The 60948-nt window shown below is 40.3% G+C and overlaps 1 protein-coding gene across 3 annotated transcripts; it reads right to left on the bottom strand.

Moving 5' to 3' along the window:
• Window positions 1-2587: 2587 nt before the first annotated feature.
• EED (embryonic ectoderm development) lies at window positions 2588-38579 on the bottom strand (the record flags this gene model as incomplete). Of its 3 annotated transcripts, XM_084253390.1 has the most annotated exons (13): window positions 2588-2714; window positions 3109-3182; window positions 4239-4397; window positions 10478-10552; window positions 11696-11801; window positions 13811-13944; window positions 16494-16585; window positions 19138-19219; window positions 19829-19954; window positions 21314-21379; window positions 31619-31711; window positions 33405-33557; window positions 38466-38579. In XM_084253390.1, the coding sequence occupies 13 exons, from the start codon at window positions 38577-38579 to the stop codon at window positions 2588-2590; spliced, it is 1401 nt and encodes a 466-aa protein (XP_084109516.1). The 3 variants fall into 3 exon arrangements, with proteins under 3 accessions (XP_084109516.1, XP_084109517.1, XP_084109518.1); XM_084253391.1 differs by lacking the exon at window positions 10478-10552; XM_084253392.1 differs by lacking the exons at window positions 10478-10552; window positions 11696-11801; window positions 13811-13944.
• Between the last annotated feature and the right edge of the window lie 22369 nt (window positions 38580-60948).

Raw genomic sequence — 60948 nt, 5'->3', positions numbered from 1 at the left:
GGTGCAAGGGGTCTTAACACAGCACTATGAAGCAATCCGCAGCCACTGCAGCACAAGTTCAATCCCTGGCCAGCCAGGGAGCAAACCACATGGCACAGCAGAACTCTCTTGTCTCGCCCGCTGCTCCCCTCAGCAGTATATTTCAGTCAATCCCTGTTCTGCTCCCTGCTCTGTCTCTGGTGAATCATCTCACCCCCCTCCCCCACCTCTGGCCTATACCCCAGTTCTTGTATGCATAAATAAATCTTAAAAAAAAAAAAATGGCAGATTTATTAAATACCCTGCAAGGGGACAAGAAGGGAGAAGTCATCTGTGCAGGAAGAAGGGCTTGAGACTCTTAGGCTTCTTTCTCCAGGCTTTCACTAGTCATCTCCTGGGATGTCTGGTCTTGGGCCTTGACCTAGGACACAGAATGTGCCGTACTCTGCGTCTGCATTCCCCAGGTTCTGCTGGTCTTGGTCAAGGTGATTGGTCTGAGGGCTGGTTCCCATAGCAACCTCACAAATTTCCTTTATCTATTCAAGTCTTCCAAATTTGCCTGATGTGCAAGGAGTGGGGCCTTACTTTTTATCCTTATAACGATATCCCAACACTGGGTAACTGTTTTCCTTTCAGTTTATCCTTCCACATCAGTAAGACAGAGAATGCTGGTAGAATGTGTGGTATCAAAAAGTGAAATAAAAGTCTCTTGCTGCAGCAATGAGTGGGAGCATCCAAGCCTGGGCTCAGATCAAACTGCATGGATTATTCTAGGAAAATGTCACACAGCTGGATGCTGGGGAAATCACCAACTTGGAAGCTAAAGAAAACAGATGCCAATAGAACATCCTTCCAACTGCCTATGGGTTTCAAAATGGCTGTCCTGGAGCCCCCTGCGCTTCATGGCACCCCCAGCCAGCAATTTGTGAAAGTGTAGAGTAGGGGCCTCCCTGGGGTTGCGATGGGTTTAAAACGCAGCAGTATGAAGCTATCCACAGCAGCACGAGTTCTATGCCTGGCCAGGGAGCTACCCACATGGCACAGCAGACCTCTCCTGGCTCACCCGCTGCTCCCCTCAGCAGCGTATTTCAGTCAGTCTGCCTGTTCTGCTCCCCACTCTGTCTCTGGTGAATCCTCTCACGTGGCTCCTTATAATCTAATAATTCTGGTATCTTTAGTCTCTGGTGATCTAAGTACATGGTGTATTGCCTAGCAGATCTTTGTGAGCTATTTGGTTGACCTAAATTTCCAAAAATCTTAGACGCCTCCCAGAGTCCTTCGGTTAGTGTTAATGCCTGAGGCCACAGGATCAGCAAGTTACAGCTTGTGGGCAGAAGACGGCCTACTGCCTGTTTTTTACAATTAGTTTCACTGAACCCAGTCATGCCTATTTGTTTACACATCATCTGTGTCGCAGTCGCACTATAAAAGCAGAATTGTCTTCAATTCAGGTTAATCCGGATAGATCTTGAGATTAACTCTTGGAACTTTCTGGTCTTTTATTTCTCAATTTCATTTTTGTTGTTTCTCATGCATAAATATACATAAAACACCCTGTGTTGGGGATAAAACCACCACTAATCTTAACCCCAGGATATCCTCTTAATTTCTCTTAACCACATCCTTTAAATATGTGAACATTTTTAACCCTCTGCCCCTAAGCTTTCAATATCCTCTCCTTTTTGTTTTAGTAATACTCCCAGTAAATTTACTAAAAGTCCTTCTACATATTGAATGACAGTATTTTTTAGAACTGCAAAGAAAGTTTAGTAAAATATAAACTTAAAACATAAACTTAGGGGCCTCCCCTGGTGGTGCAGCAGTTGAGTGCTGGGCAGCAAAGCTGCCCACAGCCTCTGCAGTGCCGGTTCAATCCCTGGCGGCCGGCGAGGGTCCCACATGGCATGACAGACCTCTCCTGCTGCCCACTGCTCCCCTCAGCAGTGTATTTCATCAGTCTGCCTGTTCTGTTCCCTGCTCTGGCTCTAGTGAATTCTCTCACCCTCCCATGCTTCTGACTGTACCCAGTGCTTGTATAAATAAATCTTTAAAAACAAACAAACTTAGGGCTTTGTATACATCAAGTGCTGTTCTTGTCTCACTACCCCCTTCACATGAATGAAATCACCTGATCATTAACAGAACCCCGTGAAGTAGGCATTGTTATCCCTGTTTCACACACGAGGAAACTTTACAGAGAATGTTAAGTTTTTTAGCCAGGGTCTGTATTGGCAAACCAGGAGTTAAATTCTTTACTACAGTTTACATCTAATCAAGGCTTTATAGAGCTTTCTCCAGGTAAGTGAACAAAAACTGATCACTACAAAAAAGTAAGGCATAATTTTATTACTGTAACAGTTCTTTCCATCACAATGAAAATAAACTAAAATAACACACAACTTTACAAAAATAAATTTTTATTAAAAGCAGTAAAGTCTGAGCAGAAGACAGTACAAAGAGTATAAACAATGTAAACATCACTACATTCAGCTCAGCTGATTGAATGCTGAAAGACAACTCTAAATGCTCTATGTGCCCTTACTAGCAAGATACATGAACTCTATTGTACACAGAAAACACACTCTAGTTTTGACAGGAAAAAAGCATTTTATCGAAGTCGGTCCCAGCGCCAAATGCTGGCATCATCACAAACAGCTATAAGAATGCTGCTGTCTCTGCTAAAACTTGTTTGTCGAATAGCAGCACCACACTTATGATGAGTCAGTGTTGTACATCTAGGGAGAAAACATAATAGGTTAAATAAATACCATTCAAACATAACGTTGCAGCTAACACAAAATCGTGAATTAGAAAATGAATATTCATGCTATATAGAAAGCATTTAAAACAGAATACATTTCACCAAGAGCTTGATTTCAAATTTAGAAAAATTTGGATGTATTTTAAATTCAAGAGGCACCATGCATGTTACATAAAGAGAAATATGTTACCAAGGAACTCATGAAGAACAATCATTAATTAGAATTAAAAAAAATATTTTAAAATAACTCTAAGACAAGTAAATGTTCCAAACGATTTGAGGATGGCACTGCAGGTACTACTTCTATACTAGCATGACATTTTGAAGAAAAAGGCAGAAATTACAAATAGGAATTTCTAAATACTTACTTGGCTTTATGAGGATCTTCTACTTCTAAATCCCACACATAAAGTTTGCCAACCTGATTGCCCAATGCAAGCATCTGTATAGAAATTTTTAAAAACATCAAGTTTTCAAAATATAGTATTCACAGGCCTTTCTGGTGGCGCAGGGGGTTAAGATGCAACCTATGAAGTAATCCGCAGTCTATGCAGCACGAGTTCGATCCCTGGCCAGGGAGCTACCCACATGGCACGGCAGACCTCTCCTGCCTTGTCCGCTGCTCCCCTCAGCAGTGTATTTCAGTCAGTCTGCCTGTTCTGCTCCCCACTCTGGTGAGTCCTCTCACCCCCCGCATCTCTGGCCTATACCCCAACTCTTGTATGCATACATAAATCTTAAAAAAACAAAAAACTAAGAACTAATATCTATATTAAAAAAAACACTATTCAAGTCATCCTAAAAAATCTTATTTCAGAAAAAGCTCTAGTCTATGGTTATGTTTTTGATTATTTGTATTTCTGATTCACAAATATAATTAAGAGCAACTAACACAGTAGTTCCCTCTTACCTACATTTTTATCCTGCTGTTTTAGTCAACTGCATTCCATAATTACATACAATAAGATAGTTTTTGAGAAACCATTCACATAACTTTTTTTACTATATTATTTTTGTGAAGGTTTTAAAAATTCACATTGTTAGTATTCTTTCTTTTGCTTTAAAGAAATGTACCAAAAGCTATTTAAAAACTTGCAAAACTTTGCCATACAAATAAACTCCCAAGTAATTTGTTATTGCAAAATCCTAACAATCAAATTTCTTTAAAATTTTAGATAACTAGCATTTTGTCTCTATTTCCCATGATTTTTCTCAAAGTTTTTCTAGGAAAAAGCTACATAAAAAATTAACACTATAACCAACCGACTTTAAATCTCAGTAACAAATGTAAAGTAAACTAACTTTCACTGCTGACACCTGTCAATTTCATTTACCATGAGGGCATGCAAAGCCACAATGGTAGAATAAGTAACACCAAGGGCTAAAGCAATCAATACAAAACATCAATACAAATTCTTAAACAAGCTGTATATCAAAGAAAACTAAAATTACAATGGTTTCAAATAAAATAATTTTAGAATGCAAAATATGTGGCTACCTTTTGCCAGAAATCCATAGAAAACCTCATGTACCAAATGTCACACTGGCTGTAATCAAATCGTCCAAGAATAGTCACATTGGACTCGCTGGGTTTAATTTTATCTATATCATCTTCCATTTTGCCAGGTTTCCAGCATACAATGGCATTTTCACAAGACTTTAAAAGAGAGAGAAATGAGAAAAAAAAAGTATTACTTGTAGAACTGAAGTCTAAATATTAAAAACAAAGTTCTTTCCCTATTATCATTTGTGAATTGTCAGCTCTAAAAACTTGGTCATCCATCTAAGCACAATGACATACATTCATTCATATTTACAGAGTCAGTGTCCACACTTGAAGACAGTAAGTTTGATTATCAACAGAATTTGACAACACAAAAGCATTACACCATCTGGAATATTCATTTTGGAAATCATGATTTCTCTTCCAGATCAAACCAAATTCGACTCCAGATTCTTTGGCATCCAGAGACAAAAAGTGCTTTACAGCAAGATAAAAATACAAGCATTGCATTAGAAAACATGTTTCTTCAATGTGGCCACTTCTTACTTCATTAGTTTCATCTTTCTCCAGCCAACTGCCCATCCCACTCCTTTACTTAGATGACTATTAATCTTTTGTCTCCAGAATCTGTGCTACATTGTAGGTGTTTAACAGATATTGTAGGAAAGCTAATGAATTCACAGAAAGGGTCACAGAAATCAAATTATATAAGGCAATAAAAGCAGTGGTTTAACATCACAACACTAATATGGGGGTGGAAAGGAAGACTGAGATACACCTTCCTCTATCCTGTGGTACTTAAGCAGTAAAGAATGCAAAGGAAAAAAATCGCACAATACCGGGCACTCTCCATCTTACTGTGTAGATCGATGGTTTGCCTATTAAGGCTAGAGACCAGAGACTCTGCTGAGTATCTTACAATGCACAGGAGAGGCCCTCCATGAAAAAGAAACAGCTTGTCCAGCTTAATGGGTCAGGACTGAGAAGCCCTACTGTAGATGAAGAGTGGAAGACAGAATCTACTGGATCACATGTGACGTCCCTGTGGGGTCCAGTGGCATCTGGACGGCTTTACAATAGGGCTACAGGAAGATTAGGGAAGAGGCAACACTTTTTTTCTTTTCTCTGCATTTTTCAGACTTTATAAAATCCCAGGGCTATATGTTTATACATATTCTTACTATAATGTACCTCAGAGATCACCCAGTCTGACAACTATTAAGTGTATGATGAGATCAACAGCTTGTAGATTTTTCTCAAAGGACTTCTCTTGGCCTCTACTCCACCAAAACAGAATGTCTGAGAGAGAGGCTAACACACAAAAATTGTAAAGCAGCTCTTCTAAGTGTTTCTTACTACACTGGCAAAGAATTCTTAATTAAGAGAGTCCCTTCATGGAGAACTAAAGCACAGGAAGATAAAAAGAATTTGCCCACGCTAATAGATGGCTGCATTGGGAAAATTATCTGGAGAGTTTTTTAAAATTACAAATTCCTAGGTCTTGTGCCAGATTTAGAATATCTGGGGGTGAGACATAAGACTATTTTCACAATATTCTCCCAATGATTCTGCTGCAGTATGATTTGGTACTATCAATGACAATTCATTCAGTTCAACTTACCACCTAAAATGCAAAAATCTTTTCTTATAGTTTTAAAGCTACTGGCTTTTTACTCCAGCCTCTACTTGTCCTGCTAAATTTGGCTTAAAAGTCTGAGTAGCAAACATACAGCGAAACTCTAAGACTCTAAGGTACATATAGCAGAATGGTTAGGAGTCTCTGGACATGGAGACTGAATTCTCTGACTTTCTTTTGCCTCATTAATGTATTCCAGGCAGCAACTCAGCAATGCCAACAGGTGGATCTGGGGGAGGTAGGGGTGGAAATAAACCCTAACAAAAGCCTACCCTGTCTAGATAAAAGATCCAGGAAAGTGGCAACCTCGCAAGAGAGGAAATTTTCACTCTACTCCAGCCAAACATCACAGAAACAAGTGGACTCACTAGCAAAGGCCCAGAAGTAACTTTCTCAGGTGTTCAAAAGTGCACATATACCTTACCCTCCACTACCCTTTATATTAATCAGGTCACACATTTCTTCCTCTCTGGCTGGGGTGGCATCAGCTGAGGCCTAGAGAATCAACATGTTCACAGTGCGCATGCCCACCATGTCAGTACAGACTACCTGGGGAGCAGTAATGGGGCACCCTAGGCCCTGCCAGCGAGGGCGGCATCAAAGTATGGAGACACCATGTTAAGGGATCCATGACTTGCCCTGCTACCCGCAAGCCATGAAGCTGTGCTCCCTCACCCAGCTGAATATTACCAGAGGAAACCTGCTGTGGAAGGTCTACATAAGATCCAGACTTGTGATGTCAATAACAAAATCACTCATGCCAAGTAACAAAAATCTCAACTTTAATGAAAAGACAGACAATAGACTACAACATGGAGACAACACAGGCGCTTAACTATTGACAAGGAATTCAGAGCTGTTATCATAAAAATGCTTCAATGAGCAATTACAGACACTTAAAACAAAAAAAAGTCTCAGCAAAGAAAATACAAAGAATCAAATGGAAATATCAAAACTTAAAGAATTCAACTGAAGGATCCACCAGCAAAAGATACGAAAGAATCAGTAACTTTTAAGTTAGAACAACAGAAATTTCCCAAACTGAACAAGAGGAAACAGACTTTAAAAACGACAGTCTTGGTGATGAAAGAAAAGATCTGATATTCGAAACATCAGTTACAAAAAGAGGGGAGGACGATGATAGCAAAAAAGAATTTCAATAATGGCCGTAATTTGGGCTAAATGAAGTCCTCAAAAAATCATAAATGTACTACAGATTCATCAAAGTGAATGAACCCAGAAAAGGTAAATTCAAAAATCCCCTACTGGGACACATCATAGTCAAACTTCTGAAAATTAAAGACAAAGCAGTGAAAACAGAAGTAACACCTTGTCTACAGGGGGAAAATTAACTCCAATGAAGGCAGTTTCTTGTTAGAAAGCAATAGACCATTTTCCAAATGTTTAAAGAAAACTGTCAACACAAAATTCTATACCAGGTGAATACAATATTCAGGAATGAAGGGGAAATAAGGACAATTCTCAGACAAAGGAAAACCGAGCAGACTTGTCTCCAACAGACTTAACCTAAAAGAATAGCTACAGGAAATTTTATAAAAAAGGAAATGATATCAGAAGAAATTTGTAACATCAGGAAGAAGAAAGAATGGAAAAGTAAAATGAATATGTATAATATTCTTTCCTTTCCTCTTGAATCATTAAATTATGTTTGATGGCTGATACAAAAATATACATATTTATAAATTTTATGTGTCTACTGTGCATAAACATTTACCACTTCATGTAATAATCAATATATCAAGGTTCATTCATAAATGCTCTGAACAAAGTGAAAGACAGTTTGGTAAATGGATTAAGAAAACATGTGACCCAACCACATGCCATGGACAAGAAACCCCAGACGTAAGAATACATGTGGATTAAAAGTAAAAGGTTGGAAGAAGATATAGCATGCAAACATAATCAAAAGAAAACAGGAATGGTTTTATTACTATCAGATAAAGAAGACCTCAAAGCAAAGTACAAGACAGAGATGTACATTACTTAATGATAAAAGGATCAAGCCATATTCGTTATAGCAATACTAAGTATGTAGGTACCAACAGAGCTACAAAATGTCTTCGAACTGTAAAGAGGGAGTATAATTGGAGATGTCAACATCTGTCTCTCAAAAATTGATAAAACAAGTAGATAGAAAATCAACAGTTACTGAAGAATGCAACCACACCACCAACAGGATGTGACAGTTACAGAACACTCCATCTAACAGTTGAAGACAATCTTTTCACACTCCCATGAACACAACTAAAATAGGGTCATAAAACAAATCTTGAGAAATTTAAAAGAATCAAGTCACAAAAAGCATATTCCAGAAATCCATGAGAGATAATAAAAAAAAAAAACAACTCTCAACACTTAGAAACTCAACACACTATCTAAATTTATGAGCTGTAGCTATATCAGTGCTGAAAGGGAAATTTTAGCACCATTAGAAAAGTAAAGCATCAAATTCAATAATCTAAACTACCCCATTAAACCAGTAAAAGAACAGCAGACATAAACTACCAATTTTATGAATGGAACTGGCTCCCACCAGAAACCCTGCAGATTTCAAATGAATGAGGCAATACCACAAACAACTCTGTACACATAAACTTAACCTTACACGAAATGGAACAACTCTTCAAATAGCACAAACTACCACAACTCTTCTGAGCAAATCTGAACAGAGCTTTATTAAAGAAATTTGACTTGTAACTTAAAAACACCCTTCCTCCAAATATCTAGGTACAAATTATTTAACAGGAGAATTCTATCATTTACAGAAGAACTGACATATTATATATAATTATACATAAATTCCTGTAATTATACATAAATTCCTCCAGAAAAGAGGAGGGAAAACTTGCCAATTCATTTTATGAAGCCAGTATTGATACTGAAACCAGAGAGATAGTATACAAAAACAAAATTTCAGACCAATATCATACCTCACAGGTACAGACACAAAATTCTTTAACGAAATATAAGCAGGTAGAATTCTGCAAATATAAAAAGGATGATAAAGCATGACTTATTCCAGGGATACAAAGCTGGATCAATACTTAAAAACCAACCAATGTATTCCACTCCTATAGAGGATCAAGAACAACACATGATCGTATCAACTGGTATGGAAAAAGCACTGATAAAATCCAACACCCCCTCATGATAAAACTCTCCAAAAAGTTAGGAAGAGACAGCTCTCAATTTGATAGAGAATACCTAATAAAAAGCACACAGCCAATACACGTAACTGCAAAAGACTGACTTCTTTCCTTCCTAACATCGGAAACAGGTCAAGGATGTCTGCTCCTAACACTATTCAACACAGGACTGAAAGTTTTCAATATAATGAGGGAAGAAAAGGAAATAAAAAACATTCAATTTAGCCAACATAATGGTTAAATAGAAAAATCCCAAGAACTTGACAAAAATACCTTTAGAATAATAAGTAGTTCAGCTAAGTCACAGGATGCAAAATTAATATGCAAAAGCAATTGTATTTCCATACACTTGCAATGAACACATGAATGAAAATTAGAAATAGCAGTTATAATCATTCAAAAAAAGGACATACTTAGCTATATAAATCTAACAAAACATATATGGGGCTTAATGCTTAAAAGTAAAACACAGTAATAAAAATTGAAGATCTAAAATAAAAAATACCATGTTCATGGACTGGAGGACTAAGCAGAGTAGATATTAATCCTCCACCAAATTGATATATAAGCTTAACACAATTCCAATCAAAATTCTCCCTCCTGCCAAAAATGCAATCAAGGCTTTTCAAAAAATAAATATAGATATTATTCAAAAATGCAAATGAAAATGCAAGGGAACTTACATAGCTAAAATATTTCTGAAAATGATTAATAAGGTAGAATTCCAATTCAAAGGCTTATAAAGCTACTCTATTTACAACTGTGTATTTGTATGGGTGAAGTAGCCAAAAAGAAAATCCAGAAATAGTCTCAAAGGACAATTTTTGACAAAGGTGCAAAAGCAATTCAAAGAAAAGATAGTAAGTCTTTCAAGCTGAAAACAACTGGATATCAATATGCAAAAAATAAACATCTACCTAAACTTCCCACATTTAATATAAAACATAAAACTTTTAGAAGAAAATGCTGAAGAAAATCTTTAGGATTTAGGGTTTGTTAAAGAGCTTTAAAAATATAACATCAAACTATGGTCCATAAAATAATTTTAAAAAATCAATAAATTGAACTTTGTCAAAATTAAAAACATGTGCTCTGCAAAAAGACCCCTATTAAGAGGATGAGAAGACAAGCTACAGGTTGAAAGAAAGTATTTTCAAACTACACACATGACACAGGATTCATAGTTAGAATATATTAAGAACTCTCAAAACTCAACAGTGAAAAAATAAAGAAAAAAGAAAAAAAAAACCCAATTAGAAAATGAGCAAAAGATATGAAAAGACATAATTGAAAAGGATATATGGATGGTAAATAAGCACATGAAAAAGATGTTCAACACCACTAGCCATCAGGGAAATGCAAATTAAGACCATGATGCGATATCACTACACACCTATCAGAACAGCTAAAATAAAAAATAGTGACAATACCAAATGCCGGCGAAGATTCGAAGACACTGGATCTTTCTTACATTGCTGCTGGGAATGTAAAATGGCACGGCCACTCTGGAAAATAGTTTGGCAGTTTCTTAAAAAACTAAACAAACTTAACCATGACCCAGCAATTGCCCTTCAAGGCATTTAACCCAGAGAAATGAAAACTTAAGTCCACACAAAAAGCACAACTGTTTATAAGCAGCTTTATTTGTAATAGACCAAAAGTGGAAAGGACCAAAATGTCCCACAATAGATGACTGCTTAAATAAACTGTGGTACATCCATACCATGAAATACTACTCAGTAATAAAAGGGAGAGCTACTGATACACATGACAACTTAGATGGCATTGTACTGAGTGAAAAAAAAAAAAACAATCTCAAAAAGGTTCTACATTCTAGAAATGACAAAATTCACATGTGATAGACGCAAAACTATAAACATACATTGTACAATGCTAATTTTTTGAATTTGATATTGTAGTCTAAGTTATAGAAGTTATATATGCATTAGACAAAACTAGGTGAAGGGCAATTTGGAACCTCTCTGCACTGTCATTGATACTTTCAGTGAATATAGTTATTTCAATATCAAAAGTTTTAAAAAGGGTGGGGTGGGGGTGTGTGTGAAACTATACCCATAAAGCCAAGAAAAAATAAATTAGGTGCTGTCCAAGAAAATATGAAATGTCCTAAAATCCACATCAAGAAAAGAAACTAGATAATGATTTCTCTAAGTGTGCCACTCCTAAATGTTCAGATGACATCAACAACTTCTCTCAATTATCAGCAAAAAATTTGTAAATATATATACACCAATGTACAGCAAGGGCTCGCAAACTCCAGCCCATGAGCCAACTCCAGCAATCTCTTTTTGTATGTATGACTGAAATGCACAAACACACACACAAACACACATGCTACTGGCTTTAGATATTGTTTATTTTACAATATGAGGTATCAGAGAACAGTATCACTTGACAAGTTAATACTTGTCATCTTATTGGACCACAAATTTTAATTCATCAGTATGTTTTATGCCTAAAATGTTTCCAATTCTAACAAAATATCATTACACACACAAAAAAACAACACCCCCCCCAGCAATTTCCCATCTACCATCCAATTTACCAAACTGCACAAAAAAACTTTTCCCTGAAAAATTTCAACTCGTACAAACAATGGAAGTACAGCTTAACAACAGCTACCATACCTTGGAAAGTATCAAATCACCTAACCATCGCACACAATCGACATAATTCCTATGTATGTCTCTGGTAGAAAAGTCAGGAAAGTGAATTTTCTGAGAAATAAATGGCCTGAAATGAAAATGTCAGATGTTAAGTGGAAAAAGTATAGTAGAATCACACTAATTTTCATTTTTGGATTTATAAAACACTGAAAAGTAAAATACATCGACTATTAATTCTTCTGTCTTTGTAGAACTAGATTTCTCATCTATTTACTAAAGTCTCGATTCATTTTTAATTTTTTTTCCATCATCTGCCTCAAATTTGATTTATAAGAATTACAACTTCCCATCACAATTTTATAAACAGTATAAAATTAATCACTTAAATTCTGGTTATCCCACCAGTGATAAGCTATTACATTACCACAATGAATGGTTCTCACAGAAAAATTCTAAGCTACCTACTCAAATCCTTTAAAATTAAACAGTAATTGTCCACAAAAGTCAACATATCTAAATTATTTCAAAAGACAGTCATCTTTACAGGAACAATGATACATCATTCCAAAGGCTGCTAAAGATAAGAATAGATGAGAGTTTTGCTTTTAGCAACACTTTTAAAATGGTATATGACAGACATTTGACATTAGTTAGGACTTTTCTTGTATTTAGGAAAGTATGGCATTACGTTTGCCTTAAAGATGCTTGTAAGAAAATTATAAAAATGAGTTGCCACCAATTCTGTATTTAATTAACAGCATATCTAACATTTCTGATCTAGTGATTCCATTTCTAAACTGAAATAACTATAGATGAATGATATGCCATGAATTAGAATTAGAAATGTCTTAGGCAACTTACATGTCCTCCTTTCCTCAGATATAAAAAGGATGTTGAATTGATCTCTAACATACCTACCTAACATATCTTCCAATTCAAATCCTGCAAATTTTATTAAGTTATTAAAGCTTTGATAAAAATTTTTAATGCATCTATAATTATGTTGTTTTTCATTAACATACATAGATAAGGATAGTTGTAAAGAGGTATTAATAATAGCCTGATAAGATTTTGAAAGAAGTTACTGAACCAAGAATTAAGGCATTCAAAAAGATATTTAAAAAACTGCTAAGTTCCCACACACATTATCTATGGAGCAAGAATTCTGCATTGAATTTTCTTCATTTAATAAAGTAAGAGCATCATATAAAGCAAAATATTAAATTATCATGAGTTAAAATTAAGTACCCCAACTTAAAAATTATGATTTTCTGTTTTGAATTAGAATTTACAGTGTTGACAATGCTAACATAACATATTCTGAAGGGTCATTTAATAACACAATAAGTTTAAACAACATTAAACATCTGTAACTCCACCATGTAACTTCTCATATGTGGTATACAGAGAAAACAAACAAATGGATGAAGGAAATAAAACAAACTTTTAAACCTGTAAGGTCAATTGGTAGTTATCAGAAGGGTAGACGGGTGGTTAAGCCAGATAAAAGGAGTCAACTGTATGAAGGACAGACCTGGACTTTTAGTGGCGAACTTAATGTAGTGTATATACATATACTGATTTTTATTTTTGCATAGAAGAACTGGGGTGAAGGTCAGAGGTGTGGGAAGGGATGAGAGGATTCACCAGAGACAGAGTGGGGAGCAGAACAGGTAGACTTCACTGAAATACACTGCTGAGGCAAGCAGCAGTCGAGACAGGAGACAGAAGAGACAGGTTGTGCCATATGTGGGTTAGCTCCTTGGCCAGGGATTGCACTCAGGCCTTCGCAATGATAGCTACAGCTCTGAGACTTACTAACCCCTAGGCCATGATGGAGGTCCCACATGTTGATTTTTAATGACACACACCTTAAACTTTAAGTGAAACGTGCTACAAAAACTACAAAATGAAAATCAGAACAGTTTAAAGTGGATTTTGAACAAGAACCACAGATTAAAAATAAAGGACTTCCATTAGAAAATTGGTCAATTTTATGTTAAGTTATACTCTATTTTTTAAAAATGGGGGCTTCTAAACGCAATGTTGAGGTTTCTGTAACAATTTGGGGAAAAATAAAACACATTCATTCAACAGCATGAGATAGCACACTGTCTTAAATATCACAACTGTTACCTGTTAGTTTTATTTGGGTTATAATCGTAAGATTCCTTAATTGCATTCATCATTCTCTTTGAATTGATCCTCCAAAGTTTAAGAGAGTGATCCATACCACAGGACATTATTTTTTCACCCAAAAGATCATAATCCTGTATGTAAAACAGAAAAAAATAATGTAAACACATAAATTTTTACAGATTAAACCATCCAATTTTCACCTGACATATAATATAGTAAAAATTGTACTTTAAACCCCAAGATTAACATTTTGGAATTTCACCTAAAATACAGGATTGCAACTGCTTTCAAACTTAGTTTAACTGATTTGTCACCACCATAGTATATGAGTTTAAACAGAAATAGAAGAAAGCAAAATCCTTTATTTTATCCAATTATCTTTAAATACTTCCTCTGCTTGATTATGAAGGTATTAAATCAAATGCTTAGATAAAACAATTATTCTGAAACAAAAAACCTTCAGCTACATTTTTCTTCATCTAATCCTGATCAAGCAATGAAACTGATTTCTGTATATGAAACTATGAGTCTTAACGGAAATTTTATCTGTATATCTGAGTGAAAACACTTTAGTTACAAAGGTTTTAGAGTACACTTTTAAATGTATAAAGAACAAGATGTCTAAGAAAGGAAATCACATATTTTAACTTTTTCATGTGCTGTTTACCTTTAATAGGCACTTAATTGGTCATCTATTCTAACAACCTTATTCCATCTTACTTCACAGACAAAACACCGAGATACAGAGATGCTATTCCATGTAGCATAGATGGTACATGTGTTAGTGAAAATCTCAAACATCAGTTCTGCTAGCGGGAAACTCCTGCATTACAGACTTTACAGACTATCTTCCAATTTCACTTTAAGAGTTAACAGAAGAGAGTTCTACATAAGGAGGGCATTTTCCTTACTAATCTGGATATCCTATCTTAATCTAATCTAAACTGATCATGAGCACTGTTTTTACAAAAGCCTAAGAGCTATAGGTTTGGTGTTTACTGAATTCACAGTTCTAGTTGCTGTTTCTCCTAATTTACTCATTTTCAACAGCAGTAAGATTCCAACAGAGTCAGCAGGGTTTTTTTTTTCTTTTTTAAAGATTTATTTATTTATTTATTCATACAAGCACTGGGTACAGTCAGAAGCCCGGAAGGGTAGGAGGATTCACCAGAGAGAGAGCGGGAGCAGAACAGGCAGACTGACGAAATACACTACTGAGGGGAGCAGTGGGCATAGCAGGAGAGGTCTCTGTGCCATGTGGGACCCTTGCTGGCGGCCGGGGATCGAACCGGTGCTGCAGAGGCTGTGGGCAGCTTCGCAGCCCAGCGCTCAACCGCTGCGCCACTGGGGAGGCCCAGAGTCAGCAGGTTTAATTTATAATCTTAATACAGGATGGTAGAATTAGCTCTTACACATTTAAAGCCAGATGGAGAATGTTATTGCAACTTCCAGAAAATCCAGGTTGACAGGATATCATACAGTAGGTATGATTCTTACAAAAGCGTACAAATCCCAACTATAGGAATATTTAATAACTACAATTAAAATGCCATAGGCTTCAAAATATGGTACATCTTTACACAGTTTATTGAAAGATAAATGATATACTGTAAAATGACTACACAAGCTATAAATAAAACATTTAAGCCAAATAATATAAAAATATAAAACCTAACTTAAAGCATTTGTATCATATCATTATAATAGATTATAACACCTAAAAATAAAGATAATACCGTGACATTTAAACTTCAGTGCAAGCACAATAAACCACTTCCTAAAAATGGATGACTATATTTCAATTTCAAATAAAAGGCAAAATAAAAATTAACACAGTGAGTGTGGAGATTTCTTGACCTACTAAACATAGAGCTTCCATATGATCCAGCAATTCCACTCCTAGGTATTTATCCAAAGGACACAGAAACATCAATTCCAAAGAACACCTGCACCCCTATGTTTATAGCAGCACTGTTTACAATAGCTAAGCTTTGGAAAAAACCCAAATGCCCAAAAATAGATGACTGGATCAAGAAGATGTGGTACATATATACCATGGAATATTACTCAGCATTCAAAAAAGATAAACACATGCAATTTGCAGCAACATGGATGGCGCTGAAAGGGATCATGCTCAGCGAAATAAGCCAGAAAGAAAAAGAAAAATACCGGATGGTCTCACTCATAGCAGGAATCTAGAAAACTTAAATAAGGGACCAGGAAAATGATTAACTATAAGAAAGTGAAAATCAAAATCAACAAAAAACTATGAACCAGAGACACTTTTAGGGGGGCGGGAGGGGAGGGATTGGGGTCAGAATGGGGGGGGGGGCTGCAATTGTATGGGGAATATAAAAATAAAATTTATTATTTATAAAAATAAATAAAAAAAAATTAACACAGTGACTTTAGATTAATAAAGGAAAAAAATCACAAGTCATTAGTATTCTTCAGGAGTCCTGGTGCTGGTATAAAGGGCAAGAACAGAGATAAAGCACAGAGATTAACTTGCTTTTTTACTTCACCTCTAAGAAAAAAACCCTGTATGTCACATGCATGAAAAACTGCCTGGCAGGCTCTATGAAGCAAACCATGTATTTTATAATAAAGAAAGAGGAACATGGGAATTGTTCAAAACTTTGTACACATGAAGGTCTCTGCTCTGCAGCTTTCAACTTACAGCGCTTAGAACTTCATCCCTGTGCCCTTCCACACCTCCAAATATCGCCACCAACGTGTCCGTCTGGATATTCCATAAGCGTAAAGCATGATCTAGTACAGAAAAAAATTAAGATGAACTATTATGATTCAGTCACAGGACTTTCAAAACCTCTTTAAGTAAAAACTTTAGAAGCAACTTTATATAATTATGTAACATGTAGATTTATTAGAGACTAAGGTCAAACTTTCAAAATGAAATATTCATAAGATCTTAATATTTTTAGCTCACCTCAAATAATTTCCTTTAAATATCCTGATATAAAGGAAATATGCTTTTGAGATAAGAAAACATTTATGACAAAACTAGCTTATCCCTCCACTGAATCCAAATTTACAAATTAAAGGGGACCCATGAGATTTACAAGGTTTCTAGAGTAAAATCAAAAGATAATTGAAAACTACATATTTTGTGATATGTTTTATAGTATTAGAGGACTTCTTGTTACTTTTCTGCTGAATTTATTTCTGGGCCGTAAGTTTTTGTTTCTTCAGTTTCTTCTGTGTAACCTGCTCTTCTGATTTAAGAAAAATGTTGTTTTTTCTGTAAAGATATTTTCAATGTGGCAGGGAGAGCTCATGTACAGGTGAATCTGACCATGAGCTTTGTAAGTTCTGAACATATCATGGGGGACTTGTGCACCTGGATGTGCTCAATGGCCAGAGAATCTACATCTAAACTGCTAAGTTAGGCATTTCTCGCTGCATTTTTAAGCACATGAGCACTATTTTGGGGGCACCAATCCAAGCCCCAAAGATTCATTTAATTATGCATACAAGAACTGGGGTAGAGGACAGAGGTGCAGGGGGTGATAGGATTCACCAGAGACAGAGTGGGGAACAAAACAGGCAGACTGACTGAAATACACTGCTGATGGGGGATAGGGGGCGAGTCAGGCGAGGTCTGCTGTGCCATTTCAGTCATCTCCCTGGCCGGGGGTCGAACTTGTGCTGGAGTAGCTGTCGATAGCTTCCTTTCATTAGGTACTGACTTTCAAACTTAAACCTTGGCTGTTAAAGGAAGATCACTCTGAAGCAGTTTTATGTAAAGGTTTTCACTTAAGGCTACTCTGATATGATCAGACCTTTAAGAACTTGACTAGAATAACAATGTAAGAAATAGAAAGAACATTATGTAGAAATAGGAACCCACCTCATTTCAGAAAACTCAGAAATGATTAAGAACAATTAAGAGGTGTGTCTAAACCCAGAACAAACTTATTATGCCAACAGAGACAAAGAACTATGTAATGCTTTCTCTTTATATGTATGGGAAATACTTCAAGGAGTTATCCTGGAAAATTTAGCACTTTTAAGGAATTCTATAGGGAATCCTTCATGAAATGAAAGTTTACACACACACACACAGCTGCAGATATATATGCAAACAGACACATAAAAAGAGCAAAATGATTTTGTAGGTACATTATTCCTTATTATATGATTGGATAGAGCAAAGACAATTTGTAAAAATAACCTTAATTAAAACTCTTAAAAATGTCATAATTTTGGTGATATGCACATAAAATTAATAAAGTTCAATAGTTCAATTGAGAATGAAGTCACAGAACTATCATATAGCAATATGGTAAATAAGAAGGCTCATATATAGCTAATCCTCAGTACTAATTTTTTTTTTACATCTGATGTTAACAGTGTTATTTATTTTTACTTTTAAAAAAAAAAGATTTATTTACTTCTGCACACAAGGGCTGGGGTACAGGCCAGAGGGGGGTGTGTGTGTGTGTGGGAGGGGTGTGAGAGGATTCACCAGAGACAGAGTGGGGAACAGTACAGGCAGATTAACAGAAGTACTCTGCTGAGGGGAGCAGCGGACGAGTCAGGAGAGGTCTGCTGCACCACATGGGTTGCTCCCTGGCTGGCCGGGGATCTAACTGCAGAGGCTGCGGACCGCTTCACAGGTGTGTCCCAACCCTTTGCGCTACCAGGGAGGCCCTATTTTTACTTTTATTATTTTTTTTAAAAGATTATTTATTTATTTATGCGTGTAAGAATGGGTGTCTAGGCCAGAGGTGTGGGGGGGTGAGAGGATTCACCAAAGACAGAGTGGGCAGCAGAACAGGCAGATCTACTGAAATACACTGCTGAGGGGAAGAGTAGGCAAGAGAGGAGAGGTCTGCTGCGCCATGTGGATTAGCTCCCTGGCTGGGTATAGAACTCATGCTGCAGTGGCTGGCAATAGCTTGATGGCGCTGAGACTTTAACCTCTGCACCACCAGGGTGGTCATATTTTTACTGTAGATTTAATGTTTTATTTACTTACTTACATGTTTGTTAATTTGGGGATGGTCTCTGACTTCTCCCCACCAGGTGTGATTCCTGTAGTTCTCCCACCACTACAGCACTGTGACCTATCACCACAGTTCCTTGTGGTTTTCCCTCCCCTATTTAACAGTGTTATTCAGGGGTCCTTTCCCCAATGCTTGGTTTGTAAACCTGAGATTTTGTAAACCTGAGATTTTTCTACTGAAACTTAACTGCTGTAAATTCTTTTTGAACTTGGATTTCTTCCTTATGTGTTTGTCCCTTAAAAAAAATTATCATTTCTAAATAAATGGGACCAAATGAAGGATTTCTTGTCTTACCTTTACTTACTGACAAGAGAAGATTGGGATCTCTTGGGTGGAATTTCAGTTCATTGATAGCATTTCCATGGCCAACATAGTGCTACAATTAAATTTCAAACATTTCAAGTTTCATATCTAAAAATCAATAAATTCTTTTTCATTAATCTTAGTTTTACTTAAAGTAGTATTTCTCAATTTTGACTGCTTATTAAAATCACCCAACAAACATGAAGGTAAAAAAATGCTCAAATTCACATCTGTAGATGTTCTGGTTTGATTAGATTAGCTGAAGCACAAGCAAGTGCCTTTAAAAGATCCTTAGATAATTCCAATGTGTCCCCAGGGATTTGTAAAAGTTCTCTGAATACCAACTTTCAACTATTTCACCATTTTGATTTATTACAAGGGACTTTTAATTTGGGTATCTTAGAAAATGAACTCAGTATGTTACTGTTCATTTAGAACTTCTCAGAATAAGGAGGGAGGTAAATAATTTAAAGAGAAAATCTTGCAGATAAAATTTTCCCACTTATTCTTTAATATGCATTACCCAGATGTGACAGGCATCAAAAGACTTTTCTGAAACAATAAGCAAAGTACAAATCAAATTAAAAATTTTACACTGGATCCACTAGTTTAAAATCCAACATTAAAAAATTTTCAGATATGCATAAAAAAAGCAGAACTATAATTTAATCCGACAACCTACCTTTATGCACTGCATTGTTATGGGATTAATTATCCTAATTATGCCTCTAGATCCAGCCACAGCCAGTAGAGGATGGCTTGTATTGCTATCGTATGTCCATGCACAAGTATAAAAATTTTCATCAGCCTAAGAAATGTCAGTTAAGAAATACTGTTTGTAGAGGAGGCAGCGAGGGGAAGAGGTGGCGGCGCCGAGGAAAAAAAAAAAAAGAAACAGTTTTTGAAAAGTAAACACACCAATGATTACAATAGTACATGGAAACCCATTTTGCTTTTATACTACCAGATTTAACCTCTAAAATCTATAACAAATAAACAAACCTAAGCCTTCACCTCAATTTTGATTACTTAGCTGTTTGTTTACCAACTAAATGCTATTATAGCAGCTACACGACAATAAGTGAATGGTGACAGTATACCAATAAAACTTCACTTATTAAAATAGGTGGTCAGCTCCAAGAGTTGTAATTTGCTGACTCTTTCTATATTTTAATACTTCTGACTACATGCCTCTTGATCAAGATTAGTAACTACTCAATTTTGCACTGTTTCCTATGCAAGACGTATCTCAATATGGCAACAAGTCATTTATTTCTATATCATCTAGGGGAGACTAATGTACCTCTCTTTTCTTGTGTGCTGTTTTACAAATGGATCTGGAACAAACATCTTTAAACTTGGACAGATGTCTAACCCTTTGCCTTTTTAAATCTTTTTCCTTATGAACCCAGTTGCAATACTTTATTTTCTAAACTGAACTTCTAATTTTTTTAAAAAAAGATTTATTTATTTATTTATTCATACATACATACATACAAGCACTGGGTACAGTCAGAAGCGCGGGAGGGTGAGAGAATTCACCAGAGCCAGAGCGGGGAGCAGAGCAGGCAGAAGGACCGAAGTACACTGCTGAGGGGAGCAGCGGGCGGCAGGAGAGGTCTGCGTGCCATGTGGGACCCTCCTCCGGTGGCCGGGGAGCAGCCAGGGATCGAACCGGAACCTCAGAAGCCACGGGCAGCTTCACAACCCAGCGCTCAACCGCTGCGCCACCGGGGAGGCCCTGAACTTTTAATTTTTTTGCCTATAGGCTGTGTTGATCAAATACTTGGCAAGACTGCCAGTCACAGTTTCTGATTAACCCAAGTTATCAAAATACTATCCTAAATTGACAAAATTCTATTAAGTCAAAGAAACAGGAGCTTTTAGTTACTCTTTGCAACAACTGTCTATTACTGAACTTCAAATGCTCATCTTTAGCCACCTAAACCTTCCTATTACACCCACCCTACATGGATTCCTAGGGATCAGAAAACTACAAAAATTAGTTAGGAGAAATCTTTTGGGTGATGGTGATAGTTACGCAAGAGGATTCGGATAGACAGGACAATGTAATTTTAAAAAATTAATCAATTTAAACAAGTTTTGGTGTAGTTATTTAAAGTCAATTTCTTTAGCCAAAGATATTAAAAGCCCCAGAAAAGGATACATCAGCATCCACATAAGATTGCAACAACCGGATTTCTCCTTGTGAGTGACATTCATATAAGGTAACCTAATGAAAACAAAAATACAATAAATGTTATTTTAAACAGAAACACTCTCTTCAGCATTTAAAATTATTTTAGTCACAGATGTGCATTAATATACTATGGAGGGCTTCCCTGGGTGACACAAGAGGTTAAGCACAGCACTTTGTTTTTTGTTTTGAGATTTATTTATTTATATAAGCACTGGGTACAGTCAGAAGGGCGGGAGGGTGAGAGAATTCACCAGAGCCAGAGCGGGGAACAGAACAGGCAGACCAATGAAGTACACTGCTGAGGGGAGCAGCGGGTGCGGCAGGAGAGGTTTGAGCGCCCTTTGGGATGCTTGCCGGTGGCTGGCGCTGCAGAAGCTGCAGGCAGCTTCACAGCCCAGCGCTCAACCACTGTGCCACCAGGGGAGTTCCAAGCAAAGCACTCTGAAGCTATGCACAGCCTCTGCAGCACGAGTTCAATCCCTGGCCAGCCAGGAAGCTACCCACATGGAACAGCAGACCTCTCCTGTTTTGCCCACTGCTCCCCTCAGCAGTGTATTTTAGTCAGTCTGCCTGTTCTGCTCCCCACTCTGTCTCTCACCCCCCACACCTCTGGCCTGTACTGCAGCCCTTGTATGCATAAATAAATCAATCTTTAAAAAAAGATAAAAATACAACAGAAACTATTGCCTTAAAAAGTTCCTTTAGACTTAAGGGAGTCATAAAGTTTAACGCATTATATAATTTTCTAAGTAATAACAAAATGATTTCTATCTCCAATGCTTATAACATACCTTAATTGCAAAAGTTCTTCTAAATGAGTAATACTGAATACCTCAAAAGGTGAAAATACCTTATAAAGTATAAATACTTCCTAAATTTGTAGTTTATCATCCTTTAATTAGGTTCTTAAAGTCTTAGGGAAGGAGTGAGACAAAATGGCAGCAGAGTTAAGAAGATGAGCTCATCCCCTTGAGATTGCAGCAGAACAAAGCCAAAACCACCTGAAGGAAAAATGGATGACCATACACATACTAGAAGCAACACCAGAAGAAAGAGGAAGGAAAAACTGTAAGTGACCTGTGTTTACAGTGAGGCTGGGGTACTACAACCTCCAAGAAATAGTACAACCCGTAAGAGGGAGAAACAGCTGCACTGCAGAACCCCTTACTGGCTCAGGGGCACATGCCAACATTAGGATCATCAGACCTGGCACTACAAAAAGGGTGTACTATTGGGGGAGGGCTACAGGCTCAGGTGTACAGAGTTAGGATTACTGGTCTGAGCCTGAGACTCAGGCCCAGAACAGCCTAAAGCCTGAAACAGTAGAAAGAAACAGGTTGGAACACCTGTCTCCTCACAGAAGAGGCTACTACTAAAGCCAAGACTGGGATAGTCAAAACACCTACCACCTCACACATCAGGGCTAAATCAAGAAAAATGACTATTTGCGTAAACCAGAATTTAAGCACCTTGTTAGTAGTAGAAGAAAAAGCTCCAGGATAAGTCCCTGTGCTGAAAAACAGAAGAAAGTAACTGCCAATCTACTGCGCCTATCAACTACAATCTGTGCCTGTTGCATCTGGTGCTCAATAGTAGTCTAGAAGTGGAGGCTGACACATGACTATAATTGGCGCAAGGGGTTTAGATGCAGCACCATGAAGCTATCCACAGCCACTGCAACAGGAGTTCGATCCCCGGCCTGGGAGGTGGTCCACATGGCGCAGCAGACCACGCCTGACTTGCCCACTGCTCCCCTCAGCAGTCAATCTGCCTGTTCTGTTCCCCACTCTATCTCTGGTGAGTCCTCTCACCCTCGCCCCCGTACCTCTGGCCTGTACCCCAGTTCTTGTATGCATAAATAAATCTTAAAAAAAGGGCCTCCCTGGTGGCGCAGCGGTTGAGCGCTGGTTTGCGAAGCTGCCCGCGGCCTTTGAGGTGCCGGTTCGATCCCCGGCTGCTCCCCGGCCACCGGAGGAGGGTCCCACATGGCACGCAGACCTCTCCTGCCGCCCGCTGCTCCCCTCAGCAGTGTACTTCTGTCCTTCTGCCTGTTCTGCTCCCCGCTCTGGCTCTGGTGAATTCTCTCACCCTCCCGCGCTTCTGACTGTACCCAGTGCATGTATAAACAAAACAAACAAACAAACAAATAAATAAAACATGCCTCTCTCTCTCTCTCTATATATATATATATAAAAAAAGAAAACATTAAAAAAAAAATCTTAAAAAAAGAAAAAGACACTAACACTGAGGAGTTGCCCTAGGGAAGGGGATCACTATGGACCCACACATACAACTCCGGTACCCACAGCATAGTAAAGAGCTTGAATCCCTGATCCCCACTAATCCCTTGGGACGCTACTACACTAGCCCTTTTTTATCTACGACTATGCTTTTTTTTTTTAAAAGATATGTTTATCCTTTACCAGAACCAATTCTTCCATTACGTCAACAGGTGCAAAGACAACAATCTAAAAAGTCTACCTCTATCACAAGCCACAAAAAGTAAAAATGAACAAACAGAAGAACACAGCACAAATGCAAGCTTCTCAGTGCAATACAACTGTAAAATATGACTGAAGAGGACATGAAGATAACAGTTACAACAGCACTTACAAAACACAAAACAATGGAGAAAACATCAAGACCAAATATGGGGCAGTTACAATTACATGTAAAGGAGCTGAGAAATATTATAACTGATTAAGAACAAAAACAATTGAGGGGCTTCAACAAGCGGACTAACACAAGTAAACAAAATGAGCTGAAAAGCACATTGTCCAAGAACACACATACAGGACAAAGAGAGAAAAAATAATAAGAATTGAGAACAGGTCTTTGAGATAACCTAAAAAGAAATAACATCTGCATCACGGTGGTCCAGCAGAAGAAAAAAAAGGCACAGAAAATTTATTTAAAGAAAGAATTGCTAAAAACCATCTCAATGTCAAAACCAAGCCACATAGGTATCATCCAAGAGGCCCAAAGGATTCCAAAGAAAATACTCAGACAGAGGCCTCCCTGGTGGCACAGGGGTTAAAGTTTCAGCACTATCAAGCTTATTGCCAGCCACTGCTGCATGAGTTCCATCCCCAGCCAGGGAGCTACCCACATGGTGCAGCAGACCTCTCCTGTCTTGCCTGCTGCTCCCCTCAGCAGTGTATTTCAGTAGGTGTGCCTCTTCTGCTCCCCACTCTGTCTCCACACCTATGTCTCTGACCCCCGCACCGCTGGCGTAGACCCCAGTTCTTGTATGCATAAATAAATACAATAAATCTTAAAAAAAAAAAAAAAAGAGAGAGAGAGAAAACACCCAGACAGACATACACATTACACTAATACTGCAGAAGTCAACAGCAAGGATAGAATACTAAAAATATCGAAAGACAAAAGGGTAGCCTATAAGGGAACATCAATCAGACTGTCAGTGACTTGGTCAGTAGAAACATCACAAGCACAAAGATATTGGCAAGAGACATTTGAAGTACTTAAAGAAAGATTTCCAAGACAGAATCCTTAACCCAGCAAGATTAAACATTCAAGATAGAAGATTTCAGGAACTTCACTGAAAAGCAAAAACTAGAAGAATTTATTAACACCAACCTACAAATGAAAGTAGTCTTATAGGGGTTCTTATAAAGCAAAACAACATATACAGAGTTAAGGGCCTCCCCAGTGGCGCAGCAGTTGAGCAATGGGTTGCGAAGCTGCCCGCAGCCTCTGTAGCGCCGGTTCGATCCCCGGCTGCTCCGCGGCCACCACAGGAAGGTCCCACATGGCGCGCAGACCTCTCCTGCCGCCCGCTGCTCCCCTCAGCAGTGTACTTCGGTCCTTCTGCCTGCTCTGCTCCCCGCTCTGGCTCTGATGAATTCTCTCACCCTCCCGTGCTTCTGACTGTACCCAGTGCTTGTATGTATAAATAAATAAATAAATCTTTAAAACAAAAAACAAAACAAACAAAAAAAAACAACCAAAAAAATATACAGAGTTAAGAGATACATAAATCATGCAACCTGGAGGAGGAGAGTAACGAGGCCCCATCTGAACAAGTTGGATACCAGATCATTGAAGAGATCACACATATAAGCCCATCAAATACTAATGTCAGCAGAACCTTCAAACAAAAACGAATAGAAATAGCACAGCAGACACAATGAAATTGAAAGAAACAAAAGATATAAGACCTCAAAAAATTAAAAACACAAACCAAAAAAAAAAGGGCAATGAGCATCTGTATCTCAATAACCTTAAATATAAGTGGCCTGACAGTTGCTAAAGTTCAATATCCATTTATGAGGAAAACCCTCAAAATACTTGGGACAAAAGGAACATACCATAACTTTATAAAAGCCCTATGTGTGTGTGTGTGTGTATATATATATCTCTCTATAAAATAAATCTTTAAAAACACATATATATTTAAATATTTACATGCATTTACACATATTTAAATATACATATATTTAAAATAAATATATGTATTTTTCAAAAGATTTATTTTATGGATACAAGAGCGGGGGTATTGGCCAGGAGTGCCAGGGGTGGGGGTTGAGAGGATTCGCCAGAGACAGAGTGGGGAACAGAACAGGAGGATCTACTGAAATACTCTGTTGAGGGGAGCAATGGGAGAGAGAAGAGAGGTCTGCTGCACCATGTGGGTTAACACCCAGGCTGGGGCTCGAACTCCTGCTGTAGTGGCTGCTGATAGCGTCACAGTGGTGAGACTTAAACCCCTGTGCCATCAGGGAGGCCCCTAGCAACATTCTTAGTGGTGAAAAACTGAAATCCTTCCCTTTAAGGTCTGGATCAAGACAAGATATCCACTCTCATCACTGCTTTTCAATATAATACCAGAAGTCTTTGCGAGAGCAAAAAGGCAAGAGAAAGACATATAAGGAATTCAAATAGGGAAAGAAGTAGTAAAACGACCACTGCTTGCAGATGATATGTTAACATATAAAGAAAATCCTAAACAATCCATGGAAAAATTAATTATAATAAACCAGTTTTTATCAAAGTAGCAGGTTACAAAATCAATAAACAAAAATCAGTAGCCTTCCTATTTGCAAGCAATCAATCTGAAGAGGAAGAAATTAAGAAAACCATCCCATTTACAATTATACCAAAAAATTAAATACCTGGGAATAACCTAACAAAGGAGGTGAGTGACCTATACAAGGAAAATTACAAAAACATTAAAGGATATAGATGAAGACACAGTGAGTGGAAAGATATCCTTCTGCTCATGGATTGGAAAAATTAACATTAGCAAAGTGGCCATCCTGCCAAAAGCAATTTATAGATTCAGTGTGATCCCAGTAAAAACCTCAATGGCACTCTTCAAAGAAATGGAACATATATTGTTGAAATTCATATGGAATCACAAAAACCTGAAATAGTCAAAGCTCTCCTGACTAAAAAAGGTAAGACTAGAGCTATTATACTCCCAGACTATATTAAAAACATCATCGTACTGGAACAAAACCAGACATACAGACCAATGGAATTTAACCGAAAGTCCAGAAATAAAGTCACACATAGATCAACTAATCCTGGACAAAGGAACAAACAACATAAACTGGAACAAAGAAAGTCTCTTCAAAAAATGGTGCTAGGTGGGTCTCCCTGGTGGCGCAGGCAGTTAAGCATTGCACTGTGGAGCTGTCCGCAGCCTCTGCAGTGTGGGCTCGATCCCTGGGCAGGGAGCTACCCACATGGCACGGCAGACCTCTCCTGACTAGCCCGCTGCTCCCCCTCAGCAGTGTATTTCAGTCAGTCTGCCTGTTCGGTTTCCCTGCTTTGTCTCTGGTGAATCCTCTCACCCTCCCATGCATTTGGCCTGTACACGGGTTCTTGTATAAATAAATAAATCTTAAAAAAAAATACTATTTAAAAAAAAAATGGTGCTATGAAAACTGGACCAACACATGTGAAAGAGGGAAACTAGACTACAATCTCACACCGTGCACAAAAAACAACTCAAAATGGATAAGACTTGAATGTAAGACTTGACACCATGAAATATATACACAAAAACATAGGCAAAAGAAACCATCACATACACCTCAGAAACATCTTTGAGGACTCATCTCCAGAAGAAAATGAAGAAGATAAACAGCTGGGCCTACGTTAAACAAAAAAACAAAAACAAAAACAAAAAAAAATCAAGGACTCTAAGAGTTGGCTCTTTCAGAAGATAAAACAAAATAGACAAATAATCACTAGCTAGGTTAACCAAAAGAGAAAACATTAATGAAAAAGAATCACAAACAACAAAGGATAAATTACCACAGATAATACAGAAAAACAAAGAATAAGAAGTTATTATTATGAACAATTATAATCAAAATAAATTCAACAATCTTGAAGAAACAAATGATTTCTAGATTAATATAATCTACCAAGACAAATCCAGGAAGAAACACATGAACTCAACAAACTGATCACAAGCATAGATTTGAAGCAGCAATAAAAAATACCCCCCAACAAAAAACATCCAGAAACAGAGCAGATGGCTTTACAACTGAACTTTATAAATTTTTTAAAGAACTAATGCCTATCTTGCTCAAATTGTTTTTAAAAATACAAGAGGGAATACTCACTGATACACTTTCCAATGATAACATAACCCCGATACGAAACCAAAGACAGCGCAAGAAAAGATTATAGATCAACAAGTCTGATGAACATCAACGCAAAAAATCTTTAACAAGATACTAGCAAATCAAATGAAACAAAGTTTATCAGAAGGATTATATACCATGATCAAGTGGGATTTATCCTAGGAATACAATAATGATCTAATACGCATAAATCAATGTAATACATCATTTGTTTTAATGCAACAAAGGTAAAGATAACAGTCATGATAATATCAAGATGGAGAGAAGGCATCCAATAATATTCAGTACCCCCTTATTATTAAAACTCTACACAAGACAGGAATCAAAGGAACCTACCTCAACACGATAAAAACCAAGTATCAGAAGCTATCAACCAATATAATACTCAACACTGAAAAACTGAAAGCTTTCCCTTTAAGACCAGAAACAAGGTAAGATGTCCACTGCCATCACTTTTGCTTAACTTGGTATTAAAGGTTTGGGCCAGAATTATAAGGAAATAAAAGGACTCCAAGTCTGAAAAGAAGTGAAACTCACTACTCACTACTCCAGTCATTACAGAAAATCCTAAAGATTCCTACTACAGAAAAAAACAGACGAATACAGCAAAGTGGTAGATAACATAATCAACATACAACAATCCATTGCTTTTCTTTCTTTTTCTTTTTTTAAAAGATTTATTTATTTATGCATACAACAGCTGGGGTACAGGCCAGAGATGCGAAAGGTGTGAGGATTCTCCAGAGACAGAGTGGGGAACAGGACATACTGACTGAAACACACTGCTGAGGGGAGCAGCGGGCAAGGCTGGAGAAGTCTGCTGCCCCATGTGGGTTTCTCCCTGGCTGGCTGGGGATCAAACTCTTGCTGCAGAGGCGGTGGACTGCTTCATAGTGTGGTGCTTAAACCCTTGCGCCACCAGAGAGGCCCCACTGTAGCTTTTCTTAATGCACTTTATATACAATGAAAAATGAGCAAAAGACATTAAGATGACAACTCCACTTAAAATTCCTTCAGAAAGAATTAAATACATTCAGAATTAACCTAACTAAGGAGTTGAAAGACCTGTAAGACATTACTGACTTTAGTGACATGGGGGTAGGAAGGACATCTCATGCTCACAGATGAGGGAAATCAACATAATCAAAATGACTATTCCACCTATAAACTTTAAAGTTTATATACCATAATCCTCATTAAATCTTCATTAAAATACCAACAATATTTTTCAAAGAAACTGAATATTGAAATTAAAATGGAAGTACAAAAGATTTTGCATTGCAAAAACAATTCTGAGAAAAAGGAGAGAAATAGCGGTATCACGTTATGAAATTTCAAACTTTACTAAGAAGCAACAGTACTTGAAAACAGTACGGTATTGACACAAAAATGGATATGCGGATCTGTGGAACAGATGTGAAAGCCACAAATAAACCCACATGTAGGTGAACACCTAATCTGTGATGAAAAAGCAGTTATGGGGGCCTCCCTTGTGGGGCAGGCGGTTGAACGCAGCACTGTGAAGCCGTCTGCAGCCTGTGCAGTGTGGGTTCGATCCCAGGCGGCCGGCAATATACCCACATGGTGCAGCAGACCTCCCCTGACTTGCCCGCTGCTCCCCTCAGCAATGTATTTCAGTCAGTCTGCCTGTTCTGTTCCCCACTCTGTCTCTGGTGAATCCTCTCACACCTGGTGAAACCCTCTCACACCTCTGGCCTATACCCCATTCTTGTAAAAAAAACAAAAAACAAAAAACAAAAAAAACACTATTAAAAAAAAAAAAAGGCAGTTATGACCATACCATGGAGAAAGGACAGTTTCTTTAATAAAGGTGCTAAGAAAATCGTAAATCCACTGATAAAAGAATGAGGCTGGGTCACTTCCTAACTCCAAACACAAAAATAAATTCCAAATGGATTAAAAATTTAGATATAAGATCTGCAACAATAAAATACATAGAAGAAAACATTAGTGGTATTTTGCATGACATCAATGATTTTCTGGTAGCTCAACCACTATGGTAAGGGAACTAAAAATAAACAACTGGGATTACCTCAAGTTAAAAAGCACGTATACAGCAAAAGAAAATATGGAAAGACTAAAAAGAGACTGCAATGAAGAGAGTATCGTACAATACATATTTGATAAGGGGCTAATATCCAAGATACGAAACTCAGAATTTAACAATAAAAAGCAAACATTCGTATTAATAAATGGGCAGCAGATACAAGAGATAATTCACCAAAGAAGATAAAATAATATGATACACATGCGAAAATAATGCTCATTACTGTTTCCAATGAGAAAGATTCCAGTTAAAACAATGACCTACCATCTCAACCGGTGAGAATGGCACAATATTAAAAGACCACCAAGTGCTGGAGAGTGTAGAGAAAAAGAGGATGTCTATTATTCTGCTGGTAGGAATGTAAAATGGTAGAATCACTACAGAAAGAAATCTGTATTTACCTTAAAAAACTAAAAATGGAAGAAATGTACAACTGAGCTACCCCACCCTGGGCATCTATCCAAATATGAAACCCTCAACACAAAAAGCCACATGTTCCACAATGTTCACAGCAGCATTATCTACAATAGGTAGGACACAGAAGCAGATTAAATTTCCATCAGTAGAGGACTGGATCAAAACAAGCTAGAGTATCTGTACTATGGATGAGTACACAGCCATAAGAAAGGATGAAATGATGCCATTTTCAACACAATGGAGGAAGTTTGAGAAAATTATTAGCAATAAAACAAATCAGAACGATAAAAACAAATAATGTATATTTAGCACTGTAAAGTCGAAGTTAAAAAGGAAGGGGTTAGGGAAAAGAAGAAGGGGCTAAAAGGGATGGTGATGGGGGGAAAAACAGTCTAAAAGTGAAATTTCTTTTCCAATGATACTACATGACTTAATAAAACATGAATGATTATGGAAAAAATAAAATAAATACATGATCTAACTGCTGGAAAGAAAAGAGCAGAGGAAAAGAAAAAAAAATCTTACAGTAGTTATAAAGCATTTATGTATTAATTACATAAGAAAATATATTTTGCCTACTAATGACTACCTCATGGACACAGCTCAAATGTTAACTTTCTGAGGTATGGTGGTACTTTTAATTTGCCACATAATCTAAAATGAATAATACAGATGATATATAGCATTTATGATTAACTAAATATAAATTTCTTTCCGCCTTTTTAATACCTATAATCATGTTAGCAATAGCCTGCTAAATAATCACAGAAGAACTGAGTGTCTGAATCATCTACCACTACATATTAATAATCTCATCTACATTAATATTTTTGAAAAGTATTCCTTACAGGACTGTTTACTAGGTTATAGTATATTTTTTCACTTTATTTTTTTAAAAAAGTCTAAACTTTTTGGGAAAAGTACAAAATATAAATAGAAACCTGTTTCATAAGCAACCAGGAGAAAAATATGAAATAAAGATGTATTTTAAGTCATTAATACTAGTTTTGATCTGACAATTTCTAGAAAGCTTTACTGTTATAACAAAGAATACTACTGTCAAAAGAGCTATATAAACTTTCTTTGAAAATCATTACATTTCAGTATTTATGAAACACCAGAATCTGATAATTTAGTCAAATGCCAAAGAAACCCTTTAATACTCACTCTGTTACTTCCCACAGTTGCAAACACTAACGGATCTCCTTCTTTACTATGCCAGTTAAACTGAACTCCAAACAATGGTTGGTTATGATCTTCCTATAAGCATGAAATCAATAAAAAAATTAATATATTTTAGAAATCAAAAAACAGTAAAACTGACCACCCCCCAATAGCTTTTTCCCAAAATGCAAGCTGCTCTTTTGTATACAAAAAGTTACCTTGACACTAAAAAGACATCTACTAATCTAGTTTCGACATTTTCAAATATCTGTATATAAGAGTTTTATAACAACTTATTTAACTGAAATCAGAAGTTAGGTAACAAGTACTCATCTATGAAAATATTTTGATATTTGTCTTCTACCTTCTTAAAATCAATGACAGACTTCTGAATCAAAATAAACAAGCAAGTTATGACACTATTTTCCTGAAATGGGAAACCAACAAATGACCTAAGAATTAATATAGCTTGGCTTGCACTCACTAAACTATTATGTTTAATTTTTCCCTGGTAAACTGATGCATTTCAGTTTACAAATTTTCAAATTACTACTTTATATTAGTTCTATAAAAAACAATTATAAATTAATTGTTTTATAATGAACTAGACTACTTGAGTATTGGGGCACATAAAAGTCAACAGATTATAACTTGACAGTTACCAGAAGTTGTAAAGAGGAATACAAAAACTCACTGTTATTCACAAAGCTATTTTTTTAGCTTTAGGATTTCACCAGCAATCTCTTGGTATTCAATAGCAGCTTTCATAGTCAGTTGAACACACTGTTTTCACTTTTTTTTAAAGATTTGTTTTTGCATACAAGAACTGGGGTATACGCTGGAGGTAGTAAGTGTGTGTGTGTGTGTATACAGAGAGAGAGAGAAGAGAGAGAGAGGGAGAAAGAGAGAGAGAGGGAGAAAGAGAGAGAGAAAGGATTCACCAGGAAGAGTAAGGAGCAGAACAGGCAGATCTACTGAAACACACTGCTGAGGGGAGCAGTGGGTAAGATAGGAGAGGTCTGCTGTGCCATGTGGGTAGCTTCCTGGCCAGGGATTGAACCCTGTGCTGCAGTGGCTGCTGATAGCTTGACAGTGCTGAAACTTAATCCTTTGTGCCATCAGGGAGGCCCTGCTTTCACTTTTAAAGTGCAACAACTTTTATTTCTATCCTTTGAAAAGTCACAGCTTTAGCTTTTTGAAATATTTAAACAGCAGTTAAAAACACCCATGGATATGCTACCTAAACATAGTTCATATAATTAAATATTGACACAAAATGTTATTTTGCTGCGTTTTTTTTTTAAATATCCTGAGATATTCCCTTTTTTTAAAGACACAGTGAGCAATGAATACTGCTCCACCACAGGAAAATAATTTCCACAGAAGCCATAGCTTTCTTGAACTTTCTGAAGACTACTTAAAATTTTTTTTACATCTATTTCAATGTATGCTGCTTCAAAGTTAACAGTTTTCAGTAACAGGTACCAGAAAGTGGGTTATATTTACAGGTTATTTCAAATTATGAAGAATACCATTTCCCAAAGTCTTTTATAAGTAAAAGCATAAAAAAATTAACCAGCCGACTTTACTAGGTATTCCCCATTTAAATTAAAAGAACAAAACAAAAACTAACCAAATGTAGATTGGACTGTACTCACTATGCAATCTGCATTGCAATAAAAACTTCAAAGTACTGTATTTTAAAACATTTAAAACTTGACAGAGTATCTTAATCACAATGTTTACCGCTGAGAAATAATTCTGCAGTCTACTAATGACTGCCACTTACCTTCAGACTATTGACACATTTGAAGGAGTATTTGCATTTCTTTGACTTCCATTTTCCCTTCCCCCAACTTTTTCTTCCGGGCGCGTTTGGTGTATTTGTAGGTGTATCAGGGCGCTCAGTGTTGGTACCACTTTCAATACTGACAGCATCATCCTGTGAACAGTAAATCAAGAAAAATTATATCAAACAGCAATAATGTATTTAGTAGCAAATGACTTTGTATTGGGTAGTTGCTGATTGAACAAAATGAACTTATTTTACAAGTAACAGAAACATGTACTTCTGTCTCCAAGTAATGATAAAAAGCACCTGCTAACATCAGAATTGCCAGTCACTTTGCCGCACTGGCTCACTAGTCTTCATGGCTTTTGACTGTCCCAAAAGGTACTGCTAGATCATGAAGTGCTGCTTAGAGAGCCTATTTGGTCTCCTGCTGGTTAGGTTGCTGGGATTCAAACCCAAAACTCTGGCTCCCAAAACTCATATAGATGAAAATCAGATCTGCATAATTACTTTGCTGCTCAATTTGGAGCACAGGGGTGGGTGACTTTGAGGCTGGAGTATTAGCGCTCCCTACTTTAAATGCAATTCTGAAAACCCTGTTATTGTTCAAATTCTGCTATTTTTAACACTTTAGTCATTTAGAATTTTTTTTAAGTTCTATATATTTTGTGCTACTTGTAAGTGAAATTTACCATACAGCTCTACGGTAAAAATGATATTCATAGTAGAACTTCAGTAACTCTCCCTCTCTAAAGTAAAATTCTCCTAAATGTTGGGCAGGATACTTTGAAAATCCACTGAATTTATACCCTCTCTCCAGTCCACCAGCTATATTAGTGGCCCTCAATCCTCAGAAGTGATTTCACAACCTCCTTTTATTACTTAGTCCTATAAATTCTTTGGGAAAAATATTTTGTTTTTAAATTTTATATATTTTTTACATCATTTTCCATTTTTGCACAGTATACGCATTTTCATCTTGGTTATAGTCTCCGTACAATTCCCATCACCACCACCCTTGTTTTGATCCTACTCCTTCCCCTCCCCACCCAGTGTGTCTCTGGTTAATAACTGCTTGTTGATTTTGATTTTTACTTTATTATAATTGGTCTTTTTCCTGGAGGGGAAAAGATTTCTTTAGCATAATCATTCCTAAATTCATTCTAGAGGAAGTCTTTTTCCAGAGAGCACCTATATTACCTGTTAGAATACAGCCTATGAACTACTTACTGCCTTACGGATTATTTCTATTTTTTTATTTTTTTTTATTTTATTTATTTTTTTTTATAGAGGCATGCTTATTTATTTATTTATTTATTTATTTATTTATTTATTATATTTGTTTGTTTTGTTTATACATGCACTGGGTACAGTCAGAAGCGCGGGAGGGTGAGAGAATTCACCAGAGCGGGGAGCAGAGCAGGCAGAAGGACTGAAGTACACTGCTGAGGGGAGCAGCGGGTGGCAGGAGAGGTCTGCGCACCATGTGGGATCCTCCTCCGGTGGCCGGGGAGCAGCCGGGGATCGAACCGGCGCCGCAGAGGCCGCGGGCAGCTTCGCAACCCAGCGCTCAACCGCTGCGCCACCGGGGAGGCCCACTTACGGATTATTTCTAAATGACTATTTCTAAAGCTAGTTTTATATTACTGAAGGTTAAAAATTAATTGGAACATCAAAAATATATTAAAAATTCATATTAAGTGGCTTAAAAACAATGTTATACAGCAGTTTCTTGAGAGTGATTTCTAAACCCTCAAATGGTTCCAACCAAAATGACATGCTTAAAAAAAAATAATCACAAAAGGGCCTCTCCTGTGGCGCAGCAGGTTGAGCGCAGCACTGTGAAGCTGTCCACAGCCTCTGCAACGTGGGTTCGATCCCGGCCATACAGTGAGAATCCCACATGGCACAGCAGACCTCTCCTGTCTAGCCCGCTGCTCCCCTCAGCAATGTATTTCAGTCAATCTGCCTGTTCTGTTTCCCACTCTATCTCTGGAGAATCCTTTCACCCCCTGCACCTGTGGCCTATACCCCAGTTCTTGTATAAATAATAAAAAAAAAAGTTTAAATATATGAACTGTAATTTAACATAAATATTATCAGTATAGAACTAGAATTATAAAATTTTGAAGTTCATTCCTACTTTGAAATAACTTTTTCTATTATCTTTCAACTGTGTTTATAGTTAAAATTTAGTGTAGAAAACTATTTTTTTCCTTTCATCAAACCACTGTAGCCTATATCACATACCTGCAAATTTTGAAAACAGTTTTGTTTCCATGGAAAACCATACACTATAACTGTCTTCACCATCTTTGAGCATTCTTAAGACTCTTTAGAATATAGGTTAATAATGTCCCTGCAAATGTCTTTCCGACCATTAAGGAAAAAAGGTTTGTTTCCACCCGCAATTTCATCTCTCCTTTCATTATTGATATACATGTGTACTGTTGGACACATCTGCCTGGATACCAACTAAGTAAAATAAAAATTTTAAATGTGTTCATTTATCATTTCCTAAAAAATTATCTTTCACTAGAGAAATAAAATAAAACTTTAAGACATTTGTATTCCAGCTCCCTTACATTTTGGTTAAAAGTCTACTGCTAATCAAGAAGCCATGCAGAGAGAATGCTACTAGGACATATTGCATGTTTTTATCTACTCTTGCCTACCTCCTCCAAGTGGAATCAAGAAGGAATCAAATGTAAATGCCACAGTCAAAATGTTTTCATTTAATCTAGAAATGTAATGAAAACTTTGCTTAATAGCTAGTATTGCATACAGGCCTATTCCCCCTTGGCCCCTCCTCACTGGAAGGAGACGGTGCCCCAGACAGGGGACCACCGTCTTCCCTGCCAAACAAGGAAAAACAGACAGGGATGGTCATTTGTCTCTCTTATTTCTGCCACAGGGTTTACTTAAGCAAAAGTCTTTGGATTCAGCCCGCTACTCTTACCACCAGGCAACCTGGAGTACATGTCCAGCAGCTACTCTGCAGTTAGAGGATCTTAAAAAGGCCAAAAACAGGGAGGTGGGGATATGCATACAATAATTTTTAACAGGCCCTTTCAGTGATGCGATTCACTTTAACAGCAGTCCCTGCGCAGGTGACCGCAGCTTAGCCTAAATAAAGGAAAAACGGTCCCAAAATGGGAGTTTGTGCCAAACCCCATCAGAGTTTAATAACTAACTTCATTGTAGTTTTGTTATAGGACAGCCCCGATATTGAACGGGTTGCCTGGCTGTGGGTCCTCACCCGCACGCTTAAAAGGGACTTATTAATACTCCACTACAGGCACACACAAGGTTAATAAAAGGTTTATTTACAAGGGAAAGGGAATTAAGGAAATGTACAACTCAGGGAGAAAATAGGGAAATAAAGTCTTTAATGCGTCCTACCCCACCCGAAGACCTGGAAACCCAAAGTCACTCTCAGAGCTGGCCGGACGCTGCGAGCTGGTGGAGAGCCAAAATGGGGGACCCCTCCAAAGCCCACGTGTCTGCCTTATATCAACCTGGCTGTTTAACCCCAACCTCAGGTCCCAGCCACCTTCCCTTTGGTGGTGATGGGATTTGGAGTTCCCAGTGTCTTTGGCTTTGGCCTGGGGTGGGGGTGGAGTCCACAAAGCCTGTATGAAATTAACTTTAGGACATCCTTTTCCCCCTAACAGTTTCAGCTCCTCCCCAATGAAAATGTAAAGGAATCAAGTAAGAATTTCTCAGCCCGCACCGGAGAGATGGTTGGCCCGATAAGACCGGCCTTCCCCTAGGGAAGACGGCCCGCCGCTCCTCCCCCGCCCTCTCTTGAGAACCATCCATTTTGTGCAACTCCTGGGGCGCCTCTCCTGGGCCGCAGTGAGAAGCCTGTATGGGATTAACTCAGTACATCATTTCCCCCTAACAGCTTCACGGAGCTGTCAGTTAAGCGTCTAGATTTACCCAGATTTTTTTCTTTTAACAACTCCAGCTCAGAACTACCACATCAGTCCCCACTGGCGTTCGGCCCTCACGTGCCCTTGGGCCCCGAAGGCGGGGGGCGCCCCCTCGGGGAGCAGCCGGGGAGAGCCGAGACCCGACACCTGGCGTCGGGCGCCCGCCGATCACACGCCCTCCGGGTCTCCGAAGAGAAAACTAGTTTCCAAAGTACTGAGACTTCTGCAGCTTCCCTAGTCTCGAGTCAGCGACCTTATCTGTGCCCCCATCACAATCTTCGTGGGGAAATTGAAGAAAATGCAGAAACAGGTCCCAAGACGGGGCCGGCGCGGGTCCCGGACGCAGCCCTGGGTTGAGGCGCGCGGGCAGGAGACGCAGCGCCCCAGAGTCTCCCCGGCGGCCCGCGCCGTCCCCAGCACCCCGCCGCAGACCCCCTCCGGCACCCAGGCCCCCTCCCCCCCGCGCCGGGGACGCGGGGCTTCGGGCCGCGCACGCGAGGGTGGCGCTCACGCCTGAGGGGCCGGAGCGCAGAAGCCGCGACCTCGCGCCACTCCCCCGAACGCCCCAGGGATTTCACACGGCGGCGGCTGTCACAGCAGGGTACGGGGGGGCTCGTGTTTGGGGCGCTCTCTCGAACGCGCGGCCGGAGTTCCCCGGCCCGGGGACGCCGAGATCCGCCCCGAGCCTCACAGGAAACCTGACCCCGAAGCCGCGCGCGCGGACCCCGCGCCGGGGACACCCCGCTCTTCCCGCGCCACCGGGGGGTCCGGGCCGCCGCGTCCCTCCGCCAGACTCGGAGAGGAGCCAGCGGCCCTGTCCGCCCTCGCTCGGGGCCGCCGGCCTCCCCCGCTGGGGGTGCTGCTCCCGGCGGCGAGCGCGCCCCCCGGAAAGTGAGTCCCCGAGCCCCGCGCTCGGCCGGCCGGCCCCGGGGTCGCGCCCCAGCAGGCGCGGCCGTCCCGGAGGACCCGCCGCGGGCCCTGCGCCCCCCGCCCCGCCGCGCCCCCCAGAGCGGCCGGGCCGGTCCCGCGGTCCCCGAGGGACGGGACCCCCCGCGCGCGCCGCCCTCGCCCTCGCGGGACGCAACTTCGCCCGGGCCCGCGCGCCGCCGCCCGCCGCACTCACGTTCTCGTCGCCGGAGAGGTCGGGGTTGCTGTTCTCGTCGCTGCTCAGCTTCTGCTTCTTGGCCGCGGGCATGTCCGCTCCCGCCGGCGCCGGCGCCGCGTCCCTCTCGGACATGCTCCGCCGCCTGCCCGCGGGCTCGGGGCGCCGGGGGCGGGGCCGCCGCCACACCGCCGTCAAGCACGCCCGGCCCGCGCCCGCCGCGCAGCCGCCCCCGCTGTCGCAAACCGCGCCCAGCCGCCGCGGCGGGCGAGCGTGCGGCCCCGCCACGCTGCTGAGAGAGGGGCGCGCGCGCGCCCGCCCGCCCGCGCCCGGCCCCCGCCCGGCCCGCGCCCGGCCCGCGCCCCCCGCCGCCCGCCCGGCGCCCCGCCGGCGCCCCGGGGCGCTGCCGCGCTCGTCCCCGGCCCCACCGCCGCCTCGGGCAGGGAGGGGCGCGGCTCGGGGGCGCCCCCTTCACCCCTTCCTCCTCAGGGAGCTCCGGCCGCGGCGCCCAGCCCTGCGGTCCCGGCCGCCGCGAGGACTCCCGGCCCGCAGAGCGGACCGGACCACCGCGTCCCCGGGGACGGCGCGAGCGGCGCGCTGGCTCCTCCCGTCTCGGCGGCGCATGCCGGGGCCCCGCCTCCGGGGCTCGGGGGAGGACGCGCCTCCCCCGTTCGCGGGACTGTCCACGACTCAGTTTTTGGCGGAAAACGCGCAGTCCAAAGCCACACTGCCGCCCGCTCCCCCCCCCCGGCCGCCCAGTGGAAGCGTCCCGTCGGCACTGCGCATGCGCGCAGCGTGTTCTCGCGCTGGGTCCTCGGGCGCGTCCTTCAAGCCCCGCCCCCTCAGCCAGGCCCCGCCCCTTCGGGCCGGCGGCGCGGCCAGGTGCGCGGCCGCGGGGTCCGGCCGGGGCTCTCCGCGTTGCCAGAACACGGCGTCTGCGCGTGCTGGAAGCCCCGGGGGTGTTCTGACGGGCACCGACAGCTGTGGCGCAGGAGCCTCACCCCGTTGCTGCCAATACCGGGTAAAGTTTAAGTAGGAACATCCTAAAACTACGATATGATTCTAGGCTGGAAGAAGTTACCACTCAAAGCGCCCTTTTTCTTTTTTTCCTTTTATAGATTTTTTTACATCATTTTTCATTTTTGCACAATGTGTGCATTTTCATCTTGGTTAGAGTCCCCATACAATTCCCGCCCCCCTTGTTTTGACCCTACTCCCACCTCCCCACTTTCCCTACCCTCTCCCCGCGTGTGTCTCTGGTTTATAGTTACTTGTTGAGATTGATTTTTACTTTATTATAATTAGTGTTTTTCCTGGTCCCTTATTTAAGTTTTCTAGATTCCTGCTATGAGTGAGACCATCCGGGATTTTTCTTTTTCCCTCTGGCTTATTTCGCTGAGCATGATCCCTTCCAGCTCCATCCATGTTGCTGCAAATGGCATGAGTTTATCTTTTTTGATTGCTGAGTAATATTCTGTTGTGTATATGTACCACGTCTTCTTGATCCAGTCGTCTATATATTACTTCTCCAAAGAGGAAATGTGAATGGCCAACAGGCATATGAAAAAATGTTTAGCATGACTTGTCATCAGGGAAATGCAAATCAAAACTACAATGAGATGCCATCTTACACCAGTGAGAATGGCATATATTAAAAAAAACTAGCAACAACAAATGTTGGCGAGGGTGTGGAGAAAAAGGAACTCTCCTGCACTGTTGGTGGGAGTGCAAACTGGTCCAACCACTATGGAGAGCTGTGTGGAGATTCTCAACCTACTAAAGATAGAGTTTCCATATGATCCAGCAATTCCACTCCTAGGTATTTACCCAGAGGACACAGAATCATTAATTCCAAAGGGCACCTGCACCCCAATATTCATAGCAGCACTATTTACAATAGCTCAGCTATGGAAATCGCCCTTTTTAACCAGTAAAAGTTTATGAAGTGAATGAGGCTTAGGCCTAAAAATCAATGGTCCTTTCTCTGTATGACACTGTGAGACTTAAAATGATGGACAGTGTATTTTGACACACCAGATGCAATAAAATATGGAGGGCAGCAACAAAACTGTTAACACTTCACCAAAATGTTTGTTTCTATGTGTGTTAGCATATCTGGGGGCTTGATAGGTGCCAAATACAGCTTCATGAATTTGTTTAAAAAACAAAAGCAAATGAGCAGCAGGGTAAGGAGAAGGATGGCACAAACAGAAGGCAGTCATGTAGCCCCCCTCCCCCCCATTCCTTTTAGAACTTAATTGTGCCTGCTTATCTTTCTGGGCCTCATTGTGGTCATCGGTAAAAAGGAGATAGGAAGGGGCCTGCATTTCATGAGCACCTACTTGATCTCTATCTTTTCTCTTTTGCACTTCATTACATCACCCAATGGATAAACTTAGAGAATTCTGCATCCACAAAATTCTAGTGTACTTGAATTACCTCTGTGTGATGGCTTTAGAAAGTATCAGTTTCATTCTCCAGATTGCAAGTCACTTCAACTTGGAGATAAGAAATTTGCTGAGTGATAAAAGGAAGGTAGGGCAGAATGAAGACTAGGGAAAAAGAAGGTAAAAACGTTAAAGTTTAGGCACTAATAAATTTGGGTCTTCTATGTGCCAGACACTGCTAAATACTCCTCCATTGGTGACAGAGAAATGAGGCTAGAATGGAGTCAGCCAATGAAAAAGTAAGATGTGTTTTGTGTGACATTTCCATGGACAGAGATAAACATACTCCCCTAGTCAGTTAAGAATATTTGTAAAATATAGCTCTACAAATAAAGGATAACCAACTAAAGCATTTCCAATTCAAATTTCTCCGTGTGCCTGGGACCAGTGGGAGCTGATAAGTGGGCGTCAAAGCATAGTCATAAAATCAGAAAAGTGCTGAACCTTTCGAGAAAGGATACATATGGGAGGAAAATGCATGTCAATATGCTGTGTGCAACAAAGCTAAAATGTTTTTAAAAGTTTTATCAAAATTTTATTTTAAAATTTTTTCACATGAGTCAGGTATAGTACATTGAAGCTAGTTAATATTCATTATTCATGTTAAACATGTATTCTGTCATTTGTTAAAACAGTAAGGAACTTGTTTCCCGGATTTTTGTAGTAGATGTCAAGACTATACTAATAAGAGAAAGAGGTAAGGCTCAGCTCTGACTACAGCAAGATCAAGTGGGGGTTTATTGTTAAGAAGCAGAGGTGAGGGGGGTGGTGAAGGAATTCAGGACATGCTACCCACATTATGCCACTTTGAAATAGTGATTATTTTGAACTCCAAGCATTTGAAAAACTGGTTTTCTCTGAAATCCCCTTGACTACTTACAGAGAGATCCTCCAAAGGGAATTTAGTTATCATAAATCCCTTCCCCTGGAGTTTCATCAACCAGGAAACTGACTAACTCTACCACCACAGAAAAGGAAACGAGAAATCTACCCCACAAATGGACAAATTTTGTCACATACTATCATACTTCCCATTTATGCTAAAGGTCCATTCATTTCTCAAAAAAATCATTCCCCGATATGGAATACACCCCCTGGCCCTTCCCTACTGAAATAGCGTAAGTGCGCAGATCTCACTGCTTTCCCCCTCTGCTATCCCCCTGTGCAACTATATTAAAAATTAATAAGTTTGTACACTTTTGTTGTCAGTTTATTTTCTAGACACAGGTCACATACCTAGGAGGGTTTGATACCCTATGGGGCATAGTTGGTGGATGAAAAATTACTAAAAGGAAACATCAAGGATGGTGGGATTCAGGTTACACCATATAGTTTAGGTGTGTAGTAGGCTATACCATTTACATTTGGGTAATTACACTCTACAACATTCACAAAGTCACCTAGCAATGCATTTTTCAGAGTATATTTCTGTCATAACTATAATTAAGTAAAATCAGAGTAGGGTGATCAGATATCAAGGGTGGGGATCCTCTCTAAAATACTTAGGATTCTTTCTTTATATTTTTTTAAAGATTTATTTATTTATTTATTTATATAAGCACTTGGTACAGTCAGAAGCGCGGGAGGGTGAGAGAATTCACTAGAGCCAGAGTGGAGAAGAGAACAGGCAGAGTGTCTAAGTACACTGCTGAGGGGAGCAGTGGGCGGCAGGAGAGGTCTGCGCACCATGTGGGACCCTCACCCAGCGGCCAGGGATCGAACCGGCCAGGGATCGAACCGGAGCTGCAGAGGCTTCGGGCAGCTTTGCAGCCCAGCGCTCAACTGCTGCGCCACCAGGGAGGCCCAATACTTGGGATTCTTTATACAAGAGGAGTAGGGAGCTCCAGACAGAGCTCAAGTGCAAGACTTAGTTGAGAAGGTGACTCAAAGGGGATTGACTACAGTTTGGTCAAGGAGAGAGTGTTTACACTAAGTGAACATAAGTAAAAACATCACAGATATTCTGTTTAGCGCACTATCTTTATGGTATTTATAGTTATATATTTTTAAGATTTATTATTTATTTATGCATACAAGAACTAGGGTGTAGGCTAGAGGTGTGGCAGGGGAGGTGAGAGGATTCACCAGAGAGAGTGGGGAGCAGAACAGGCAGATCTACTGAAATACACTGCTGAGAGGAGAAGCAGGCTAGTCAGGAGAGGTCTGCTGTACTCTTTGGGTTAGCTCTCTAGCAGGCTGGCCTGGGATCAAACTTGTGCTGCAGTGGCTGGCAATAGCTTGACAGCACTGTGTCATTAATCCCTGCACCACCAGGGTGGCCCATAATTTAATGAATATAAAAGAATACTTTCCTATTTAAAATCATAGTTTCTCAACATTTAATTTTACCCTGAAGGGTTTCAGGAAGAAGCACAGTTGGAGAGACCCTCAATTTACAAATATAGAAACTATGGCTTTGTGTTATTAAACAATTTGCACAAAGACATATCACTCTTCAAAGTGGACAAGCTAGGGGTCATATTCAGGTCTAATTGATTGGAAAGCCAAGATGAAGTACCCACTCAGCTCTAAACATATATAATTCTACTCAGAGCTTGATCTTTATACACACCCCAAAAATGTTGTACATTCACCAAAAAACATCAAAATGGGGGCCTCTCTCGTGGTGCAGGGGTTAAAGTCTCAGCACTATCAAGTGATCCCCAGCCACTGCATGAGTTCCACCCCTGATCCCAGGCCAGGGAACTAACCCACATGGCAAAGCAGACCTCTCCTGTCTTGCTGGCTGCTCCCGTCAGCAGTGTATTTCAGTAAATCCACTTGTTTTGCTTCCCAATCTGTCTCAGGTGCATCCTCTCACCCCCCTGCCCTACAACCCAGATCTTCTATGCATAAAAAATAAAAATAAGGGCCTTCCTGGTGGCCCAAGGGGTTAAGACGCAACCTATGAAACTATCCGCAGCCACTGCAGCACGAATTCAATCCCCGGCCAGGGAGCAACCCACACGGTGCAGCCCACTGCTCCCATGTCTCACCCACTGCTCCCCTTAGCAGTGCATTTCAGTCAGTGTGCCTGTTCTGTTCCCCACTCTGTTTCTGGTGAATCTTCTCACCCCCTGTGCCTCTGGCCTGTGCCCCAGTTCTTGTATGAATAAATAAATAAATATTTAGAAAAAAAATCTTAAAAAAAAACATCAAAAGATTATCTCACTTAAGTGAGGAAAGAGGATATACCTGGAGAAACTGGAAAAATCCAAATAAAGTCTAGAGTTTAATAGCTGTATACCTATTTCAATTTCTTCATTTTGACAAATTTACCTTTGTAATGTAAGATGTTGGCAATGAGACAAACTGGGTGAGGGGTATACAGGAATTCTTCATACTATCATTGTAATTTTTGTGAAAAAAAAAATCCTTATTTTTTAAAAAGCTCTATCTCATATTAGACTTTGTAACTGTAGTCAAAAATACCCCTTAGTTTTAAAATAAGTAGTTGATATATCTTAGAAAACTTTCAAGTACCATTTTCCTGTAGAAGAAAAGAAAATTCACTGACTCCTTGGTATTGTCTCCTAGTATCTTATAAGCTTCATATCAGAAAAAAGTGTTAAAAGCTAAATTAAATTCTTCTCATTTCAATTGAAGTTTATTTTTCATTCATTCAACATTTTGCCTCCTCTGCTTCATAAATAGCAGCTGTCCATCATCACTAATGCACTGTGTAGTCATATGCTTCCAGAATCAGTTTTCTTGAAAAGATCATCATAGGATGATCAATTTAAAATCAAGCAGGAGGAATCTACTGAATGCCATTTATGTGCAAAGCAGAATGGTAATTGTGGAGGGAGGGGTCAAGGTGGAGATAAACAGGAAAATAATGTCTCTACCTCTAACGTAATAACTTCCAACATTAATGAAGGTAGCAGGTCAGATTGTGCAGACTCTCTTAAGATGACTATGTAAAAATCTATCTCCTGAAGATGAGGTTTATACAAAAGGGCTTAGACATTATTTTTTTGTTATTGGTATATCACTTATATGCAGTAAAATGCATAGGTCTTAAGTATACGGCTTGAGACACACATATATGTAATCTACTTTTCATCAAAAGATAGACCCATACAGACCATTCATCAGGAACACGCCTTTTTCTTAAAAAAAAATAAATAAATAAAGCAAGCAAGAAAAAAACAGAACTTCCCAATACTTCAGACAATTTCCTCATGCCTTTTTCTATTCAAACCTTTCCCCTCCCAAGGTAACTACTATCCTGTTTCCTTTCACCTTATATTAATTTTGTGAATTCTAGAAATTCGTGTAAATGAAATAATTCAGTGTATGCTCTTTTGTCTCGCACTTCTTTTGCTCAGATAACCATTCTTTGACATATAGAAAGTGGTGTTAACTTTTAAAGAAAAATACTATCTATGTCAATGTTTCTCAGATTGTAACTGGAGTAAGAATCACCTGGATAGCTTGTTAAATCTGTTTGCTGGACCCCATCCCCAGAGACTCTGGCATACAAGGTTGGGGTGCGGTCTCTCAACGTGCATGTATAACAAACTCAAGATGATGCCTATACTGCTGATACAAGAACCACAATTTGAGAACCATCAGTCTACAAGATAAAATCAAAAATATTTTATAAACAGTTTCTAGGAATTAATTTGTTCAATAAACATATTTTTACGTACCTACTAGGTGCCAAGGACTTATTTGGTGTGGAATGCCGACATAACCGAAACATCATGCTTTCATATAACTTATATTCTGATGAGAGAAGACAGAGGTAAACAATTAAGTATTTTTAGCTGTCTTAGAAAATCTGCCCACTAAATAATGGACAAAATCTTTTAAAAGAGAAATTGCTCTTGCTTTCCAAAATAAATAAACTATTAGCAATAAAAAATGAGGCTATTTAATGGAGTCCCTCCTAGACACAGGATTTCTCACCGCCAAGTTGGATGCAAAGATCATCAGTAAGACCTATTTTATTGTTTTCCAAGTGTCCAATGCTTGTGCAAGGTGTTTTCCATGTCACTGGTCATTTAATCCACAAAATCCATACTTTGTAAGCCTGGCACCACATTGCTCACAATTTATGGATGAGGGAACTATAGTTCAGAGAAGTAAAGGGACTAGACAAGGTCACTCAATGAGTAAAAGGGAGAATCAGAAATCAAACCCAGATCTAGTCGAATCAAGTGTTGTCCTTTTAATCATTAACCCTTCCAATTTTCTAGATGAGAACAACCTTCACAAATCATTTTAGTGCTAAAAATGCTGTTATGGAAATAGTAAACACAGATGCGGTTTTATAACAGGACAGGGATGGGAGTAAATAATTTTAACTGACTAGAAATATGAAGTTTATATGAGGTAGATATAAACTTGAAACTAAAATTTTCAGTGTTTTCCTAACAGTCCGAGTGGCAGCAACAATCCAGTGGATACAAACACTGTGCTATTGCAAATAAAGGGAAATCTATCCAGACCATAATTTATCTGAAAATTTATAGTCTGAATGAAATTTCCCTTGTGATTTTGCAATATCTCTGTTTACCAAGTACTACTTCACAATTGCTAGTTCATTTTTTTCCTTGAAAACAGGAAGAGAGTGCTCTAACGACAGGACATTTGTGTTTCAGTCATTGGAGCAGCATATTCCACACTGTAACTCTAATACTTGGGAATACTATTTATAAATAAGTATCTTGTTAGGGACCATGATTTTTTGCGCATGCATCGAAAAACTGGGGTGTAGGCCAGAGGTGTGTGGGCTGAGAGGGTTCACCAGAGACAGAGTGGGGCACAGAACAGGCAGATCTACTGAAATACACTTCTAAGGGGAGAAGTGGATGAGACAGGAGAGGTCCACAGTGCCATATATGGGTTAGCTCCTTGGCTGGGGATCTAATTCAGGCACAGCTGTGATAGTGAAGAACTTCACCCCTAGGCAACCAGGGAGTCCCTGTTAGGGACCCTGAAAGGATCAAGACTCTCTGGTGGTGCAAGGGGTTAAGCACAGCACTGTGAAGCTGTCTGCAGCCTCTACAGCACAAGTTCGATCCTCAGGCAGGGACCTACCCACATGGTGCAGCAGACCTCTCCTGTCTCGCCTGCTGCTCCCCTCAGCAGTGTATTTCAGTCAGTCTGCCTGTTCTGCTCCCCACTCTGTTTCTGGTGAATCCTCTCACCCTCCACACCTCTGGCTTGTACCCCAGTTCTTGTATGCATAAATAAATAAATCTTAAAAAAAAATAAAAGGATCAAGGGCCTTCCTGGTGGTACAAGGGGCTAAGCACTGCACACTGAAGCAATCCACAGCCTCTGCAGCAGGAGTTCGAACCCCGGCTGGCCAGGGAGCAACACAATTGGCACGGGTAGACCTCTCCTGTCTCGCCCGCTCCTCCCCTCAGCAGTGTATTTCAGTCGGTCTGCCTGTTCTGTTTCCCACTCTGTCTCTGAAGAATCCTCTCACCCCCCCCCCCCACATCTCTGGCCTGCACTCCAGCTCTTGAATGCATAAATAAATAAATCTTTAGAAAAAAATAGGATCAAGAAAAGGAATTCCGAAGTCTTACAACAACAGTCTGTTAAATAGTGAGTGGTCAAAGAAGAATTTCCCTTTGGCAGTTTCTTAAGGGGTGAGACTAGAAGCAGGGAGATGAGTCCCAAGGCTACTGATTGCTACATTACACCTCAACTGAGTCAGTGCTAGTGAAAATGGAAAGAACAGGTGTTTCTAGAGATACATAAGAAATAGAGTTAACAGGTTTTAATAATTCATTGAATATGAGGGGGTGAAGGGAGAGGAACTGGATGACTCAGGTGAATAGTTTGGCTAATTTCCTGGATAGTGGTATCTCTAACCAAGACAGGGGAAATAGGAAGAGAAGCAGGTATAATTTTTAATTTTTAATGCTGAGCAGATAGATCTGATGTAATCTTATTCCTTTCCAAATCCAAGGGGAGTCTTCAAAGACAAATGCAAATAACAATGGTCTATCATTAATCTAAGAGAAGACGTAGATCCAGAAGGAGATAATTCTAATGTCTTGTTCATTCAGCTGAGTTCTGTGTGAGCACTACATGAGACAATATGTGTGGAAGAGATCAAAACGTTTGTTGTTGCATGAAAAATTATCGAATGATCGATTTATATTGATTTTGAAATAAAATGCTTGATCTTGCTTTTAAAATCATCAGATTGTAAAAAAAATATATAAAATCATCAGATTGGTTTTAACAGTAAGATTTTTAAATTTATTTAAAAAATTATAGATATTTTACATCATTTTTCAATTTTTACAATGTTTGCTTTCTTTTTTCAAGTGTAAAAATTTATTTATTTATACATATAAGAGCTGGGGTGCAGGCCAGAGATGCGGGGGTGGGTGGGTGAGAGGATTCACCAGAGACAGAGTAGGGAGCAGAACAGGCTGATTGACCGAAGTACACTGCTGAGGGGAGCAGCAGGAGAGGCAGGAGAAATCTGCTGCACCATGGGGGTTGCTCCCTGGCTGGCCAGGGGATCAAATTCATGCTGTAGAGGCTGTGTTTAGCTTCATAAGCTGTGTCTTAACTCCTTGCACCACCAGGGAGGCCCCAAGTTTCTCAACTTTAATGCTAGAATGTCAGCTTTCCCACATACCATCTGCTTATTGGTCTGTACCCCAAAGTCCATGAATAAACAACACAAAATACCTGTAGTTCAAGCTCTCAATGTAGATGTCAGCCTTAACCTAGCTAATTAGCCGTGCCACATCCATATACTAGGTTAAATTATTTGTAGGCAGAATCCATTTCTAATTCATTTGGATACCCACAGTGCTTCCCGCTTGATAAATGTTTTCTGAATGAATGTGATACTATCTCTGCATACCATAATTTATATTGACTTCTTTAGAAGATTCAAAGGAGGTAAGTTCCTGGAGTTGTTATTACAAGGATTAGAAGCAAGAACAAAACTGAAGCCACAGGATCTTCCAAATAGAAACCTCTTCCACAGACTCACTAATCCATATAAGTACAAAGACCTTGAAATAATCTTGTTCAAACTTGCATTTGGAATCTATTCACTTGAAACATGCTTGTATAACTTGGTTTTACACTATACACATCTATTTTTTAAAATCCCTGTTCATATCAAAAGAAATGTACTCTTTCCACAAGATTAGTGTTGAAACTTGATGATCAGGTCATAATCTTTCAGGTCAAATTCTAGTAAAACGGGTTTTACTATCACAAGATGGATTATAGTGAAAATATTTCTAAGCTTTTGCAGACCTATAATAATAATTTTTGCTAATATCTTTATGTTAAAAAGCAACATGGGTTATATTCCACAGATAGAGAAGAAATTACAACCACTGCTCCAGAAATTCATAGTATGATTAGAGACTACTATGAACCTTACAAATTCGGTAACCTAGAAGAGATGGACAAATTCTTAGAATTATATAATCATTCAAGGCTGAATAGGGAAGAAACAGATTTGCTGAAGATACCAATCACAAGTGAGGAAATTGAAATCAAAAGTCTCCCAAAATACAAGAGTCTAGAGACAGGTGGCTTCATAAATGTATTCTACCAAGACTTCAAAGATGAATTAATGCCTATCATGCTCAAACTCGTCCCCAAAATTGAAAAAGAAAACACTTCCAAACATATTTTATGAAGCCAACAACTCTACGCAAAATCAAAAAAGGACAATACACTCGCACACAAAGAAATCCATAGATCAATTTCCCTTATGAACACAGATGCAAAAATCCTCAATAGAACCCTAGCAAACTAAATCCAACAATGCAGTAAATGGATCATACACCATGAATGAATGGAATTCATACCAGGGACACAACAGTGGTTTAACATCCAAAAATCAATCAACATATTTCATCACATAAAAAAAGAGAAAGATAAAAACCATACAGTCATATTAATAGACACTGAGAAATCATTTGATGAGATCCAAATGGTTTATGATGAAAACCCTAAAAAAAATATACAATGACTGGAGATAAACAGAACATACCTTAACATAATAACAATCATTTACAACCAAACCAAAGTTGATACTCTCCATTGTGAAAAACTGAAAGCTTTTCTGCTAAGATCTTGTATAGGACAAGGATGTCCACTCTCACCATTATTAATCAACATAATATTGGAAGTCCTAGCTAGAGCCATGAGACAAGAGAAAGACATTAAAAGAATCCAAGTTGGGGGCCTCCCTGGTGGCACAAGGGATTGAGCTCAGTGCTGTGAGGTGGAGCAACCTACATGGCGCAGCAGACCTCTCCTGTCTCACCCGCTGCGCCCCTCAGCAGTATATTTCGGTGCATCTGCTTGTTCTGCTCCCCTCTCTCTGGTGAATCTCCTCACCCCCCACAACTCTGACCTATACCCCACTTCTTAAAAATAAATAAATAAAAAATAAAAAGAGTCCAAGTTGGAAAAGAGATAAAACTGTCATAATTGAATACTATATTATATTCTATACATATACATCCCTAAAGATTCTATAGAAAAATTAATCAAAACAATCAGTTTAGCAAAGTGGCAGGATATAAAATCAATACATAAAAATCAGTTGCTTTTCTGTATACAAACAATGAGATAGAAGAGGAATTTAAGGAAGCAATCCCAATCAAACCTGCCAAAATTAAATAACTAGGAATAAATCTAATGAAAGAGGAGAGCAAGCTATACAAAGAAAACTATATATTGCTAAAAGAAATAAGACACAAAGAAATAGGAAAATATTTCCTGCTCATGCATTGGTAGAATCAAAATTGTCAAAATTGTCATGATATCCCAAATAAAATACAGATTTAATGCAATCCCAATATAAAAAAAACTATGGTATTTTTCAGAGAATTTAAACTAACACTATCAAAATTCGTATAGTATCACAAAAGACCCCAAATAGCAAAACTATCTTGACAAAAAAAATTATACTATAAAGCCATTACAATTACAACAGCCAAAACAGACACACAGACCAGTGGGACAGAACTGAGAGCCTGGAAATTCACACCCAGATGGACAGTCACTCTATGACAAAGGAGCCAAGAACTTACACTGGAATAAGGATGACCTCTTTCGTAAGGATGACCTCTTTCCAGTTGGAAAAACTGGACTGCCACATGCAAAAGAGTGAAATTAGACCATGATCTCACACCATATGCAAAAATCAATTCAAAACGCATGAAAGATTTGGATGTAAGATCTGAAACCCTAAAATACATAAAAGAAAACAGGCAAAACATTTCATGACATAAGCTTCAGTGATGTATTTGGAGATTCATCCCCAACAGCAAGAAAAACAACAGAGACTATAAATAACTGGGACTACATCAAACTTAAAAGCTTCTCACAATGCAAGAAACCATAACAAAAATGAAAAGACCCCCTAATGAATGGGAGAAAATATTTGCATACCACACATCTGACAAGGGACTGATAACCAAGATCTGCTAAGAACTCATTCAACTCAACCAAAAGAAAATAAATAGCACAATCAAAAAATGATTAAAACTAAACAAATTTCTCCAAAAAAGATATAAAGACTTTTAAACAGGCACATGAAAAATGTTCACAATCACTTATTATCAGGAAAATGTAAATAATACCATAATAAGATATCATCTCAACCTGTGAGAATGGCCCACAACAAGTGCTGGGGAGTGTGTGGAGAAAAGGGAACTCTTCTGCACCACTGGTGGGAGCTCAGACTGGTCCAGCCTTTATGGGAAGTAGTAGGAAGGTGTCTGAAAATATTAAAAATGGATCTGTCATATGCCCCAGTAATTCCACTGCTAGGTATCTACCTGAAAAATGAAAAAACACTAATTTGAAAGGAAATGTCCACTCCCATGTTTTTTGAGCATCCTAAATACCCCAGTGACTAGATCAAGAAGATGTGGTAAAGACACACAATGGAATATTATTCAATGATAAAAAATGATAAACCGATGTTATTGTCAGCAATATGGATGGAGTTGGAAGACCTAATGCTGAGTGAAATAATTCAGAAGGATAAGGGTGGTGTCATTAATATGTGGAATACAAAGAAACCAAATAAGTGCCACATAAAGACAAGCTTAAAAACTAACCCTTGCAAATGGGCTATAGAACTGAAATGTCTAGTAACAAGGGTTAGGGGAGGGGTAAGAAAAAAGTGTGGACTATGGTGGTGGACTGGGTGATCTTGGTGGTGGGTGCACTATGTTGGCAATACCTGATGCATTATCCTAATATTCCCTCAATTATTAATTAATTAATTAATGAAAAAAGAAGTTGTCTCCTCTAAACAGTTAAGGAGACCTAGGGAGGAAGACTTGTTTGCTACTGTATAGTTTTCTATACAATTTGAATTTTTAAACATTTAAATAATATTTTTGGAAAAAAGATTTCTTTAAAATCACAAACTAGGCATGACTTTTTTTCTCTCTATATAGTCTCTCAGCTGTCTTTCTCTATAGGCCAGTTTCCACTGCATTGAATATTGTTGAGGTAGGTTATTCCCTCCTTGGTGAAGGTTGCCAGTGTAGAAAACTTGGCAGCTCTAATGTTCTTAAGCTCTAGAATTTACCTGTGGCTCTAATGAAGTTTCAGTAACAACATCCAGCCTTCAGTTTCCTACACAAATGGTTGTCTTTGCTCAGAATTAATTTTATTTAGGCATCTGAGTTGATCTTCCTTCTTTAGCTGCACACTCTTAAATTCTTTCATTCTGACGGTCACTTTTTCTTTTTCTTGCATATTATTGTTAATGGAATAGGTGCATGCATGATTAAATAACTGATTTCTTGTTTTTCAGAACTGTTGTTATTGAACAGAACATCTCATAAGCACGAGTCTTTCATTTTCAATTTTTATATACATGTTTATCTCTATACTAATTGTATGTGTCTTCCTACTGACAATATTAACATAGTTACTATATTAATAACTAGCTGCATTTATTCTACTGAATATGAAGGGTTAATACCATTTGTTGTTTTGGTTTTGTTTGTTTTAGTGAAACAAGTCAGTTTATTATATTTCCAACAAAGTCCCATCCCTGTAGTTAAGATGAACCATTTTACAACACAACTAAGTTTTTTAAGTATTTTCAAAAAGGAGAGGCTTCGTTGGGAATTTAGGAAGGTAAATATTTTAGGAAAAATAATTATAAGACATTACTTTTTAAATTTTAATTCAGTAACAGGCTTGTCTACCAGGTACAGTAAGCTGTCTTTTTTCTCTTACGGACTCCATTAAGCACTAGCCAATAATTAGAAATGGAGGCAGGCAAGGTTTATATTTAAAAACAAAACAAGCAATTTAGAATATAATCACATGTTTCTTTAAAAAGGCCATTTATATAGTTAGGTATAAATTATTTTGTTAAGTAAGGTCCTAGCAAAAACTCATTTGGGGGGCCTCCCCAGTGGTGCAGCAGGTTGAATACAGCGCTGTGAAGCTTTCTGCAGCCTCTGCAGCGTCGATTCGACTCCCAGCTGGCCAGCGAGAATCCCTTATGGCGCCTCAGGAGTGTTTTTGGTCCGTCTGCCTGTTGTGCTCCCTGCTCTGTCTCTGGTGAATTCTCTCACCCTCCCACTCTTTGGGCCTGTACCCCAGTTCTTGTATAAATAAATAAATCTAAAAAAAAAAAAGATTCATTTGGCCTGCCTCAGGTTCAGACCACAATCTAGCTATAAAGGTAATAGCCAGTGGAATTTGGTTGTATGGCTAAGGGGATAAAAATCTCAAATATTGCACATTTTCATCAACAGAAGAATTAACTTAGAGCCACCTTTGTTCTGAATCTCTCCATTTTTGTTGGACGCTGATTCACCATCTCTTTATTAAGTTCTAGCTCAATTTCTATTTCCTCAGCAGGAAATAGACCTCAAGGTCCTTTTCACAGTAATCAACAATTAATTTGTTATGTTCTAATGATGTTGCCAAGTTTTTTAACTCTTTCTTGGGATCTGCAGTGATGATTTTGCCAGAGATGGGCAGTTTGCTACTTAGCTAAAGTGACAGGGTGAAGAACATCTTCCTGTAAAGGCTCAGGAAATACTTTATTTGGGGCTCTCAGGGAGCCTGAGGGGAGCTGGCAGTACTTCAATGCTGACTTATTAAGATTATTACTTTTACAATGTGTGAATCCGGATACTCCACCTTGTCAGCAAGAGCAACATTCAAATCAGTCATGTCATAGTACATATGTGCAGTTTCAAACTGAATCTGTTTGTTGACTAACAGGTAATATCTTGGATTTGGGTCCAAAATTAGGGGTTCTAGCATGGCTGCTCCACTTATATGCGTTTTGCCCCAGATCTCCATGTCAGTTTCCAAGAAAGCAGGCACCTTACACAGAGTACTGTGGTCGTGGGCAACTTCAATACTGTCAGTGAATCTGGAAGAACTCTTGGTGGAAAGACACAGTGCTAGGTCACAGTAAGAAAAGTTCCCTGGTCTCCTCAAAATCTAAAAGTATCAAATATCTCACTTTCTCTTCTACTGCAGAGAAGGTGTCACACAGCTCGCAGTTCCAAACGCACAGCTTTTATCCCTAATGTTTTCTTCCTCTCTAGTTCCTTTTTCTTGAAAGCGCTAAATTCATGTTGTTTATCAAGCTCCAGTTCGACCATGTTGTCGCTCTGGAGAGTTGGGCGTTCCACATGAGAGCCAAGCAGGATTTGAGCCAACATCTTCCTATCTCCCCTTTGATGATAAAGCCCTGGCACATTGTAGCGGCAGGACAGGCCACTGCTCAGGTTTTCTATGATCCCATGCAGACGGGTAAAGGAGGAAAGAGTCCTCAGTGGCTTTTGCAGATCTTTTATTTAGATTTACCCGCATATGGCAGGCAGGGGTGCTGGGGGGCCGGGAGGCTGGCAGGCGTCCCAGGCCCCAGCAAGTCTTCACTCTATCTGGGCTCTCCAGCCTTCTCTTGTGTTCTCTCTGCTTCTCTGCTCTCCTGCTTCTGTTCATTCTTGGCTTCTGCTGGCATCCTCGCGACGCCGCCCTTATAAACGCAGTCTCTCAGCCCAGGTGTACCCACTCCAGGTGCTGCCATCAGGCATGCATTCAGGACCACAGGGTTCCCTCATCTATCCTAATGGTGGGAGGGCAGAAAAGCCTGATACTTTTACCTTACCCTACACACATCTTCAGTATTAGTAGTGTTTTCTGTACTTTAAATCTTTCCAGTTTGACCAAGAATGACACTCGCAGCTAATATCTGGCCTCCACGAAGCACAAAGCAGTGGCTGGCCTCCATGAAGCATTACTTATTGATGTAAACTGTGACAAGGTAGCAGCAAAAACAGCCAGCTCTATAGGGTAGGCATTGTGCTCAAACTGGCATTTTAGAGCGTAGCAGTAAGGAGTAGCCTTCTTAAATATTTCCATATGCTGGTAGAATTGAGCCAGGTAATATAGGAGTATGAACCTTCCTGAATCTTTGATCTCTTTTGTTGAGCACGTTTTTCTTAAGCTTCTGCAGTTTCCATTCTTCTCTTTTAGACCACAAGGTATATAAGTTAGGCCGCTATTCACCAAGGAGTCTCGAACACTTCACCAGGTACCCCCCCAAACCCCCTCAATCCCCCCAACCCCCCCAACCCCCCCCCACACACACACAGATAGCAACTTGGTATCTGTGAGGTTGGTCCCCAGACAGAACTGAAAACCGCCCTCCTCCCTGCCCCTGGGCCACCACCCCAGGGCCTCCTCCACCCACCTGCAGCTGCTCCTCCTCCTCAGGTGCGCTGGGCCTTTTATTTATTTATTTATTTTTCTCAGTAATCACTTTTAATGTAAAAGGCTTAAATTTACCAATTAAAAGTTATAAAGTGGCTGAATGGATTTTTTAAACATTTATCATTTTTTACATTTTTTAGACAATATTTGCTTCCCCCCACCCCCTCAGATTGAGTCCCCATAGAATCTCCTTCCCCAAGGCACCCCGTGCACCATCACCTCAGTCCCCCGTGCTCCTCCCTCCCTCCCTCAGATCCCTCTCCCTCCTCCTCCCCCAGGATGTCTCTGATTTATAATTGTCCGGTTTTGCTTTGTAGTGTTTTGTACTGTTAATATTATTATTATTTTTACACTGATGTCTTATTTGGTTCCCCTACATTCCTGTTATAAGTGAAACCATCCGATATTTTTCTTTTTCCTTCTGGCTTATTTCACTGAGCATAATTCCTTCTACAGCTCCATCCATGTTGCTGCGAGTGGCATGAGTTTATCTTTTTTGATTGCTGAATTTAGCAACTTGATCTCTTCCAGCGTGGCCACGGGCTATTTTTGGACTGGTATGGAGCCTCCTTGGGCTTTTTTTATGCAATTTCAATTGCCACAGGGCCAGAGTTGGGATTGGAATTTGGTTGGAATTTCACGGATCTTGGACCAGGCCTGGAACACAGGCCAGAGCACTCCTGCAGCCTCATCTCCTCAAGAGCTTGTCCAGACTTGTGCCTTCCTCCTGCTGCAGGACACGTCCACATTTATCATTTTGTAAAATACTGAAAGCAAAGCACAAACACATCAAATATACAAAGATCAGGGCCTCCCCTGGTGGCGCAGCAGTTGAGCGCTGGGCTGCGAAGCTGCCTGCAGCCTCTGCAGCACCGGTTCGATCCCCGGCCACCGGGCGAGGGTCCCACATGGCGCGCAGACCTCTCCTGCTGTGCCCGCTGCTCCCCTCAGCAGTGTGCTTTGGTCTTTCTGCCTGTTCTGCTCCCTGCTCTGGCTCTGGTGAATTCTCTTACCCTCCTGCACTTCTGACTGTACCCAGTGCTTGTATACATTTAAAAAAAAAAAATTAAAAAAGAGTTTACTCTTTATTTCCCAACAACTGCTCATCATCTGGATGCTTAAAAAAAAAAAAAACACAAATATACAAAGATCAAAGATTACAACGTGGTGATTGGCAGACTGAATTCATCCTGAAAACTTTTTCACTTAGCTGGCTAGCATTTTTAAATTTTGAATTAGCAACATTTCAAAGCTCAAGGTTTCAGATTTGTCCTGAGAGAGGGAAGGCCTGGCAAGGTGTAACATGCTGGTGCCTCAGGCAGCTCCCTCTGGGTGGACTCACATTCACAGTACTTCACCTACACTGGTTCACCCACAGCCCTGCTGGTGAGTTTCATGGTGATATGCATTTGAGCTTGCCATCCTGCAATTTAGGGAATTAAATAGATTAAAGTATAACCCAATATCTCCTGACCAGGACTAAAATTACCTCAGCTGGCCACGAACTCCTGGCATGTCTGAAAGAATTGACTCATCTTTGCTTGGGGCCAAACTTTGTATTTATAAATGTTCCGAAATTGAAAGTATTTCTGGTAAAGACCTGTAGTAAATGACTTGTATTCTTCTGACTGTTTTCACCTTTCTCACTTATGTTTCCTGTTGCTTAAAATACCTTCTTTCTATCTCATCTTTTTCATTTAGCTCATTTTTAACATGAGCTTGTGTAGGGTCAGGAATGGACACGGAGCAGGTTTTCTAGGATCCAGCAGACCAGGTAAAAGAGGAGTCAGAGTCCTCAGTGGTTTTGCAGGTTTTTATTGGGATTACCAAGTACACGGCAGGCAGGGGCGCTGGGGGGCTGGTAGGCTGGCAGGCCTCCCAGCCCCCAGCAGGTTTTCATTCTGGGCTCTCCATCCTTCTCTTGGCTTCTGCTGGTGTCCCTGTGATGCACCCTTAAAAGCCCAGTCGAGGGCCTCCCTGGTGGTGCAGCGGTTGAGCGCTGGGTTGCGAAGCTGCCCTTAGCCTCTGCAGCGCCGGTTCGATCCCTGGATGCTCCCCGGCCACCAGAGGAAGGTCCCACATGGCGCGCAGACTTCTCCTGCCGCCCGCTGCTCCCCTCAGCAGTGTACTTCGGTCCTTCTGCCTGCTCTGCTCCCCTCTCTGGCTCTGGTGAATTCTCTCACCCTCCCGTGCTTCTGACTGTACCCAGTGCTTGTATAATAAACAAACAAACAAACAAACAACAACAACAAAAAAGCCCAGTTGAATCCCATCTACCTATGCCCACACCCTACTCCAGGTGCCTGCCATCAGGCATGCATTCAGGACCACAGGGTTCGGTCATCTGTCCTAATGGCGGGAGGGCAGAAAAGCCTGATACCTTTTACTTTACCCTACAGCTTGTATCTGCAGCCTCTGCAGCACAAACTCAACCCACAGACAGGGAGGTGGCCCACATGGTGCAGCAGACCTCTACTGACTCCCCCACTGCTCCCCTCAGCAGTGTATTTTGTCAGTCTGCCTGTTCTGTTCCCCACTCTGTCTCTGGTGAATCTTCTCACCCCCCGTGTCTCTGGCCTGCACCCCAGCTCTTGTATGCATAAATAAATCAATCTTTAAAAAACCAAACCAAAACAAACCAAAACAAAAAACCTCGCTTGCTAGGAAAACTTTCCTAACCCAATTTTGGTTGCCTTTGTCCCCCCTCCTCAACCCTCCCATCCCAAGTCTGTGGAATGCTCCTTTTATCTTAGTATTTAATTGTAGATTTGTTCTTTAATTTGCTTTTTAGTCTTGCCCTAGCAAGAGTGGAAGCTTCCTGAAGGCAGTGTAGAGTCAATGATTGTCAGGCTTTTCTGCCCTCCCGCCATTAGGATAGATGATGGATCCCTGCGATCCTGAATGCATGCCTGATGGTGGCACCTGGAGTGTGGGCACACATAGGTGGGTTTACCTGGGCTGAGACTGGGCTTATGTAAAGCAACCAACCCATTCTGAGCAGGTTTATGAACGGTTCTAGCAGCCACATGCTCTTCGCAGTGGTTTGTAGTCGCTCCAACACTCCTCTGTACACTCCACTCCTCCACCCTTAACACCGCACTACCACCACACCGCACTCTGCTGCACCACCCTTATATTATCAGTCTTTTAGCACAGGTGTACCCACTTCAGGTGCCCGCCATCAGGCATGCACCCAGGATCACAGGGCTCTCTCATCTATCCTGATGGCGGAAGGGCAGAAAAGCCTGATACCTTTTACCTTACCCTACAGTCCACCCCCTCAGGGTTTTCTGCCATATAGTCTACGTATGTACAATTTTTTTTTAAGCAAACATAAACAGTGCAGCTCTGGACCACAAAAGCAAATACATCACAAAATGATTAAACTTAATTTTCCTAGGGGCGGAAGGACAGAGAAGTTACCGGTACCAGCAATGGGAGATCCCTCCCATCGGGCAATATACATGCCAATTTGGCATCCGAAGACAATATTGTTGCTGGCATCAGTGGCCTTCCAGGGCGTGAATACCACACTCGCTTTGCCAGTGAAGAGGCATCAGTGGGTTCTACATGCAGCAGGAGTGGAGAGCTCATAATGGGCCACAGAGTTATTACAAATGTCCCCTTGAGGATTGCCCGCTGATCTGTCACTCCAGGGTGGGTAACACGCACCCGTGGCGGCCACTGCGCACTCACCCATGGTTTTATCTGTAAATTGGCCTCCAGGCCACGACCCCAAGGGGCTATCAGAGCCACCCACCGCATGTGGGGAGCCTTCACTGTCCAGGGCCATTCCCAGTCCACAGTCTGCCCTGGGTCTACTCCAGTTGGGGCTGGCAATAGGATGTTGCCCTGCTGTCCAAGTCCCGGTTTTAATAAGATGTCTGACGTCTTTATTTGTAATTGAATGGGAGCAGCGGCACGATGTAGCAATGCCTCCACTGGAGCCAGGCCGCCTCTCCTGCTCCTCTCATTCAATGTCTGCAACACCTCCCAGAGACGTCGGCTCCACCCGGCCAGCGTCTGAGTGGGGGCAGTGGCTCTTAGTCCTTGCTTCAGTAGGCCATTATACCTCTCTATAATCCCTGCAGCTTTGGGATTATAGGGAGTGTGAAACTTCCATTCAACACCCATGTTCTTGGCCCACTGCTGCACCCGGGCTCCTGTAAAATGAGTCCCTTGATCGCTCTCCACTACCAGCGGACGTCCATATGCAGCACATAGGCGTGCCAGTGCTGCCAAAACTGCCTTTTGGTCCGCATGTGGAGCAGGGTAAGCTGCCAATAACCCGGTAGCAGTGTCCACACAGGTGACAGCATATTGTTGTCCATCGGAGCGAGGTAGTGGTCCAATGATGTCAATCTGCCAGCGTGTCAGGGGTACCTGCCCCCGCAACACCTGGCCTGTAGATGCAAAAGGTCTCCGGGGGTAAGTCCTAGAACATACCACACATGTTTCACATGCAGTCTGGATTTCTTTTAAAGTTACAGGTAGACCCCAGGCACGTACAGTGGCCCACATTGTCTTCTGCCCTGCGTGGAGCAAGCGTCTGTGTAGCCACTGCGCAACATCCCGCCCTGGAGCAGTTTCAAGCCATCGAACCCGGGCTAGGGTATCTGCCTCATCGTTGCCTGGTGAGGCTAATGGGGCATGTCCTGTGACATGATAAACAGTCACCTGCTTCTGATGCCCCAGATCCCATAGATCTTTCCATAGGGCCTGGCCCCACAATGGCCGATGCATAACTGTCCAGTCATTTAAATTCCATGTGGAAATCCACAGTGTCAGACCCCTGTACACAGCCCAACTGTCAGTACAGATTACTAGAGGGGAAGGCTCATGGGCCACCACCATCCATACTGCTCGCAGTTCAGCCCATTGGCTGCTCTGTCCCGTCCCGGTTTCGAACCAGATAGTGTCTGTTTCTGGGTGTACAGCCACCGCTGTCCAAGAGGCTGGCTGGCCCCAGCTGGAGCCATCTGTATACCAGGCCTCTGCTGGAATCGGTGCTCGACCCTCCTTGTAGGGACTAGCTTCAGGTTCGGCTTCTATACAGGCTTCTGAATTTGGTTCCATACTAGTATATGTCACAGGACCAAGAACCTCCTGCAACTCCACCCTTAAGGGGCTAGTTGACAGGATGCAGCGCTGTTCTAAGTATGCCCCCCACTTTGCCAAAGTGGGTGTTTGAGCAGTGCCACTATGGGGCTTTGTTGTCCAGTCCCGTACCCATCCAGCTATTGGGTAAGTGGTTCTCACTGAGACAGGGGCTGTGGCAGTTATACTTTCTGTGGCTAGTAAGGCTGCATATACCGCCGCTAACTGTTTCTCAA

Source organism: Talpa europaea (assembly GCF_964194135.1).
Source record: "Talpa europaea genome assembly, chromosome: 1".
Classification (NCBI taxonomy): domain Eukaryota; kingdom Metazoa; phylum Chordata; class Mammalia; order Eulipotyphla; family Talpidae; genus Talpa; species Talpa europaea.
This window is presented reverse-complemented; position numbering and strand designations above follow the sequence as displayed.